We start from the raw sequence: 72,089 nt of genomic DNA, 5'->3' as shown, positions 1-72,089 counted from the left end.
ATGCTCCGTGGAAACCCCACTGTCTGTTTTGTGATTTATTGAAACGTAATGCTGATGTACACAATATGTACTGAATTAGTACATACTTAAAAAAAAAGTACCTCAATAGATCGAGAGTACAATTAACTCAATTCGGACTTGCTGTAGAGCATCTCCCCAGCAACCCCAAAATTTATTTAAAGAAAATTCACGTAAATACTTACTTTTTAGCAAATAAGACGCTGAAAAAAAATTGTACTGTGGTTTTTAACGTTGAATCAGTTAGCCATGGCCACAGACAATCCAACCTCTAGACATAGCATACTCGCGCTACCCCCTCTGCCACACATACGGTAGCGTTACTCCATCTTCGAGTCAATCCCGTGCCGTGATTGGTCCGTGTCTTTGAACGGACCAATCACGGCACGGGATTCGCTCACCTCGTCCCCCCGCACCCCCGCATTTTTGGCAGCATCGGTTTCATGAAAGAATTGGCCTAAGCTCAGTCTAGAGGTTGGATAGTCAGTGGCCATGGCTAGGTTAATTACTTAGGTAAAGCAAGCGTCTCCAGCCGACTTCTCAAACGTACGAAACTTTGTATTTTTATATACAATGGGATACACACATTTTATTTATGTTATGAACTTGGTTTCTGGTGAAAGTTCCAATGTTTTCTTGTCAACCAGCAATGGTGCATTGATCATAAACGTACCTAATTATTTTTAGGGCTCCGTACCTCAAAAGGAAAAAGCGGCCAAGTGCGAGTCGGACTCGCCCATGAAGGGTTCCGTATTTAGGCGATTTATGACGTATAAAAAAAAACTACTTACTAGATCTCGTTCAAACCAATTTTCGGTGGAAGTTTACATGGTAATGTACATCATATATTTTTTTTAGTTTTATCATTCTCTTATTTTAGAAGTTACAGGGGGGGACACACATTTTACCACTTTGGAAGTGTCTCTCGCGCAAACTATTCAGTTTAGAAAAAAATGATATTAGAAACCTCAATATCATTTTTGAAGACCTATCCATAGATACCCCACACGTATGGGTTTGATGAAAAAAAAATTTTTGAGTTTCAGTTCGAAGTATGGGGAACCCCAAAAATTTATTGTTTTTTTTTTTCTATTTTTGTGTGAAAATCTTAATGCGGTTCACAGAATACATCTACTTACCAAGTTTCAACAGTATAGTTCTTATAGTTTCGGAGAAAAGTGGCTGTGACATACGGACGGACAGAGAGACGGACAGACGGACAGACGGACAGACGGACAGACGGACAGACAGACAGACATGACGAATCTATAAGGGTTCCGTTTTTTGCCATTTGGCTACGGAACCCTAAAAACGGAACGGAACGGAAACTGCTGAACCAATTAAGTTGAAATTTGGTACACATATGTAAGTCTGTGACCCAAAGACGGACATGTAACGTAATTAAATGAATTTTAAACATAGGGGGCACTTTTGGGGGGTGAATGAGACAGCTAAAAAACAAAGTTTTGCAAACTTTGCTGCCCTGACTGACCCCTGAAAGTGTGCGATAATTGTTTGAAATAAAGCCTGGAAAATAACATTGGAACTCTCACCAGAAACCAAGTTCATAACATAAATAAAATGTGTGTATCCCATTGTATATAAAAATACAAAGTTTCGTACGTTTGAGAAGTCGGCTGGAGGCGCTTGCGTCCTGGCGACAATTAGGTAATTTAACTAGCCATGGCTAACTGATTCAACGTTAAAAACCACAGTACAATTTTTTTTTCAGCGTCTTATTTGCTAAAAAGTAAGTATTTACGTGAATTTTCTTTAAATAAATTTTGGGGTTGCTGGGGAGATGCTCTACAGCAAGTCCGAATTGAGTTAATTGTACTCTCGATCTATTGAGGTACAATTTTTTTTAAGTATGTACTAATTCAGTACATATTGTGTACATCAGCATTACGTTTCAATAAATCACAAAACAGACAGTGGGGTTTCCACGGAGCATGACGTGTAAAAAGTGTGTCAAGGATAATATTCAACAAGCATGAACATATTTGATCATACCTAGTGCAGTTATTTAAATCGTTGCTAAGAACCTAACTTTAATATCTATACTTATAGGTATAAACTACAATGTAATAAATAATATTTAAAACAGTTTTTTCTTTCACGTACCTACTGCATTTTTATTAAAAATTTATAGGTATACTACAAAATAATAGTAAAATTTTAATTGAAAAATAATTACTTCCATACACACTATATCCAGATAGTTTTATCGATAACGCTTAAACCTCAATTATGTACGAGCGCCACTCTAGTTCCTTGCGGAAAGAAGGGAACCGGTTAGCGATCGTACCAAGAAACAATAATGCCGTTGTGGATATCGTTAGCGGCATAATGCATTGCGCCGTTGCCTAGCACACTACAAATAGTTTTCCATGCTAAGCCGTCAATGTAGAATGCATATTCAAATTGCCACGCGTTTGTTTGGCAAAATGGTCCGACTCAGTAAAATCATATGTCACTGCATTTATTTGTTAAAATGTGTTGTTTTATTGACTAATACGTAAAAAAAACGTACTCACATGTGGTATGTAACTCCATGATCCCTAAGCACTCCTATTTCTACACGAAACAACGCTACAAACCGGTATTTTACGTAAATTGACGAGCACATTTTTCTACGACAGCTAAATTGCGACTGTCTTACCGGTCTTACGGCGGAAAGAAAAATGGTCAGCCTGACCATGTTGCGGCGACACGCGCCACGCCTCCGTCAGATATCTAGTACCTTCTATGATCTGAGGTGAATATATTATTGTTTTAGATCTGTTAGCGCCACTTGCATCATCCCACTAACCCGGGGTTAACCGGTTAAACCTGGAGTTACCATTTAAGCTGCCGGGTTTTCCAATTGAACCAGCTACGGCACTGTTTTATGCATTTGCAGTATTTGCACCTAACAATTTCTAAACGTGCTTCTGCAGCAACAGGCAAGTACGTCCATATAGGCTCCCGGTTGTGGTTGACCTTCGTGCAACCTCAAGTAGATGGACAGGGTAGATTTTAAGCTTGTGCCAATAACTGACACCAAACATGCACCCCTTGATATAATATGGCTTTTAAAAATGCTGATCTAAAGTAGCTTTGGTCTGTGGGATGTCTTCTATCTGCCGGTCTTTCTTAGTTAGGTACTGTTATTTACGGCACTCATTTACTGAAGTATACGATGCTGATCTGAAATAACAATTATGACCCACAATCTTCTGGTTTAAGCTTGGAGATCCTATTATAATTTGTTCCAAAAAGCAGAAAATCTGACCTATCTTATAAAATAGAATAGAATATAGAGCGTTTATTCGTGACCAAAAATAAGTAAAGAAAACAACAGGTAACATAACAACAAAGTCACGAAATGGTCCCGACTCACGATCTGGAGTTATAAAAAGAAAAATTAAAAGACACACCAATATTATAACAAAACAGAACAAAAACGTGGGTCGTGGTTAACGACTTAACTAAACTACAAAAAAAAGGATCATGGTGCATGCATTTGGTGCTGTCGATCGAGGCTTTATGACACTCATAATACGTACTGTGGATACGTATGTGATGTGGTGGTACTGGCAGTTGCACAATTGCACATGTGCAAAATTTACCTTAGCTTGAGGAACTGTGGGTGCATATAGGAACAGGAAAACATTAATCAGTATGTGTGTTGTCATGATATCGCCACCGCCTTAGGTATAAATGGTATATTTGGTGATAGAAAATTAAGAAAAGACGGGTTTTAACACGGTATCTTTGTTCAATGGTAAAGGAAAGAGAATAGTGTACTTCAGTAAATAACAGTATACTAAGAAAGACCGGCAGATAGAACACATCCCACAGACCAAAGCTACTTTATATCAGCATTTTTAAAAGCCATATTATATCAAGGGGTGCATGGGGTCAGTTGGCATAAACTCAAAATCTACCCTGTCCGTCTACTTGGGGTTGCACGAAGGTCAACAACAACCGGGAGCCTATATGGACGTACTTGCCTGTTGCTGCAGAAGCAGGTTTAGAAATTGTCAGGTGCAAATATGTACTGCAAATGCATAAAAACAGTGTTGCGGCTGGTTCAATTGGAAAAACAGGCAGCTTAAATGATCAGACCTCTGTATGTGCAGTGGATCGTCATCATCATCTTCCTCGCGTTGTCCCGGCATTTTGCCAAATGTACATTGCGTTGTTTTATTTAAAATACTACGCGCCACTTGCACTATCCCACTGACCCGGGGTTAAGCGGGTAAACCGTTAACACAGTATCGAATTGTACAGTCGACGTCAAAAGATATATTTACAATTGAAAGTTACAAAAAAATCTTTACATTAAAATAAGTTGCCATGTAATGTGACAAGTACTTGTTTACGTGATATATTACAGTTTTATATTTTCACACAATGTGCCCAAAATATGTTTACACTATTTAATCCGTGTAGTTTGCCCCTTTTTATGACGTATGTTCGTTTACATGACAAGTTACAGAATAATATTTACTCTTAATGTACCAAATTAAATTGCATGTAAAGATCTAATGTAATATTTACAATCAACCAATACATAAACAGTTTTATACCTCCTGCTAAATAAATATCTTTACAAACATTTGAAAGCTGCATTCTAATTTCAAATAATGACAATCGTCGAAAAGAGTACCATACTGTCAAATGGTCTGTTTGTCTCGTTCGTTTAGATAACGTCAATGCTATGTCGAGTATGTAATTCCGATGTTTACATTTAAACCATTTTCAGTATTTTTGATTTTCAGGGTTTCGTACCCAAAGGTTAAAACCGACCCAATTACTAAACCTCTACTGTCCGTTCGTCTGTCTGTCTGTCACCAGACTGCATCTATCTCACAAATAGTTAAAACTTTCAGACGATGTATTTCTGTGCCGTTAAGTTTAACCCTTAATTTGGCAGGGACTTAGATAACATAAAGTTGAATATTGTGCTATATATATTGGATCAGGGGTGATTTGAGAGCTACAAAAAAATAAAAATAAAAATTTTGGTATTGTAGTTTTGGAAAAAAAACGTGTCCGTCACAACGGACACTGCCAAAAATTGGGAAGAACCTCGATGAAATCATATGTCCGCTGAGGCGGACATTGCCAAATTCATGTGAAGTAAAACAAAACAATAGTTATAAACATGCATTTATTATAAAATATACTTATACAATTATTTCAGATGAAAATTTAACTGACAATTTCTGGGCTTCTTTCCGGTTACAAAACAAAGCCTTACGTTACACTTCATGCAGTATACTACCGTTTTTTTATTGCAGTACATGCACCGGCCTTCAGTTTTTGTGCTCATAAAGTGCCCAACGTTATCAAAACGCACTGAATCGACTGGTCGAGCAGTAAGTGGTCTTTTAACGCTGCACTCTTCACTTTTGTTCCTATTGACCGCCCTATTAGACTTTGTCAATGCAGCAAATAACTCATGACGAAACATTTTCAATGGTTTTGCTTGCACTTTTTTTAAGTCGCAGTGTTTCCTGTACAACAACCACCCGTTGTTGATACATATATCAATGAGTTGGGAAAATATACTTAAGTACCATCTTCGGCTTTTAAATGGAATCCTATACAGTGAGATCAACATGTCAGATAAGTCAACGCCACCCATGGTCTTATTATATACTTTTACCATGTTGGGGCAATCGACATCAACCTTGGCTTTGGCAATTTTACAGTACCGTTTTATTTTTTGCACTGGTTCGACATAGGAACTTATAAACGTCACACTTTTATTGTCGTTCCATCGTAAAACTGCCAATTTGTTGGAATTGCAGACTACTTGAGAGAAACTACCACGTGGTTTCTTTTTCAGCAGTTTTTCAGTAACCAGTTTTTCGTCAGCTCCTCTCAATCGGTTACGTCGAATGGTCCCAAGTGAAAAAATGCCATATTTTTGACGTAAGATGTAGACAAGCTCAGGTGATGAAAAGAAGTTGTCAAAACATACAGTAGATGGCCTTCTTTTTATCGATTGACAGAGAGCCAGTACAATTTGTGCACCGAACCCCAATGTCGCTTCATCGTCGGCAAATTTGTGAAACCGAAATGTGTCTTCGCCCCCGTACAGTATGAAATCGTAAATCATTCCACTTGGACCAGCTCGCACGTAGTTTTTAAAGCCCCACTTATTAGGCTTGTCCTTCATATACTGGCGACGTTTCCCAGCTTTAGTCCCTTTATACGGAATCATCTGTTCGTCTATGCTAAAACTTCTTTCTGTTTCCTCGGCCAAGCAGTTTTTCTTTATTTTTTCAACTACGGGTCGCACTTTATAGTACCTATCAGAATTTTCAAAATTTATGTCAGCAAAATGTAAATAACGACGTATTTGTTGGTATCTTTTCAGGCTCATGAGGTCTGCTATTGGAGCATATCTAAATTGCTTTGACCAGTAGTCGAGATAAGACGGCATCACAACTATACCCATCATTATTTTGATTGCCAAGAAGTCGCGAAACTCGTCAACAGACAAATCAATGGACTTTCCCGACTTCTGCACAGAATACATGTTGGTTTCGCTGACAATGTCCAAGAAAATATCTTCTGAAAAGAATTTCATGAAATAGTCTAACACTGTCTCATTTAAACCAATATCTACGTACTCGTCATTTTCATTTGTTGTTTCTATTTCAGCTCTATGTTGTAAAAATGCTCGCCGCCATGTGTAATTTAATGAAAACTTCTTGACTACTTTACGTCTTTTGCTAACGACCTGAGGACGCCTAGAACGGGTTTTTCGTGAAGTGTTTGGTGTTGGCAAGGATGGAATTGATGAGATAGATGGAACATTTGCATAGTTTTCTTCGTCTATGACTTCTTGCATAATGGGTGTTAGAGGAACATCCATTTCTTGTATTGAGTGCAATTCTGGGTGGTGGTTTGGTATTGCTTGCTCATATTCGGAACTAGTTGATATATTGAGACGTTCTAAAGAAGATGCCAAAGAAGGTGCTGGTGATGAAGCATTTGAACTTGCGGCACTACTTTCATGCAATTCGTTTTCATCAGCTGAACGTTCACTTGTCTCAGACTCGGCGTATTCTTTAGGTATTAATGCCAAAATTTTAGCTGCACGGCCCGACACCACACGCTGTTAGTAAGCAAACAAAAAATTGTAAGCAACAAGCAAACACACACGCCACAAACAAAAAAAATGTTAAAAAACTATCCCTTACAACATTGGCATAGTCCGCCATGGCGGACAAATGAAACTTTAGTTAGTATATTGTGAACTTGGCATAGTCCGCCATGGCGGACAAATGAAACTTTAGTTAGTATATTGTGAACTTGGCATAGTCCGGTGCGGCGGACAAGATGTTTAGACAGTGATTAAAAGTAGTTAAAGTAACAAAATGCAACTAAATTATACCCACACACAACAATCATATAATACAGTGTATGATTTGAGCACTAGAAACACAGGTTACGAGAAAAAAACAGAAGAAAAACGCATAAATACCTTGTTGAAAACAGTTGACGTCCGACGCGGAGCCATCTTGTGGAGCTACTGTCAAATTAGTGTTGCCAGTGGTCTAGTTATATTTTCTACCAAATATTAAATTAGTTAGGCTAATACTTGCCATATACGAATCGAAATAAAAATCTACCTATGAAGTGGTATAATTTTTATCATCAGTTGTCCGTTCCATCGGACAAAATCAAATTAAGGGTTAATAACAAATACTAAAATCAGAATAAAATAAATATTTAAGTGGAGCTCCCATACAACAAACGTGATTTTTTGCCAATTGTACAGAACCCTTAATGGACGAATCCGACTCGCCCTTGGCCGGTTATTTTGTAAATGCATAGATACTGAAGAATTATAAGTTAACCCTTTTCGGCGCCATGTCAAACGCAAAAGCTAATATGAATATTCTTAATATGAATTAATAAAAATAAGTAAGAAGGTAAAGAAAATTATAGCAAGGAGGTTTCATAAATAAAAAGTAGGCCAGAATGAAATAGGTGAATTATAAAGAAATTAGTAAATAAACAGGTGAATTGTGTAAATATGTTTTTGTAGCAGAATGCGTAAAAGTTTTTATGCATCATGAAACGTAAAAACAGAAATGTTGCTCTTGACGTGTATCACGTTTGACACATTGGGTGTAAATATTATTCTGTAACTTGTCATGTAAATGAACATACGTCAGAAAAAGGGGCAAACTACATGGATTAAATAGTGTAAACATATTTTGGGCACATTGTGTGAAAATATAAAACTGTAATATATCACGTAAACAAGTACTTGTCACATTACATGGCAACTTATTTTAATGTAAAGATTTTTTTGTAACTTTCAATTGTAAATATATCTTTGACGTCGACTGTACTGGGTAACCATGGTAACTCCAGATTTAACCGGTTAATCCCGGGTTAGTGGGATGATGCAAGTGGTGCTAACAGATCTAAAACAATAATATATTCACCATTCGTGTGTTTAAAACAGTACCTAAGCCCTACTTCACGGACGATCATGCATTGAGATATTTGAGATCACCCTAACCCACGCTGAATATTATTTTTTATCTCCCATGTTTCAACAGATTTATATAATAAACTATATATTTTTGTAAACTAGATAAGTGTAGCTTTACGACTATATTTTTTTGTTTTGGGATTTCTGTTATACTTTAAAAAAAAATTGCTAATTATAAAAAAAAAACAAATATACTTTTTTTGGTCTTTTCTACTTTATTCATTTTTTTTGTTAGAAAGTACATTGTATTTGTTCTAAAAATAGATTCCTCATCCTCAATTTATCTGAAAATGATATATCACATGCCCTAATACTTATAGCTTTAGAGAAATGTGGCTTCAATTGAAGCGCGGCAACGTCGAATTTCCCCCCCTCCCCCCCACTAAATGTGAGTTGGCTCTCGTTGTCTCCCGGTCTCTATCAACTCAAGACCACCTAAGGATCAACTGTGCCAAGTTTCAGCGCATAGTCACAAAGTGCAAGGTTCCCATACAACGGCGTGCAGTATCAAAGGGGCTATTTGGGTGGTAGAATCAGCTTAAAAAATAAATTTGAAAATATATTTAGCTCCGCCATTCAACTCTCGGAACATATTAACGACTATTAGAAAGGGACGGCCACCGTGACAAACTAAAGCCCACCATCTCAGCTCAGAGGGCTTCCTTGCGCCCGATATCTTATAAAAATAAAAATAGACATATCTCATATCGTCATATCATAAACCGTAGGTACGTATAAGTACCTACGGTAAGTACGTATATAAGTAATTTTGTTAAAGCTTGCCCGTCGGATAATTTAATGCGACAAGCATATTTATTTAACTAACAACCTTTTACCATTATATCAGTGTTGCCAGATCGTACCTTTTAGTACGGTTTTGCGTACTATTTTTGGACCCTTGCGTACCTTTTCTGTAGACAGTGTACATCGTACTAAATCCGTACCTTTTGAAGTACAATTGTTATTCAATTTTTTTTTAGTACTTATGTTGGTTCATTCTCGGCAAAATTTTCTAATCTGAAAATAATGGCCAACATAAAAAAGTACCATGTACTATAGACTTATAGACAACATACGTCCAAACAATGTATGTAATTACGTACTTATTTACAAGTAGTAGTGCAGTCAGTGCAGTCGGCAGTTGTGTCTTAACAAAACTCAGAGTCAAAATTCGGTCGGCGCTCAGCCATAAATTTTACATGTACATACAATTCATCAATTCAAGATTGTTTATGTTAAAATTAATTTTTTCTACTTGTCGACAATGCTTGAATTAAGACTTCGTATACCAAAGTGAAATCGCATACTTTTTTCACTATGGGACCCCAACTCAACTATAATATTCATTTCGATACAGTTTAGTCAACTATAATGAAATTGACCAATCACAACTTGCCTCGGTCAAGAGGACGAAACAAAACGATAGCTCAAATTAATTATTTTAGGTTGTATAGTAGAAATAACTGCTTCATAAGTTAGAAACGCGCATGTGACACCCTTGCATTGCTTGTTAGTCTCCATAGGCTACGGCGGCCAAAATCGAGAAAAAAGCTGTCTAAAAACTGAATTTAGCACGGAGCAAGTACCAGGGCCTCATGAGTTACGAGAAGGTGTCGTTGATCAACCGGCCGGGTGGCGCGGGGCGCGGGGGCCATGTCGCGTACGAGTATGAAGGTATCGCCGCTGCTCGCGCATCTTAGCTGTATACTTTTGTTTTTTTACCTACATATATATGATTCTTCTACTAGTTTTAAGTATTTTTTTTTGTTGACTCGTAGAAAAAGTATTGTATACAATAGTGATATAATCAAGCTTATATAGTGATATAGTGATATAAATAAGCTCAAATATAGCAAAGCTCTCCATTATATCACGATTGTATAAAATACTATACTGTCTGAGAGAAATACTTAAAACAAATGAGTTGTATTTTGTACAAAATACTTAGTTCTTTTCTTTATTGCAAATTGCAATCGCAAAATGATAGCAAAATGTAGGCAAACCCTGCTAATTACGCCTTCATTGGAGTAAAAGAGAAAGATCCCCGCAATTTGCGAATTTCGGTTTTCGCGGTAGACCCCCAGACTCTAAATAATGTTTCTGTAAGAAATTTTTCTCAAAAAAAAATTACCGTACTTTTTTTACCCAAATCGTACCTTTTTTGACGTACGAACGTACATAAGCTGGAAGCGCTCTGGCAACACTGCATTATATTTTATTTGTTATTAAGAATTTCATGTAACGGGTTCGGCATGTTCTGTGAGTGGAGTGGAATGAAAATGTAATGCATTTCCGACGTTTTCCTACATTATAAATGTGAAAGTTTGTATGCTTCGACATTTAGATGGACTTGGATGTATGCACAACACTACTAATAAGGCCGAGGAAAGTACAATTTCTATGCGAACGAAGTCGTAGATGAACGTTTCAGTAGGTCTCAAATTAAAAAAAAAAAGTAATTCTATTGCGGAAATGGGAAGTCTATAATGCAAACAATTGATTTTACTCATATTATAAAACTTTGTGTAACTATTTTAACTCGTATGCAACAACAGGGTTGGCAACTGTCAAAGGTTTGCGCCATCATATAGTTGGTCAAACCAATTTGGCAGTAAATAAGAACAAACAAAACTATACTTATCCTTTTCTTTTGGGTGCTAGTACTAGCGTAAAACAAAGATAGTATGATTCTCTACATATGTTTGAAATGAGACAGTCCTTTGACAAACTACAGCTTGCCCATCCAGCCCCAAAAATATTAAAAGGAATAAACAAGTATTTGACACAATTCTAGGGATTGATAGGGCAAGTGTAGTGTAGGTACATCTATATTTTAGATAGCTATATAGCGGGTAGATATAAGCGCTTGTCATTAAATGTGTCATTCTGAATATACCGTTGCTCCGTGACTGCGTGGTTTCTTTTCAATACTCCTATATTACATTTGGCAAACGAGGATTTGGGATTTATTGTTGTTGGAGAGGAACACAAGATGACGATTGGCAAGATTGGCGAGTTTTGTGTGGCATCGGGCAATTGGTCGCTATACGTCGAGAGGTTAGAGATGTACTTCAAGGTGAATACCATTACTACGGATTTGTGGTTGCCCACGTTAATTGCGGTGATGGGCGAGGAAACATACGATTTGTTGAGTAACCTGGTTAGCCCAAAAAAGCCGGCAGAAATGACCTACGAACTAGTCACAGAGGCGTTACGTAAGCACTTGCAACCAAAGCGATCCATCATGGCGGAAAGATACCGTTTTCGTCAACGGCGGCAGAATAAGGACGAGAGCATTATACAGTACATTGCGGAATTGAAGAAACTTGCTAAACATTGTGAATTTGCTTCGGTCCTTGAAGACAATTTACGTGATCAGTTGGTGTGTGGGTTAAAAAGTGACGTCATTAGACAACGGTTATTCGCAGAGGACGGTTTGAAATACGAGCGTGCCGTGCGCCTAGGTTGTGCTTTAGAGACAGCAGAGCGAGACGCGGCGGCTGTGGACCAGGCGGGACCAAGCGAGGCTCGGGGCCAGGCAGAGGGCACGGGCACGGTACACTCGCTGGCAGCACGAGCAGCGCACGCGCAGCAGGGGCACGGTCGACGCAGGGGCGCTGGCTCAGCATCGGCTCGGCGGCCGAGCGGTGCAGCGCTTTGTAACGTGTGCGGGGCGAGCGATCACGCCAGCACCGAGTGCAGATTCAGGAATTTTGTATGTCGCTTATGTGGGAATAAAGGCCACCTTAAGCGAGCCTGTCCAGAGCGAGCGGGGGCGACTGGCAGAGGAAGAGGCCGTTCAGGCGTGTATAGCCTGCAAACTACGGCGAACGGGAAGGCTACGGATGGCGGCCAGTCAGAGGATTCTGAGCTGGAGGGTGATCTTCATCAGTTGTGTTTGAACAGCTACAAACCGGTGAGCGTTAAATTATTAGTTGATAATGTGGAAATGAGTATGGAGGTGGACACAGGAGCAGCTGTTGCCTGTATTAGCAAAAAAACTTATTTACAATATTTTAAACATCGGCCACTTTGTAACTCAGAGGTTGTTTTTAACTTTTACAATGGCACCAAGATAAGGCCGTTAGGTATTATTAAGCCACTTGTAAAGTACGAAGGTCAAGAAAAAGCCTTAGAGTTGTTCGTGGTGGAAGGCGGAGCGATTTCATTATTAGGTCGCCATTGGCTTGTAGAATTAAATATCAAGATCCCCACTTTAAGTAAAAACAACGAGTTAAGTAATTTTAAGGCAGAGTGTACTTATATATCGCTTTTGATTGACAGGTATAAACAGCTATTCAGTGACGGACTCGGGCGGTTCACGGGCGGTAAGGCGACATTACGAGTGCGCGAGGGAGCCGAGCCGGTGTACTGTCGAGCGCGCCCTCTGCCGTACGCCATCAAAGACCAGGTGGACGCGCAGCTGGACGAAATGCTGCGGGAAGGTATTATTGAACCTGTAGATACGTCAGAGTGGGCCACTCCCCTGGTACCCGTTAGGAAACCCGACGGTAGTTTACGTCTGTGTGCTGACTTTAAAATCACGGTTAATCCCGTCTTATTAGTAGATAGATTCCCGTTGCCTAGGGTGGACGATTTGCTTGTGGGCCTTAACGGGGCGCAAGTTTTTTCTAAGATAGATCTCTCGCAGGCCTACAATCAAATAGAATTAGACGATTCTAAAGAATATACAGTTATAAATACTCATAGGGGTCTGTTTTTATATAATAGGCTAGTGTTCGGGCTAGCATCGAGCCCTGGCATTTTTCAACGTATTATGTCTAACCTGTTACACGATATTCCAAATGTGGAGTTCTTCCTTGATGACATAATAATAGCCACTAAGACAGAGAAGGAGCACCTCGAAACGCTAGAACAGGTATTTAGTAGACTGCATAGGCACGGCTTGAAGTTAAAAAAAGGGAAATGTATTTTTATGGTTGAGGAAGTCAAATACCTGGGATATATTATTTCCAAGGAGGGGTTAAAGGTCGATCCGAGTAAGGTGGAAGCGATAACAAATATTCCTAGGCCGAGCGATGTTAACGAGTTGCGTTCATTTTTAGGTTTAGTGAATTTTTATGCCAAATTCGTTCAAAATAATAGTATAATATTGTCTCCTCTATATAATTTGCTGAAGAAAAATGTGGCGTGGAAGTGGGATAGGGACTGCGAGAACTCATTTCACGCGATAAAAAAAATTCTTACTAGCGCCGATGTACTAGTACATTATGACCCGAGTAAACAGCTGATTTGCACCTGTGACGCGTCAAGCCGTGGCGTCGCAGGGGTGTTGACCCAACCGGGCGCGGGGGGGATCGAAAGACCGGTTGCGTACGTATCTAGGTCATTAACGGATGCGGAAAAAAACTATTCCCAGATTGATAAGGAAGCGCTTGCTATTGTGTTTTGTTTACAAAGACTGCATCAATACTTGTACGGGCGACGTTTCATTTTACGTACAGATCACAAACCGCTAGTTAGCATATTTGGGCCTAAACACGGGGTACCTACTATGGCGGCGAGTCGGTTACAGCGTTGGGCAGTCAAGTTATCAGCGTATACTTACGACATTGAGTACGTTAATACCAAGTCGAACGGCGCGGATGGTTTGTCACGTTTACCGGTAAAGAGTACCCGTAGCGGGGACGCGCGAGAGGTTCCCGAACAAACCTATTTGCATTTTGCGCAAGACGCTTTATCTCTAGACTGCAATACTGTTAAAAAGTATACACAACGTGATCCGGCATTGAGTCGTATATTAGGGTATTTAAGAGATCAGTGGCCGGAAACAAATGAATTCAAGACATTGCAACCGTACTTTAATCGAAAGGCGGAGTTATATGAGGAGTTAGGCTGTATTATGTGGGGCCATAGGGTCGTTATTCCTGAGTCGTGTCGCAGTAGGGTCTTACAAGCGTTGCATGAATGCCATATGGGCATAGTTAAAACTAAGGCGTTGGCGAGAAGTTATGTTTGGTGGCCAGGGCTTGACGAGGCCGTCGAGGGTCTATGCCGTGCGTGCCCCGTGTGTGCGGCGGAGGCCGACGCGCCACCCAGGCAAGCGCCGAGCCTTTGGTCGTGGCCAAGAAAAGCTTGGTCACGTGTACATATGGATTATTTAGGGCCGCTATTTGGGAAGTTATATTTGGTAATGGTAGACTCGGGGTCAAAATGGTTAGAGGTATTTGAAGTACCAAGTACGGCAGCGCAACATGCGATCGGAAAGTTGAGTGAAACTTTTGCTCGGTGGGGCATACCAAAACAGATAGTTTCTGATAACGGCCCTCCGTACACTAGCGTAGAACTGGCTACTTACTTAAGTAGCGAGGGTGTAGAACATGTTTTTGCCGCTCCGTACCACCCCTCATCTAATGGTGCCGCGGAAAATGGTGTACGCACTATTAAGCGGGTTATTCGTAAAGCGGTACGTCAAAATATTAATATTAATTTAGCCTTAAATAAGTTTTTGCTATACTATCGGAATACCGAGCACTGCTCAACGGGGGTGAGTCCCGCAGCGCTCATGTTGGGTAAACAGGTGCGCACTAAGCTAGACGCGTTAAGGCCCGACTGTGAGTCCAAAGTCCGCGCAGCGCAAAAGCGACAAGAGCGGAACTGTGGGGGCACAGCAGAGCGAATGTATGAGCCTGGAGAACCTGTGTGGGTGCGTCAGTATCAAGGGGGGACGAAGTGGGTCCCAGGTGAGGTCACGCAAAAGCTAGGCTCTAGGGATTATCAGATTTTAGACGAGCAGGGTAGGTCAGCACATAGGCATAGTGATCAGCTTAAACGTAGAACTAGGAACTCGTTAGTTTGCCCTGACAGCCCACCGCGGCAGGGGAGTCGCCCGTCTTTGGAAGGAAAGGTTCAGCCTGGGAGGGACTCCATCAGTCCGGAGGTCGCTAGGTCTTTGATCGCCGACAGTACACCGGAGGCGGGCAGCTTGAGCCCTAATGTAGCGAGTGCAGAGCCACAAGGGCTCGGAGAGGAAGAGGCCGACCTTATTGCTGGAAATGTCATACCGGAGTCGAACCCGCCAACCGCCTTACCGCTCCGACCCCGTCCGGTACGTCAATGCCGTAGGGATAATCCGCCACATTATAAGGTGTAATTACGTAATTAATATAAATGTATTAGTCCGTAATAACATGTATTAGCCATAAGCATTATTAGTTGTTGTTTATAGAATAAGTGTTATTCAACACAAGAAAAATGTATAATTTATACCTATGCCGATCTCAGTGTATAGTTTGTATAATTGGCTATAACTTTACTCATTAGTCCTAAAATGTTAGTTCTAAGGTTCTTGATAAGGGTGGAGGTGTAGTGTAGGTACATCTATATTTTAGATAGCTATATAGCGGGTAGATATAAGCGCTTGTCATTAAATGTGTCATTCTGAATATACCGTTGCTCCGTGACTGCGTGGTTTCTTTTCAATACTCCTATATTACCTATTCCTATATTATATTATATTATTATATTATTATTATATATGCTGGTACCGTTCTTCGACCGGCCAACCCAATTGAAAGTATTGAAATACCGCGTAATTTTATTTACCAAAACGGGGCCCCAGAGCCGCATTCCTATATAAAATTACTTCATGAATTTTCATTATTATTTCAGCACTTACAAAATCTACAGAACTGTAAAAGGATCTCTAAAGTTCAGACACGAAACGAAAAGTGTAGTTTACCTAATGGCTTTGTGTCCATTAAAGCAATGATGGCACCGAAACAAATGATTATTGGGAATTTGTGTTTGTGTAAGCAAGTTGGCATCCGAAGAAATGGCTAAAGCCAGCGGCGCTAAGAAAAGTTTATCTTCGTGGATATCAAAAAGTATGTGTTGTTTGTATTATACAATATTTTTTACATAAATATTACATGGCGCAAGTTAAAGTATGTTTATTATTTTAAGAAAACAAAGTTCACGTGGCGAAAATACCCGTGACGAACAAAGCAGTAACCTTACAAGACTCGTTAAGACCAATCTTGATAATCGGGCAAGCGTTCGGCTTATTTCCTGTTATCGGACTGTACAGCAAGTGCGAAGCAAACTTGAGGTAAACTTTGCTCAGTAGACACACCTAAACTAGTAGTTTGTGTTAACAGTGACACCCGCTCAACCCATTTCAAACTCATAAATATTTGATTATTTTGATTATCGAATAATCTGAATATGCAAGTTTATTCTTAAAATGATGCTTCGCAAAATAATATAGCTACTTACCTTTTTTGAGGCGATCGAAATTAAAAGCGAGTAACCCAAAATAATCGCACACGAAATTATGTCACGATTATTTCAATCTATTATCTCCGCCAATTCAAATTTTATTTCAAGAAATAATTAATTGATTAACATTTTGATTTATTTTGGAGTCATGTCATGTCCACATTATTGCGAGCAATGACGCATATTTGTCCGATCTCTGGTAATTAGTTTATAGAGCTCTATTAGCTTATAATTTTTTTAACCATGGTATCTGAAACTACATAAACTAATTACAGGCATAGATATACCTTACCCTATTGTAAGTAACTACAAAGTTTCAGAGCAATCTAGGTAGTCGTTATAAAATGAGGGCGTAAATACGTATGTATGGAGAACCAAGCTTGCTGTGGACTCTTAACGTACTGGCACAAGTGACCGACAGGGAACCAGTACCTACCCGACACTTCTATTTTTTATCCAAGAACATAAGGGTAGGAAGCGGATTTCTGAATGTGGTGGCGACACTGTGTAGTAGTTGGTCACTGGTGCCACTACGTTACGATAATATTATCAAAGTGTCAACTCTTTAAAGTTAGGTGTGCTCTAATAAGATAATACCATTTTAGGTTTTACTGGATTTCCTGGAAATGCCTTTATTCATTAATACTATTGAGCGGGCAAATATGGATGTGCATAATGTGTTTTAATAAAATGTTTCGCTTGGAAACCACATTGCAGACTACATGTAGGTAATCAACATTTTGTTATTTTCTGGTACCTGTTTAGCCGACTTAGTGGTTATGGATTTGCAGACAACGTTTCACTGAACAACTATTTGCGGGCGACTTCCCTATTCGCGGTATCATTTGTTAGAACTACTGGAAGTAGCATTCATAATTGGCAGAAAAGAGATTTGATCAGTAATTAGTAGGTACGTAGCTAGCACAGATATTTGTCAAATTGGTGCATAAATAGCTTAACATGAAGTCTAGGTTGGGTTAAGTAAATACGTATGTACGTGGACAATAAATATGAAGATATTTTGAAAAATTCAACCTCTAAGGTTAATAGGGGCTGAAAATTTGTATTGGGATCGAACATTTTTTGAGTGAGGGACTTGAAGCTTTTAAGGCATGTTAATAGAATGCGAATGCGTTTTTGAAAATGCATCCCCTGAGAGTAGGGTTGCCAGATCGAAAGCCGCTATTATCGGGAAAAAATATCAATTTTTCGGGATTTTGGGCCTTAAGTCGGGGAAAAAAAAAACCTATGAAATTAAATTAATTGTATTAAAAACAACGATATTTTACATTATTAGCACTACGTCAGCTGCTCTGCCCACTCTCGCCACGCGCGCCCCGCGCGCTCGCTGACGGGCTCGACGCGGGTCGCTTGCTCGCTCGACAACAGTTCGGAACTTGAAATTATTGTTTTATAACGTGAAGCTGTTTTTCGGGACAATTTTCACTTCGTCGGGAATCGGGAACACATGCTAAAAATCGGGAGAATCCCGCCGAATCTCGACCATCTGGCAACCCTACCTGAGAGGGTTAAAAAGTTTGTATCGCTTGATTAGCGAATGTCTCAATAAAATGCAACACTTCGCCTTGTGTATGTAAACTATGTAAGCGGCAATAGCCCTAAAGACCCTTATTAAACGGAGTGACACAAATGTCTGAATATATCTTTTTAGCGCCAGCTATCTTCTATGGAACTACGTGTATATCTATAGCTTTGTTTCTACAAGTATCTTTAAAATGGCCTAAATTAGTCAAGCACGCAATTGAAACAGAAGATCTAGATCCCAACTTTGATACAAGTTTGACATTTAAATGTTACATGACTTGCGCCGTTGTTCTTCTGCTAGCCATATGTAAGTAATCTATATATATAAATGCAAGTGTCCTGACTGACTGACTGACTGACTGACTGACTGATTCATCAACGCAGAGCCGAAACTACAAAAGCTAGAAAGTTGAAATTTGCACACTAGGTTGCATTTGTAAAGTGTACAAGAGATAAGAAGCGATTTTGAAAAATTCAACCCCAAGGGGGTTAAAAAGGGGATGAAAGGTTGTATGGGGTTCAAGTTTTAGTTTAAGCTAGGAATTTGAAACTTTGTGAAAATGTATTATATTAAAAAACAAGAAAACTAATTTCAGCGTTTTCGAAAATTCATCCCCCAAGGTGGTGAAAAAGGGGTTGAAAGTTTATATGGAGATCGAATATTTTTGTGAGTGTGGGACATGAAACTTTGTATATGGGTATGTTATTATAAGACAGTAAAAGTAATTTCAGCGTTTTTGAAAATTCATCCCCTAACAGGGTTAAAAAGGGGTTGAAAGTTTGAATCCATTACAAATGCTTTGAAACTTCTTAGAAAGGCATAATAGCCGATTACAAAAAACAGTAATTGCGACGTTTTAGGAAATTCAACCCCTAAGGGGGTAAAAAAGGGAATGAAATTTTGTCTTGGGGTGCAAATTTTATTTTAAGCTAGGACCTTGAAACTTTGCAAAAAGGTATTAAATTAAAATACAAGAAAAGTAATTTTTGGGTTTTTGAAAATTCATCCCCTAAGGTGGTGAAAAAGGGGTTTAAAATTTGTATGGATATCAAACATTTTTTCGAGCGCGGGACTTGATTCTTTGTATTTGGGGATATTACTAGAAGACGGGAAAAGTAATTTCAGCGTTTTGTAAAATTCATCCCCTAACAGGGTTAAAAAGGGGTTGAGGTTTCGTATAGGGTTAAAATTTTATTTTAAGCTAGGAACTTGAAACATGGTAACAAAATATATTATTAAAATACAAGAAAACTAATTTCAGCGTTTTTGAAAATTCATCCCCTAAGGTGGTGAAAAAGAGGTTGAAAGTTTATATGGATATCAAACATTTTTTCGAGCACGGGACTTGAATCTTTGTATTTGGGGATATTATTAGAAGACAGGACAAATAATTTCAGCGTTTTGTAAAATTCATCCCCTAACAGGGTTAAAAAGGGGTGGAAAGAACGTATAGGGTTAAAATTTTATTTTAAGCTAGGAACTTGAAACTTTGCAAAAATATATTAAATTAAAATACAAGAAAACTAATTTCAGCGTTTTTGAAAATTCATCTCCTAAGGTGGTGAAAAGGGGTTGAAAGTTTGTATGGATATCAAAAATTTTTTCGAGCACGGGACTTGAATCTTTGTATTTGGGGATATTATTAGAATACAAGAAAAGTAATTTCAGCGTTTTTAAAAATTCATCTCCTAAAATGGTTAAAAAGGGGTTGAAAGTTTGTATAGGGTTCAAATTTTATTTACCTAAAGCTAGGAACTTCAAACTTCGTAAACAGGTAGTTAGGTAGTAGGTTTTATTAAATAGAGGACATGAAAATCTTCTAAGGGGGTTGAGAGGGATTATATCGAGAACAGTTTTATTCAGTTAGGGGCTTGAAACTTCGTAGGTTGTGAAAGAGTCTCATGCGTTGTATAATATTAATAATTAACAAATGATTAACCGTCCTACTGCGAACTTTTGCTGCATAATGTTCTAAGCTAATGTAGAATATCTAACGGCTAACGGCTACAAATATAATGACCACCAAAAAATACTTTGGTACCCTAAATAAAAAAATCATGCTTACCAAAAAAAATTACTGAACACCAAAAAAATAAGGCCTAAAATTACAAAAGTACCACCGTTTTAATTACGACTGCACTTCAAATTGTATTCAAATACCAAATATATTGAACGATTACCTAAAATCATTAATGATCACCAAATCTTGAAGACCAAATTAATGCGATATTTTCACCTAATTAAACCACTATGATTAGGTACCAAAAAATGTATACATATTACCAAATAAAGTAAAATGATGCCAAAATTACTAGCCCCTGTCTGTCTGTCTGGCTGTCTTGGTCTTACAGAAAAGAAATGCTACTAGAAAAGTGGGTTAGGTTAGGTTTGAACTGCGACCCTTACAGAAAAGAAATGCTACTAGAAAAGTGGGTTAGGTTAGGTTTGAACTGCGACCCTTACAGAAAAGAAATGCTACTAGAAAAGTGGGTTAGGTTAGGTTTGAACTGCGACCCTTACAGAAAAGAAATGATACTAGAAAAGTGGGTTAGGTTAGGTTTGAACTGCGACCCATACAGAAACGAAATGCTACTAGAAAAGTTGGTTAGGTTAGGTTTGAACTGCGACCCTAGCAGAAAAGAAATGCTACTAGAAAAGTGGGTTAGGTTAGGTTGTTAGAACTACGACTGTTACAGAAATAAAATGCTGCTAGAAAAAGGTGACGAAGTGGATTAATTAATTTAATAGGATAACGATAATATATATTAAATATTTGCACATTTTTAATTAAAATGTGGTTACAATTTTGGTGGTCATTTACTATTTTTGGGTTTAAAATGATTATTTCGGAGTCATTTGCTTTAATAGGATACCAAGATTTAAAAATTTGGTTAAAATTTTACATTAAAATGGGGTTCTAATTTTGGTGGTCATTTAATATTTTTGGGTTTACAATGATTATTTTGGTGTCATTTTCTTTAATAAGATAGCAAGATGTAAAAATTTGGTTATCATTTCACATTAAAATGGGATTTGTAATTTGGTAATCATTTACTATTTTTGGGTTAATAATGATTAGTTTGGTGTCATTTCCTTTAATAGGATAGTAAAATGTAATAAAATTGGTAATCATTTCACATTAAAATGGAGTTATAATTTTGGTGATCATTTATTATTTTAGGGTGGTAAAATAAATTTTTTTGGTATTAAATTTTACTAAATCTGGTGATCAGTTAAATAGCAGCCATATAAATATAACCACCAATATACAAATCCACGCGTACGAAGTCGCGGGCAACAGCTATCTATCTATCTATATATATAAATGCACGTGTCCTGACTGATTGACTGACTGACTGACTCATCAACGCAGAGCCGAAACTACAAATGCTAGAAAGTTGAAATTTGGACACGAGGTTGCATTTATAAAATGTATAAGAGCTAAGAAGCGATTTTGAGAAATTCTACCCCTAAGGGGGTTAAAAAGGGGATGAAAGTTTGTATGGGGTTCAAGTTTTATTTTGAACTAGGAATTAGAAATTTTATCACAAGATATAATATTAAAAAACAAGAAAAATAATTTCAGCGTTTTTGAAAATTCATCCCCTAAGGTGGTGAAAAAGGGGTTGAAAGTTTGTATGGAGAAGAAAAATTTTTTTGATTGCGGGACTTGAAACTTTGTGTATGGAGATATTATTACAATACAAGAAAAGTAATTTCAGCGTTTTTGAAAATTCATCCCCTAAAAGGGATAAAAAGGGGTTGAAAGTTTGAATCCATTACAAATGCTTTGAAACTTCTTAGAAAGGCATAATAGCCGATTACAAAAAAAAGCTATGGGACGTTTTTTGGAAATTCAACCCCTAAGGGGGTTAAAAAGGGGATGAAAGTTTGTCTTGGGGTTCAAATTTTATTGTAAGCTAGGAACTTGAAACTTCGTAAAAAGGTATTATAATAAAAGAGAAGAAAACTAATTTCAGCGTTTTGGAAAATTCATCCCTCAAGGTGGTGAAAAAGGGGTTGAAAGTTTGTATGCACATCAAATATTTTCTAGAATCTTTGTACAAGGGCATACTATAAGAATACAAGAAAAGTAATTTCAGCGTTTTTAAAAATTCATCCCTTGAAAGGGTTAAATAGGGGTTGAAAGTTTGTATGGAGATCAAACATTTTTTTTGAGTGCGGGACTTGAATCTTTGTATAAAGGCATATTATTAGAATACAAGAAAAATAATTTCAGCGTTTTTGAAAATTCATCCCCCAAGGTGGTGAAAAAGGGGTTGAAAGTTTGTATGCACATCAAATATTTTATTGAGTGCGGGATTTGAATCTTCGTATAAGGGCATATTATAAGAATACAAGAAAAGTGATTTTAGCGTTTTTAAAAATTCATCCCTTAAAAGGGTTAAATAGGGGTTGAAGGTTTGTATGGAGATCAAACATTTTTGTGTGCGGGACTTGAATCTTTGTATAAAGACATATTATTAGAATACAAGAAAAGTAATTTCGGCATTTTTGAAAATTCTTCCCTCAAGTTGGTAAAAAAGGGGTTGAAAATTTGTATGGAGGTCAAACATTTTTTTGAGTGCGGGGCTTGAATCGTTGTATAAAGGCATATTATTATAATACATAATAAGTAATTTCAGCTTTTTTAAAAATTCATCCCCTAAAAGGTTTAAGAAGGGGTTGAAAGTTGGTAGAGAGTTCAAATTTTATTTAAAGCTAGGAACTTCCAACTTCGTAAATAGGTAGTTAGGTAGTAGGTTTTACTAAATAGTGGACTTGAAAATATGCTGGGGGTTGAGAGGGATTATATCGAGAACAATTTTATTCAGTTAGGGGCTTGAAACTTCGTAGCCAGGTTGTGTATAATAATTAACAAATGATTAACTGCAGTCCCTACTGCTATCGTTTTCTGCATAATGTTCTAAGCTAATATAGAATATATAACCACCAATATACAAATCCACGCGTACGAAGTCGCGGGCAACAGCTAGTTAAATAAATATAATGGTAAATTTGTCCGATTCTGTATTAACAATTTGATAAGGTTTTCATTTTGTTTTGACATGACCTTGAGTCATGTCATCGGGCATCTCACGCGCCCAAATAATCCGATCAGCTTTAGCCGATAACGCTGATTAGTGCTTGTGAAATGTAATTAGAAGTCGTCTTAAAGACGACTCCAGGTCGTATCACAATAAAATGGATATTAATTTGTGGAAACGGAATCGGCCTGCTTTCTATTATAATATAATCAACAAATATATCGTTTTAGTAGAACATATTCTTTCTCTGCTGTATGCATTGAGTGAAGCCATAGCGTGTTATTCACATACACATACTAGTACGTACGAAGGATTTGTGAGAGTATCTTATCCTTGGGTGTACAGCTTTATGCCATATTCCATTCCACTGGGCATGATAACGCAGGTAAGTTATCAAAATGGTAGACGGACGCAAATTATTTCCAGATTTCATGGTTACCTGCAAATTCATGATATTTTTTCAGTTCCTGCATTTTCAAGCAACGTTTATTTGGAACTTCTCTGATCTATTTGTAATATGTACGAGTTATTACCTTACTTCACGCCTGGATAACGTCAATCGAAAGTTACTAATAGCACAAGGCAAGGTAAATGTAATGAATACCTACTTAATGATATAATAATGATTTCTATTTCCTGTGAATTTACAAGTGATAAGCACTCGAACAAATATCAAACTTTGCTCTCTTGTTGGACAAATAACTATTTTTTGTCTTTGAATGTTTAAAAGTCGCTTTAAAGGTCCATTTACATGGTGCGAGTATCTCGCCTCGACTGTACGATTATCGTAGCACGAGAAAAAATATAGTATCATGTAAACTAAGTGTATGTACGAAATCGTACGAGACGGAGCGATAATCGCCTCGCCTTTGCTGATTGGATGTCTCCGTGTAAACAAAATTTGAATGCGATAATCGTATTTCGAGTTAATGTGCTATTCAGTCGCCATCATGAGTGCATTGCGAGAGGCTGTTATGATTGTGTCGGCACTTCTAGAACAAGAACTATCATTTATAAAATAAAAACCACGTGTTTGGGTCAAGAAATGGATTCCAAGGAGACCTGCTTTAGGGGCATCAAATGCGTTTATTTTATTTTATTTAATAGGTCTGCCATAGGTACATTCGATAGTGTCTTAAGTTTATTGCACAGATAATTATAGGCACACACCACATGTGTAAACTTAAAGTAAGAAACTAAATAAAATAGGAAACGTATTTCGTTATAATTCTACGGTTCCACCGAGGTGGATGGTGAGAATTTGCTGTGGTTGGCCACAAGCGGCTGAATGCCCGGCTGGGTGGAGCTGATTTATAAGTCAAGTAAAGTGTTTTGAAAATTAGGTTTTAGTCCAAGAATTCAGCTACCCTCCACCAGAAAGTCACCACGCAAGTTCCTTGCCAACTTATGTGTTGAGTGATAGGTATATATATGATCTTACATGTTATTTTATTATACTAATATTATATATAGTGTGTCAAAGGTCTGTTTGATTTCAAACATAGACAGAGACAATCATACTATCTTTGTCTAACACTAGTACGAGCACCCAAAAGAAAAGGATGAGTATAGTTTTTTTGTTCCTATTTACTGACAAGATTTGGTTGACCCAGTATAGTACAGGAATGAAGAGGAAGAATGCAGAAGAAAAAAAAAAACAAAATAATGAGCGATTTTAATGAGCGATTCCAGGATATTCTTGAGATGAACATACCAGATTGGCTTCTGGATCCCTTTACGCAGTTTAATACAGCAGCGTCACCTAATGTAGAAGAGGAACTCATTGAACTCACAACAAATGAAGAACTGAAAGTAAAGTTTAAAATCGGATACCAGGAGTTCTGGCTCCAGTAATCAATACCTCAACTGTACCCTGGATTATGGGAAATAGTACAGAAATTTCTAATTGCATTTCCATCTTCGTATTTGGCGGAGAAGAAAAGAAAGAAAAGAAATAGACTGCAGATTACTGAGCGTGGCGGCCTCAGGCTAACTAAAATTGAGACAGATATTAACAAACTGACGTAATCCCATCAGGCTCATCCATCACACTGAAATTTAGACTTTTTAATAAAACTAAGTTCATTATAATATTTCTTGTAAAGGCAATAACCAATACCTATTGTAATAATAAAACGTATTTAAGAATGTATACTTAGTTTTTTTTTAAGCGAATATAAAAACATCCTCAATATTTTGAATAGAACTACATAGCTATTTCATTCTACTTTAAGTGTATGTATAGATTTAAGGCTTTTTTTATGTGACGAATATATGAATTTTTAAATGTAGTGACGAAATACGTACTTTAATTCAAATTATTTCGTCATGGTGGGCGCTGAAATTTTTTTTGATACCAAGTGGGCGGTGGCCCAATAAAGTTTATGCTAAGTAATTAAACGAAAAATGTTCAAATGTATTACAAAATCAAAATTAACAAAGTAAATTAATGCATACAGTCGTCGTTTGTACTTTCTTCTGTATGCCACCATTGCCTCTCGTTCCTCGTTCCAAGTGAAAACGGATATTCTGGCATTGGAGATGAATTACACTCATCTTTCAAATTTCTTAACTTATACTTTGAGAGTATTGACTGAATTTCATCTTTGCATTTATAGCATTTCTTTCGTTCGGCTTCCGTAAACTAGATGCTACATATTGCCCAAATGTATCCAAATCATCCTCCCGTTGACTGCATCTTTTGTCAATAGCATCTAATTTACTAAGAGCTAAATCAATATCCAACGGCTTGGTTTTCGTTTTTATAGCGTGTTTTGGCTTCGGTGGTAATTCCACTAGTTCGATATCTACGTCAACAGTGTGCAATGGCGTTTCCTCTGTATCATCCAATTCACGATTTTCATGGGTATCCGAATTATTAACCTGAAAAAAAATTAACAATTGATTATTTTTAGGTACCAAGGACAAAAGTAGAATGGTTAACTATACAGAGAGGATTGGAAATGGAATTTGAATTTATTTGGCTTGATTTCTTACGGTTACTATTTTCCTTGCCTTGGTGTGGTGAAAAATGATGTGTTTCACTCGGTGGCAAAATTTATTTAGCCCTCGTGCCTTGAAACCCTCGCATTGCTCAAGATTCCACTTCTCGCAATTTTGCAATTTTTCGCTTGCTCGGGAATACCAGTAGCACCGGTGTAGTAGTTGCAGTACCGGTCCCGGTACCAAGAATTTTATTTCCCGGTTCTGAACATGGCCGGAACCGGGATTCCCGGTTCTTCCCGGTTCTCAAGGCATCTTATGATTCTTTTTAAGAAATTGCTTGTGTGAGCGTACAATATTTATGAATTACTTATTTTCATATAAACAATTTCATAAGGATTAATAAACGACTTATTTTATATAAAAAAGCATTTTTAGCGTTCCCACCTATTTTACGAAATTAACCGGCACACTTTGCCTCCGCCTGGGCTTGAAGGTGTACGAGCAACACGGCCGTAGTCGATGCACTCAGCACTATGACGGCACGGGATACAGGAGTTAAAAAATCAACCCGAGAACGGAATATTTTCATATAAAACCAAACCTTGAAGAAGAATATTCGAATATAATAAATAAATAATATCCTACTTGTGATTTAAAAGTTGTTTAAAGATTATAGCTTAAGTCACCCGGGTCAAAATGTATAGATATATGGCACAAACATACATAGATTGCTAATATCATTAGTCCTTTATGTAACCGGCATAAAAGTACTGAACGATGTTTCAGATAAAAACAAAATTGAAATAGAAAACTTGGTGAATTTTTACAAATTACCAGTTTACTAGGTTAGTTTGTCGGGTTATTTTTGGGCCCCCCGTTTCATAGCACCATTGTTAAAATGTTAGTTAATGTCCGGAGCTAAAGTACTAAGACAATTACTATTGAAATGGGAATAAATTCGCATACTGATGGGAACCGGGAAGTGCCGGTACCGGGTCTTCAGTACCGGTTCTTTCGACACTATAAAATTCCCGGGAATTTGAGAACCGGGAATTCCCGGGAGCATGCCCTACTCGGGAATCAATATTAGCAGTTAGCACGAGAGGTTAAACAACAACTTGTGAAACAAATAATTATTTATTTTTATTCTCAATTCCAAATGATTTAATTATTTTTATGTATATAGTTTTTATGTAAGGTCACTGCGGGCAAGACCGGCATACTTTATTTTTTTTTAACTTTGGAGTGATCTAGTTGCGTTAATTATTCACCTAGGTTACCGTTTGTAATCGCATACGATGAAGAATTTAATAATTAATAATTTAGCCATAGTGACAGATCATTTTAATCATAAATTAAGCAAAAACATTAGTATTTTTAAAAAGACGGCGAGTAGACGGACTTCCCTTGTAGTTTAAGGGAAGTCCGTCTAGTAATGATATCAGCCAATCTATGGGTGCGTATATGTTCGTAGTCGAATTCCTAAAAAGAATGAATCAAGACAATGAAAAGTGTACTTTCAACTTGTTAATATGTTGTTCAGATTCGAAATAAACGCCATTTTTCTAATATAAAGGCAAGTCCGGCATAAACTACGAAAATGGGGTGGTAAACCTTTTACGGCTAATAATTACACGTAATTATTTTTTGGATTTCCGAAATAAAAGACCAATAGAAATTTTAAAATGTACTTTATTAGTTTCTTTTAATTTACTGAGATGAAAATTTAGAAAACTAACATCATGCGCAATGTCAGGCGGATTTGTCGATACCTTATCAAATCGTTATAATATTAAAGTCGCAAAAACAGTTGGTAATCTCTGATTTAACGAAAGTCCGGCATATGACGGACTTGCCTTGTACAGAATAGACGGACTTTCAAACTTAGTAAAATTTTAATGTGATAAATGGTGGAACGTATAATTACAAAACTAAGCCAATTTCTGATATTTTAAACACAGAATAAAGATAACTGGTTCTTATGCTACTTATGTAGGTACTTTCTGATGCACAATCTTTTCAAAAACTATTTTTAACAATTTTTTTTCGAACGGCTGTCGAACTATGACTTCGAGTTCAAAACACGAAATGACTTATTTAGGCGGATTGCTCTGAAATTGGTTGTCACAGCGCTATCTGTTTTAGAGTGAGGGAACTAACGCGCAAAACTGATTAATCGACTAGACTCCAAAGCGGCATACGCCTCTTAATTCAAAAGTTATAACGTGTAGATGGACTTGCCTTGTAGACGGTCTTGCCCGCAGTGACCTTAGATAGATATATTGTTTCGACATTAAGGATTGCAATCAGTCCAAATTTAAACTATTTTGCCTGGCGATAATCTCCGTACGATCGAATGACATTGAGTTTTTATTTCTCGCCTGAATGTAAACATTTTTGTACGAGATACGCCTGACGATTATTGCATACGATAATGTCATACGATTTCTCGCTCCAAAACGTGCAAGAAACTCGCACCATGTAAATGGGCCTTTAATGTACGTAGTTAGTCCAAAATATTGAGTACGAATGTCGATTAGGAAATGCTCTTAAAACGCTTATTGGTGCATGGAGAATGCAACCAGTCACGTGATTAGGCATTTCGCTCGCACTTGATGGTGCACGTGAGATGCCTAGTGACAATCGAGGTCGTATGAAAACAAGGTGACAATCATAATAAATCACAGTACTGAACGTAAGTTTGAGCGTAGATCAGTGGCGTCAGGCGTCCTTACCTGTTCGTTATGGCGGCCTCGGTATCCGTCGAGTCCAGGATATCGGCTTGATGGCGTTTTTGGCCTCGATACACGGTTCAGCTGATCTAGTTGGTCGCATACTTGCAATAGAGAGCACAAACATCTGCATACCTTTCGCATCCGATGCCTTAGCAAAATGGGCCACATTATGTCCATCCAACGAACATCCGGATAGCCCGGCCGTTCAGAGGGGCTGGGATGACATCCTCTGTAGGCTACGCCACGCAAATTTACACGATGGTGCCTCGGGAACTGATCTGGCGCGTCTCAAGGCCGCCTCCAAGCCTGAGTCGGGTGCGTGGCTGCACGCCTTGCCATCCCCTCAATTAGGCACACTGCTGGACAATGATTCCCTTAGGATCGCAGTGGCCTTAAGGTTGGGGTGCAAGGTGTGCAACCCGCACCGCTGCGTCTGCGGAGTGATGATGGAAGAGAATGGCAACCATGGGCTCAGCTGCCAGAGATGCGCCGGTCGTTTCCCCAGGCACCATTCTTTAAATAAAATCGTGCGTCGAGCCATGCTGTCAGTGGGTGTTCCGTGCCTCCTTGAACCACCAGGGCTGTCTCGAACAGACGGCAAACGACCCGACGGGCTGACGTTGGTTCCCTGGCAGAGAGGGCGGTGTCTTATATGGGACGCAACTTGTGTGAGTACATTTGCTGCGTCCCATTTAAGACACACCGCTGACTTAGCAGGCAGGCTCAGCGGCAGAGACTGCCGCCAAAAACAAGCACCAAAAATACTTTGCCTTAGGAGCCAACTACGACTTCGTGCCCGTTGCCGTCGAGACAGCCGGGCCCTGGGGACGGGAGGCGCGTGAGCTCTTTAGAGAGCTTGGCAAGCGGCTAAGGGAAAAGGGGAATGACCCCCGTTCTGTCATGGCTTGTCCAACAGGTCTCCATCGCCATACAGCGGGGCAACGCTGCAAGTGTGATGGGGACCTTTGGACCCGGCATGGCTCAGAACGGGTTTTAGTTGTTAAGTTTTATATGTACCTTTTTCTACTCCAGCACTTAAATGTGTCAATTAAATGACTGACAGTGATATCTAAAGCAATGTCATTTGAATGATTTGTCTATAGGCTCATAAGATGACTGCTAGCAGTCATCTTATGAGTATAATACAACTGCTTTATTTTTTTTAAAGATACAAGTTCCGATCATCTTGATTAAAAGAGGTATGTTTTCATTTACAATAATAACTCTTTTTTTTTTAAATAATAACTCAAATTTTTTTAAATAATAACTCTTTTTTTTTAATAATAACTTTTTTTTTTTTTTTTTGCTGCAGCTGTCATAGAAAAAGTAATGTATGCAACAGCTCATAATTGGTTCTTAAAATTCTCGGGTCTTTCTTCGACCCTTGAATTTTAAGAACCCTTATTATATCACTGTTGCATAAACTACTATTATATTATTGAAATAAAAATATATTATCATAATAAATTGTAACATCATAATCGGCCTAAAACGAGAATCATCTTTGTCATTAAAATTACGTTATTGTATCTTCAGTACTTGCCGGCATCATTCTGGCGGAGCGCGCGCGAGGAGTATAGCCGTGTGACGCAGCTTGTAAGGAGAGTTGACGATGTCATTAGTGGAATAGTCTTCATATCTTTCGCAAACAACCTATTCTTCGTGTGTTTACAACTGTTCAATACTTTAGAGTGAGTATCTTGTAACCTAAGGTAATCTTGATACTCGTAGTTTGACCTCAAGGGAAAAAGGCATTAATAGGTCGAGGTTTTTTTTTTTCTATTTATATCCCGTATAGAGCCCGGATGCATATGTTTTCGTCTAGACAGAGCATCTAAGATGGCATTTTTTTGTAAACTTAAAAAAAAAGTTAACGTGGGATTGTGATTTTTTGTTTTTTTTTGGCAAGAAGAAATGTTAACACCTTGAATTCTGATTCCGAAATACATTTTTCACTTAAAATCATAATTAAAATGACTTGAAGTTCGTCTGATGATGAAATGTCAACGGGGACACCGCCTGAACTACGGGAAGAAGCGAGATTAGTGAAAGATAAACTATTACGTCCGAAGTCTGCCGAGAAATATTTAAAGACGTGTGAGAATATGGCTTGGAGAAACAACAAAAAGACAGATTCATTCTCAGAAAGCTAGTTATCTAAAGATAAACAACCAAATACGCTATTGGCGATGTACCTACTCGTATTCGATGTTGAAAAGTACAATACAACTCAAACACGACATAAACATCAAAAATTATACCAAATTGACATCATGCCTAAAGAGGCAGTCCGCTGGTTTTAATTTAAGCAAGAAATCAGACTTTATCCGAAGAGAACATAAATACATTTTTAAATGAGGCTCCGGATGACATGTTTCTGATAAATAAGGTACTTAATGTGTTCTGATAAATACTCGTAAGTAAATCAAATTTAAATATGAAACCCGTAAAGTGAAAGTTTTACCGGGCACTGCTTCCGTAGAAACTCAGCCACCTTATTAGCCAATTCTGGCGCGAATATGACTGCCCTAAAAAGACACGGTGGCTGGAAGTCAACTGCGGTAGCTGAAAGTTATATTGAGGATTCTATCCAAAATAAAATAAACATATCGGACAAAATCACCTAAATTATCAAGCTGCAACAGTCAGACTGCCAGGCTTCTTCGTCTAATTATACACCGACAGTTCCTGAAGAAACTCATCACTCAACACTCAAATTCAAATAATCAATATTTCAACATTATCAATACACCCACTACTGAAAATATTCAAACTAATATTACAGTGCCCGGTAAAACAGTCACATTTAATATTTCAAATTGTCCATCCATCCGGGCATCCACGAATTGCCCTTTCCCGGCCTCTTCTTGTACATACAATGAAAGTCTCGTGCAATTTTATTATACTATCAAAATAAACAAGATGAAATAGTACATTACTACAGAGGCCGGGACAAAAGGGGTTGCCGGCCGAAGACATAGGTATAGACGGCCGAGCGAAGCGAGGCCGGATAGGTCTGAGGCGGGCAACCCCATATTTCCCGCCGAGGTATGTATAGTGCTTTTCTCAAACATGCAATGAAATAAATAAAATAAAAAATCCACGAAACCCAAGTTTTATTTATAGAAAAACTAAAAGTAAACTACACCCAAAATATAACTAACACGTAGGTACTATAACTAACACCTATATCTTTATCACGCGTATGTTTTACACGAGTCGTGTATTTTTACTACCCGTATATTTTCATGTATCTTTGATTTTTTCGCCTTGTATCCGTCTGACTGTCGTTTTCGTCGCATAAGTTTACATAGTCTTTCATGTTGATATCATGTTACACATACATCGTTGCTTTATGCATAGAGTAAATAAGTATAATTTCCAGTTTCCACAGTATTGACGATTTTGTAGTTACTTTCATTTCTTTAAAATATGCCACAAAACTGTTTCTAATAAACTGTAAGCATTTTTCTTAGTTTCTCAAAGAATAAAATTGCTATAAGCAACCATATACAGTCTTTGACTTGGCGGCAGAGGCAGCAAGTTATTTAAAATTCTGCTTACGCTGCCAATTCAAACTCCTACGATTACAATTAATATTCATTTCATTATTTCGTCGGAACTCATATTAAAGTAAAAAAATCAACAACGCACCATAAATCCAATAAAACAGAAATACAGAATGAATTTTTTTCAACTTTGCCTCCAACACAATTAAAAAAAATAACTACGCGTGTTTGACCTTTTTACCGCTAACGTTTAGATGAAATATTTTAAATGTTTTTATTTCTGTAGTTAAATTTGTCATTTAAAATTATAGAATTTGGTTAATAATGTATTATTTATTATGTTCATGTTGATTTTATACAATAAAACTGCAAATTATAGCAAACATTGTTTTTTCTTTTTTTTTATATAGGCGTAGTGGCAGAGTGTCATTACGAACCATAAAGCAAATACTGCAAAGGTATTTTTTTAAATGGATGAATGCCACGATGCTGTGTCACAAATATCTGTGAAATGGAAATTAAAAAAGAGGACTTTGCCGGCCTAGGTCTGCAAGATTTGTATGAAATTCCATTAACGACCTCTTGTCCTAGCCGCACCTGAAACGTCGTACCTACTTCGCAGCCTATTATAAGGAACATAACATCAATATTTCATTGCATGTTTGAGAAAATTACTATTATGGGACCCATTACGGCCATTACTGAGTCGTTTGAATTATATATGTAAATACAAATAAAATATTTGTTTATCACTAGACGAACGAACTCCACTCCATCGGGGTTAATTATACTGTTCAAGACATTTCTATCATAGTTTGTTTACATATTATCTTATACCTTTAAACGAGCAATTATTGTATTGTATATAATAATAATAGCTTGTGGCGAGCTGTTGGGGAGTAACGACCCCACGGACCCGAGTGCTCCAGAGAGTCGGTCAGGGTCTCCGTCTCCGGCGTGTCTTCGTCGGTTGGAGTGGAACCCCAAGGGGACCCGCAGGACTCTCGGCTCTGGCTTGCCTTAATTGGCCGTCCAGAGAGGAGTCGTTAGAGCTATATGCTCCAGGGGTGGAAGTGAAATTTGCGTAAGCGCGAGTTGGCACAGTGGCTGTTTACAGTCACTGGGTAGAAAGCGGTGTACACCTCTCGACACCCCTGAGCCGCTCACACCGATGTTGCTCCTGGTCGTCTTCGCGACGGCAGTTTCAGGGGCCCATCTAGTGCGCGGCAAGTCACCACCTGCCTCGATAACTTGTGTAAACCTTGTTATGGCAGGTGTCCGTACGTCTTTGCAATAGCCCAGTCTCATAGTCCACCCAAACTTCAATCCATAGACCGGTATTCTGTTCACTTTTTTTCTACAATAGTCCCAATGCCTGCTGAGACCGGTTCATGGGTGTCTATTGTTGCACCTGTAAACGGGTCCCAGCAGGCGTTCTACATGACATCAAAGCTCTCCAAAGGGCCTCTACGTGTTGGATCTATATCCCCACGCAAGCCTATCAAAAGACCGGGATTTATAGGCCCGTGATCCCAAAAAAGGAGATACAAATAATAATAATAATAAAGTAGTAGCCTAACTGATATTCACAAACTTGCAGACATCACACAATCGTTTTCTTCAGACATTTGCATGGAATTTGGTATCGACAAGTGCAAAATTCAGTCAATTCGAAATGGTCAATTAGAACACAATAGTTACACCCTAAATTGCGGCGATCGAATCGACCCAATTGATGATGAAGACGGCTATAAATACCTAGGCTACCAACAGACATGGCAAATTCATCACAAAATAACTAAAACAACACTCAAACACAAGTTTACAGCCAGGCTTCATAAAATCCTTAATACACACCTTAACGCAAGAAACACAATAAAAGCAATTAATACGTATGCAATTCCCATACTAACATATTCTTTCGGTATTATACAATGGTCCCAAACAGATCTCTGTAATCTCCAAAGGAACATTAACACGTTAATGACGAAATACCGCAAGCACCACCCACGAAGCTGCACCCAGAGGATGACTCTACCGAGAGCTGATGGTGGAAGGGGCTTGATAGATATCAAGAACCTTCACAACAAGCAGGTAAGATCACTTAGAAAGTTCTTTCACGACCAGTCCTCCCGCTCTTCAATGCACCAGGCCATCGTTACGAATGACAAAAAATTCACCCCGCTGAATCTAAACGACCGTACAACACAAAAAAATGAGGTAATTACGGAGCCACAGCAGAAACAACAAGCGTGGGTGCAGAAGGCACTTCACGGTAGACACCGACTGGATCTCACCAACCCCAACGTCGACAGGCTGTCGTCCAATATGTGGCTCAAGAGAGGTGAGTTGTTCCCGGAAACCGAAGGATTTATGATAGCCATCCAAGACCAAATTATGGACACCAAAAACTACCGAAAACATATTATCCGCGATCGCAACCTAACCACAGACTTATGCCGACGCTGTCACGCAGCCTCAGAGACAATACAACATATTACAGGAGCATGCCGATCCATATCCCAGACTGACTACAAGCATCGCCACGACCAAGTTGCAGCCATCATACACCAATACCTCGCATTTAAACTCCACCTTATTAACAACAGGACTGCCTACTACAAATACTCTCCGCAGACTGTACTAGAGTCACCCGATTACAAACTTTACTGGGACAGAACTATAATTACAGACAGAACTATCCACTACAACAGGCCTGATATTACCCTTCATGACAAAACCGCAAAAATTGTATATCTGATCGACGTTGCTATTCCTAACACCCACAACCTCACCTCTACACACACCGAAAAGATCAGTAAATATACAGACCTGTCTATAGAGATTAAAACCCAATGGCGAGTGAACACAGTTAAAACTATTCCGATCATCATTTCATCCACAGGTGTTATCCCCCGCACTCTGCATTCCAGCCTCAAGACTCTTGATATTCACCCACTCACGTACATAATCCTACAAAAAGCTGCCATTATGAACACATGTAGAATAGTTCGGAAATTTCTAGCTCTAGAACAATAGAGTCGAAAATACATTTCAATATTCGTTTGGCCAAAAGCCCGCGAATATGGAAACAAAACTTCCTCCAATTGGAGAGAAAAATAAAGAAATACCAATAAGGCGCCTTCTGCATCTGGCCCTTGATCCAACCACCTAGCGAGAGTCTCTCAAGATGTTGGTCGAGACTCTTCGCTATTAGACCGTTCGCTGAAACAACTATCGGAACAATGATCGTCGAATCAACATCCCACATGGCGGTTATCTCGTGAGCCAAGTCTAGGCGGTGATCTTGGACACGGCGCGGATAGTCCGCCGGTTCCTGTCTCTGCAGCCCTGACCACCGGTAGCTTGGGCCCTGCCCCGCTGCTGGCGGCACCCTAGGTTAGGTTTTTTATAATGTGTTTATATGTATTTTGTATTGTTTTTGTGTTTTTGTATTTTATTTTTATATCCATATTATAAAATAACCTAACCTAAGATCAGAAATAAATACGAGGAGTCAAAAACGTGCAGCGGAGTCGACCAACAACGCACGCCCACCACCCCCGCCCGCCTCGTCCAGTTCCTCGTCCACACCGTCGTCAGGCGACGAGTTCGCAACGGCGCCTGACACAGACGGGTCCAGTGACGAGAGCGGGCCGCCGCCGCCGCCGCCACGACCACCTGCGCGACGAGGGCGGCCACCGCTGCCGGCACGCTTGGGGCCTGCGGGACATCCTGCCCCGCCCACGGCTCCCGCTGCCGGTGGTATAGTGCGACGCATGCGATGGACTCGACAAATGAACGAGAACGTCATGCGCGCCTATTATGGGGCTACAGAGGGGGGAACACAACTATCCGCCTATCGTTCAAGAATACTGCCTCTGTTTCAGGTTCTTGAACCCACCATCACCGTGTCGGAGCAGCGATTATCGGATCAGGTGCGCGTCATTCAGCGGCTAAAGCGGTTGGATGACTCGACACTTGATCGGCTTCGCCTGGAGGCTCTCTCTGCTTGCGCGGCCTCCACCTTGGCGCAAGACCCGCCCGCGACGTCGCCGGATCCGGTGCCGACACCCGACCAGGCACCGGGGGCACCGCGGGTGGATCTCAGCGCCGACGAGGAGGAGATTGCGCAGTGTGTGAGTAGTACAGCCAATGAGCAATTGAGGAGGACTCTGGATGAGGCGATTACGCAGTATCGCTCCACTCCCAACACTAGGCCACGATTACCACGTTTGCCTATGAATAGACGCAATCTAGCGCTAATGGGAGCCCTAAATGCTTTACTAGAGCCATATCTACGGACTAGTAAAGATTTAGATGATACGCACGCGATCATGTATTGCGGAGCCATCGCGGCGTGCCGTGTTGCACGAGTCAAGCTTCCGGACTCTGAACGTGCACCTAGGACCGCCGGAGGTGCCCCCGCATGGCAAATACGGATCGAGCGACGTATCAGCTCTTTTAGGACTCTGATTGCAAAGCTGATCTGCTTTAGGGGGGGCAATAACCGCCCCCGAGTAATGCGCTTTGTGAATCAGGCGTTCGTGGGGACGGGTATTGAGCCCCGCGACTATATTGCCAATATCACGGAGCGCATCGACTTTCTTAAGCAGAAAGTCTATGCATGGGCAAACCGTATTCGCCGCTACAGAGAGCGTGTGGATCGATTCCAGCAGAATCGTCTTTTCCAGAGTGACCAAAGGAAGGTGTACCGAAAGTGGGAGGAAACTAACCTTCGTGAGTCCGACACGCAGCCGCCGGATCCTACTGTCATGACTGACTTTTGGCGTAGCATCTGGTCGGTGCCTGTCGGACACACCGAGGGGAGTTGGATGAATGTTGTCGAGCGTGAATGCGAGTCCATCGAACCTATGGGGGTAGTCACTATCACCCCCGATGATGACGTAAGTTGTGCCATCCGCACGGCCCAGAACTGGAAAAGTCCTGGGCCGGATGGATTGCACAACTTCTGGCTAAAATGGTTCCGATGCTCGCACTCGTGCTTGGCAGCACAATTTCAACAAGCCCTTGAGCTTGGTTCTCTCCCACCTTCCTTAACAACTGGTGTCACCTTCCTGCTCTATAAGTCCGGTAGTACCACGGAAGCGAAGAATTACAGACCCATCACGTGCTTACCTACACTCTATAAGCTCCTTACATCCATTTTGAGGACAAAAATCAACGCGCACATTGTCGCTAACAATATTTTGGCCCCCGCTCAAAATGGATGTAGGGTTGGGTCCCGTGGTACTAAAGAGCTCCTCCTCATAGACATGACCATTTGCCAACAAATCCGGCGGAACAAGGAGGCCCTCTCGGCCGCTTGGATTGACTATAAGAAGGCCTATGATTCGGTGCCTCATTCATGGCTGGGGAGGGTCTTAGAGTTGTATAAAGTTGATGCAGCTTTGAGAGCCTTTCTAAGCGCATGTATGAGGCAGTGGACCACAGTCCTTCGTCAACCAGGAGGCGGGGATGACCGCCCTGGCCCGCAGGATTTCATAAGGATTGAGCGAGGAATATTTCAGGGTGATAGTCTGAGTCCCCTATGGTTCTGCCTAGCTCTGAATCCCCTCAGCACCCTGCTGAAGGATTTGGGTCTAGGTTGCCGGCTTCGGAGAGAGGGTGAAGTCATTTCTCACCTTCTGTACATGGATGACCTCAAATTATTTGCACAAAATAACCAAGACTTGAAGGAGCTACTGAACACCACCGAAGTCTTCAGTAGTGCCATCAACATGGAGTTTGGTGTCGATAAATGTGCGGTTATGCATGTACAGCGGGGGAGGGTTGTAAATTCAACAAATTTACAACCTTCTGAGACAATGTCTTTCAGATGTATCTCTGAATCAGAAACCTACAAATACCTTGGTATGTCACAGTCGTTGGGTATTGAGGACGAGGGTATTAGACGGCTACAGAGAGCGTGTGGATCGATTCCAGCAGAATCGTCTTTTCCAGAGTGACCAAAGGAAGGTGTACCGAAAGTGGGAGGAAACCAACCTTCGTGAGTCCGACACGCAACCGCCGGATCCTACTGTCATGACTGACTTCTGGCGTAGCATCTGGTCGGTGCCTGTCGGACACACCGAGGGGAGTTGGATGAATGTTGTCGAGCGTGAGTGCGAGTCCATCGAACCTATGGGGGTAGTCACTATCACCCCCGATGACGTAAGTTGTGCCATCCGCACGACCCAGAACTGGAAAAGTCCTGGGCCGGATGGATTGCACAACTTCTGGCTAAAATGGTTCCGATGCTCGCACTCCTGCTTGGCAGCACAATTTCAACAAGCCCTCGAGCTTGGTTCTCTCCCACCTTCCTTAACAACTGGTGTCACCTTCCTGCTCTTCAAGTCCGGTAGTACCACGGAAGCAAAAAACTACAGACCCATCACATGCTTGCCTACACTCTACAAGCTCCTTACATCCATTTTGAGAGCAAAAATCAACGCGCACATTGTCGCAAATAATATTTTGGCTTCCGCTCAAAATGGATGTAGGGTTGGGTCCCGTGGTACTAAAGAGCTCCTCCTCATAGACATGACCATATGCCAACAAATCCGGCGGAACAAGGGGGCCCTCTCAGCCGCTTGGATTGACTACAAGAAGGCCTATGATTCGGTGCCTCATTCATGGCTGGGGAGGGTCTTAGAGCTGTATAAAGTTGATGCAACTTTGAGAGCCTTCCTAAGCGCGTGTATGGGGCGGTGGACCACAGTCCTTCGTCAACCAGGAGGCGGGAATGACCGCTCTGGTCCGCAGGATTTTATAAGGATTGAGCGAGGAATCTTTCAGGGTGAGTCTGAGTCCCCTGTGGTTCTGCCTAGCTCTGAATCCCCTCAGCACTCTGCTGAAAGATTTGGGACTAGGTTGCCGGCTTCGGAGAGAGGGTGAAGTCATTTCTCACCTTCTGTACATGGATGACCTCAAATTATTTGCACCAAATAACCAAGACTTGTTGGACCTACTGAAAACTACCGAAGTCTTCAGTAGTGCCATCAACATGGAGTTTGGTGTCGATAAATGTGCGGTTATACATGTAGAGCGGGGGAGGGTTGTAAATTCAACAAATTTACAACTCTCTGAGACAATGGCTTTCAGATCTATCTCTGAATCAGAAACCTATAAATACCTTGGTATGTCACAGTCGTTGGGTATTGAGGACGAGGGTATTAGACGGTCGGTGAAGGAGCGCTTTTTCAGTCGGCTCACAAAAGTCCTTAACAGTCTTTTGTCAGGAGGCAACAAAGTGCGCGCCTTCAACGCCTGGGTAATGCCCCTACTCACATACTCCTTTGGCATACTAAGGTGGACTCAGACCGAGCTGGACGCCCTGGATCGGTGGGTCCGATCACTGCTCACCGCACATCGCATGCTACACCCACGCTCGTCAGTTATGAGATTGTACATCCCACGGAAATGTGGAGGCCGAGGCTTCCTAAACGCCAAGGATCTCCACAACCGCGAGGTGTATAATCTCAGGAATTATTTCCTTAACAACGAGTGTGGGATGCATCGTGATGTGGTGGCAGTAGACAGGAACCTCACGCCGCTCTCCTTGGCAAACGAGAACTGGCGCAAACCTGTGGTACTAAGTACTGCGGATCGCAAGGCGGCATGGGAGAGTAAGGTGCTACACGGGCGGTTCTACAAGGCCCTCACGGGACCTGATGTGGACCTGCTCGCGTCGGTGAACTGGTTACGATTCGGGGACCTCTTCGGAGAAACCGAGGGTTTTGCCTGTGCAATTGCGGACGAAGTAATGATGACGAACAACTATCGGAAATATATCCTCAAGGACGGTACGGTCGACATTTGTCGGGCATGCCGCCGTCCCGGAGAGTCACTCAGGCATATCATTTCCGGTTGTTCTCATCTTGCTAACGGCGAGTACTTGCACAGACATAATCTCGTAGCCAGGATTATTCACCAGCAGCTTGCTCTTCTATACGGCCTTGTGGACCGCGAAGTACCGTACTACAAGTATTCACCTGCGCAAGTTCTCGAGAATGGTCGTGCCACGCTCTATTGGGATCGATCTATCATCACTGACAGGACTATTGTAGCCAATAAGCCTGACATTGTGATAATAGATCGATCGCAGCGCCGGGCCGTGCTCGTTGACATCACCATCCCCCATGATGAGAATCTCGTGAAAGCCGAGAAGGACAAGTCTAGTAAGTACCTAGACTTGGCTCACGAGATAACCGCCATGTGGGATGTTGATTCGACGATCATTGTCCCGATAGTTGTTTCAGCGAACGGTCTAATAGCGAAGAGTCTCGACCAACATCTTGAGAGACTCTCGCTAGGTGGTTGGATCAAGGGTCAGATGCAGAAGGCGGTGATCTTGGACACGGCGCGGATAGTCCGCCGGTTCCTCTCTCTGCAGCCCTGACCACCGGCAGCTTGGGCCTTGCCCCGCTGCTGGCGGCACCCTAGGTTAGGTTTTTTATAATATGTTTATAAGTATTTTGTATTGTTTTTGTAAGTGTTTTTGTATTTTATTTTTATATCCATATTATAAATAACCTAATCTAAGAAATTAAATGAATAAAGGAAATAATAATAATAATAAATATTATAGGGACATTCTTACACAAATTGACTAAGCCCCACGGTAAGCTCAAGAAGGCTTGTATTGTGGGTACTCAGACAACGATATATATAATATATAATATATATAAATACTTATATACATAGAAAACAACCATGACTCAGGAACAAATATCTGTATCATCATACAAATAAATGCCCTTACCAGGATTCGAACCCGGGACCATCGGCTTCACAGGCAGGATCACTACCCACTAGGCCAGACCGGTTGTCGTATATATTATAATATTTATATGTTTCGGCGACCTTGGGAACAGGGTATCCCACCAAAAACATTTTCATGTAAAATGTTGCCAAGACGAAACCATAATGCTCGCATTGACAAAAAGTTATCAGATATCTTGTACGAGGGGCGTTCAATAAAAAGTGAGAATGAGTATGTTATATACAACTTTTAATAAATGTTATTTTATTTTTCGACATAGTCACCTTTTAGCATAATACACTTAGTATATCTTTTTTCTAAACTTAATATTCCATTTCTAAAAAAGGTTTTATCTTGAGTACTTAAAAAATCTTGTACTGCAGCGACTACCGCGTCGTCGTCTTCAAATTTCTTGCCTCTTAGGTATTTCTTCAATCTCGGAAATAGGTAGAAATCACTAGGGGCGAGGTCTGGTGAATACGGAGGATGCTTAAGGATATCGAACCCAGCATCACGTATCACGTATTGCAGCCATTGCAACGGCGGACTTGTGTGCCGGTGCATTGTCCTGATGGAACAACACAATTTTCGAGAGTTTACCTCGCCGTTTTTCACGGATCTCATTGCGCAATGTTGCTATTTGTTTGGCATATAAAGAGCCCGTAATAGTGGCTCCATGCTCGAGATACTCAATCACTACGACCCCTTTACCATCCCAAAAAACAGAGCCCATGACCTTATCGGCAGATGGGCCCACCTTGAATTTCTTCGGAGTTGGAGATGATGGCCTTTTCCATGTCATAGACTGCAGTTTCGTTTCAGGGTCGTAATGATGGAGCCATGTTTCGTCCATTGTTATAAATCGCGCCAAAAAAGTTCCCGGTCTTGCTGTATCAGGTCCAAAGCTTCTTGACAAATCTCGACTCTAGTTTGTTTTTGCGTGTCAGTAAGCATTCTGGGTACCCAACGCGCTGATACCTTTTTCATACACAAGCGTTCATGTAAAATATTATGCACGCTCCCCGTTGAAATCTTTACATTTTCAGCAATAAAACGAACCGTGACACGACGATCCGCCAAAACTAAGTTTTCGACTTTTTTCACAATTTCTTCAGTTACTGCTGTAGTAGGGCGTCCGGAGCGGGGGTCATCCATGGTCGATGTTCTTCCACGTCTAAATTCGGCGCACCAACGTGTAACTGTCGAATACGGAGGAGCATTAGACCTTAAAGTGTCCCGTAAATCTAAATTGACTTGGTCCGTAAAAAAATTTTTCAAACACAAGTATTTAATAACGGCGCGCAGTTCAATTTTCTCCATTTTCGCTAACGTACTCAACAGCATCGCAAAGAAATCGCCGTATTTTTTTTTTTAAACAAAAAATAGTTAGTTTTTTTTTCATGGCAATCAGCTAGGTAGATTAGCTTTACCGGCCAGTATTTACTTTCCCAATATTTAAAGAGTTTGCATCTCATTCTCATTATATATTGAACGCCCGCGCCCCTCGTAGAGCCAAGCTTCTAACTCTACAGGCCCTACCTTCACAGACTCGACACATTAGTCAAAATATGTGGCTTGGCCGTTTCGTCACATGGGCGTAAGGTGAAATATGTATTCACATTTCATTATTTTTTATTATAAAATAGTTCTTGTAATAATGAAACGGCCAAGCCACATATTTTGACTAAGGTGTAGAGTCTGTGAAGGTAGGGCCTGTAGAGTTAGAAGCTTGGGTCTACAAGATATCTGATAACTTTTTGTCAATGCGAGCATTATGGTTTCGTCTTGGCAACATTTTACATGAAAATGTTTTTGGTGGGATTTCACATCTTTTTGTAAGTTGCTTATGACAATCTTCTGATTTAAATGGTTGCGGGTGATTTACTATTAAAAATCCTGAAATACGTACTTGCTTTTTTACTGATTCCCCATACAAACTTCAACCCCCTTTTTCCACCCCTTTTCACCCTTACGGGGTGATTCTGGGGTTGAAACTATTTTATATCCTTCCCCATAACAACAACTATGTATCTACATACCAAATTTCAACTAAATCGGTTCCGCGGTTATCGATTTCCCATACAAAATTCCACCCCCCTTTTCACCCCCTTAGGGGCCAATAATTTCAAGTTTTTGAATTTTTTTGTTGTTTGTGGACTAATACTATCTCACATACCAAATTTCAGCTTCCTAGGACTTCAGGAAGTACCCTAGAGGTTTTGATGATCAACAGTGAGTGAATGAGTCAGTGACGAAATCGGGGTTTTTTAGACATTAATAAAATCCAAAGTATAAGAGCTATGCAATTGAAATTTTTTATGCTTACTAAGTCCACTATTGACATCATATCCCGAGAGTTTTGTTTATCTGGTATAATCCAAACCCAAGTTAAGAGGGTTCAAAAAAACGACGAAGCGCTTCGAGAAAAGGTAGGTAGTGCCCTTGCGCTTCGCTTTGCTCGTCTTGGCGGGGGGCACTACCGTGCCCCCAGATACAGGATTTTGACTCTTGGAGACCCTATACATCTCTAAGGATAATTTGATTAATTATATCATGTTTTTTGTTTTTTATTTTAGTTTTTTTTTTGTAATTAGACATTTAGAGACTTTGTACATCTCTATGTAATTGTAATACCTACTTTCGTTTGAATTGATATTTGCGGTTAGATGTTTTTCATAATTGTTGATGTGTTTTTTTTGCTTGTATGTAAATTCCATGTTGACGTGTAAAAGTGCCCTTACCCTTGTGGCCTATTTGCTGAACAGATGTTGATGTTTCACGGCTCTGAAGATTTCGATGAACTCTCTTGATTTTCACTTAACTTGGAAATTGTTGTTTAAATTACCAACGATTAACTTTGCGAATATCGAAATGTTTTTTTAGTTGTTAGTAAAGTCACATGTTAAAAAGTATAATGCCTATTTCAGAAACGGAATAAAGGGTACTGGAGCCTGCCGTGCTAGTCGTCTCAAAGGGTATGTGATAATTTATCCTACTAAGTGTATTAATATGCAAAAATTTTAAGCGCTGAAACTTACGTCTATTACTTATAATTTTGTGGTTTAATCAAAAATAAAATCACAACCTGTATAATAAGTAGGTATACAAAATTAGCCATTTTATATACAAAACCGAGAAAAAAACATTGAAAATTTTGCACATGCGGTGGTTGTTATTATATTATCCGTTCATTAATAAATACTTTTCACTATCATACTATAATTTCCATTTATAGTACTTATTTAGATATATGGGATCCATTGCATTAAAGCAATACAAAGGTCAGAAATGATAGTCAAAGTCCGACAGTCGTACTTCACTCGCGAAACGCTATGTGAACGTGACGTCAAGGTCACTGAGAGCGCATCTTGAAGTATGAACAAAACAAGAAAATTGCATTTTTGTCGGTACAATCTTTTTTTGGATAAAATGTGAGGAATCGAATGGTATCCTTACTTATTTCGTTTTTGAAAGTTAAAAAAAAAACTTAATTTTGAAAGTTTCAGGTGCTGTATTTTTGTATTACTTCCGTATATTTTTTTAGATTTTGTTATAAAATTCAACATGTGTCATCATCCCTATTTACTGAAGCTGGCTGTCCGTTAGTGCCTTCTGTTTTGGGGGAAACTAGGCCGGATCGAAATATAAATGATACTCGCCAAGTATGTTTTGTAATCAGGACGACCCTGTTTGCCGGTTACGAGGGTCCCGCGTACTTCATCTTCTCTCTCGTGTACCTCATCAGTCGGTCTGTGGCGGTTTCACTGATCGCATCGCAAGTGAACAGCGCATCTTCGCTGCCTGCTCCAGTTTTATATGATGTCCCGTCACCGGTCTACTGTATCGAGGTAATAATACAATAGGCTAGATGACAATTTTTTATTTATGGTATCATTCATTCAGGTTTGTTTTTAGGATCAAATGTCTATATGGGACCCATTGCATTAAATCAATACAAAAATCAGAAATGATAGTCAAAGTTAGCGATGTGACGAGTCCACTTTTTTTTTCAATTCGGATCATTCGAATTGATTCGGCCGCTGATTCGAATTGAAACTCGAGTTGACTCGACTCGACGGTTCGCGTGGTTCGCGACAAAGTCACGGGCACAGGCGCGGAGCGAGTTGAGACGGCAAGTTACGCGGCAGTTGTTGTAAAAAGAACCTTCAGGGCACGGAATTAAGGTTTATTTTTGAATGGCCATAGTAGCAGTGAACTCGAGTTGGGATACTTGGGATGGCGAATCAAGCGGCAGTTGTTGTAAAAAGAACCTTCGGGTCAAGGAATTAAGGTTTATTTTTGAATGGCCTTAGTAGCAGTGTGATAGCGTTGACTTGGCTCGACGAGTTGTATTCGCCGAGTTAGCGGATCGGATACCAACCTACTGCCAATTCTATCCTTTATCTGCTCGAGTTGATTCGAATTGCCAATAGTCTTGATTCGAATTAACTCATCTGTAGGTTGATTACGAATACGAATTATTCGAATCAGATAACTCGACTCGCCCATCGCTAGTCAAAGTCCGACAGTCGTACTTCACTCGCGAAACGCCCCTAGCAAAACGATAAGTGAACGTGACGTCAAGGTCACTGAGAGTCCATCTTGAAGTATGAACAAAATATTTATTTGCTATATAATCTATTTTACTAGATTTTGTTATAAAATTCAACACGTGTCATCATCCCTATTAGAATAGCATTATGCTTTTCTCTCTACGATGTTTTTATACTTTTAAATAATTGATTATTTTTTAAGGTTCAAAGATTCATTGATCAAGTTAATGGAGATAATGTGGCATTAACCGGCCTGCAGTTCTTCACCGTCACTCGCGAGTTGCTGTTAACGGTGAGAAAATGAAGAAAATTACAGAATACGAATACTATTACATTCGTTTATGAAGTTTTAAATATTATTTGTTTTAGGTTGCCGGAACAATAGTCACATATGAGCTAGTAATGTTACAGCTTACACCTTCACCTCAAGTACCTATGGCTAATGGGACTATGGCATAGATATATATGCAAACACTAATTAATATTTTTTATTAAACATATTAACTACCCACCTACCAAAGTTAAAGCAAAAAAGTGATTTTTAAAGTAGAATCATGAGCAATGCGAGGGTTTTTAGTTTAAGGCTAACTTTCTTACCCCCTTATTCATAAAACTTAGCAACCTCTTACAAAACTCTGTTATATTTTGTCTCTTTTAAACAAACAGAATTGTTAACATGACGAACAAATCATTATCAGTTTGTTACATTTGAATAAGGACATTAGACCTTATCGATGACGTCTCTAACTAAAGTTTTTATTTCATTTGAGTATGTTAGAGTATAAATACTGACATCATATTTTATTTATGTTTGCGATACTGAAAACTTTAATTGTAGTTTTCCACATATGAACTTGGCTATGAAACACCTCGAACTTTGTCTGGTCGCAACACGCGAATTAGTAGGTACGAATATGAATCATAATTTTAGATTCTGAATTCGTTTTTTCTTTATTTGATTAGTTTTTTTTTACTTTTAAATATGGTTTCTTGACGTAAAATTAAACTAGAGATCTCAGAATAATATAATTATGTATAAGTTATATTAATGTCATGTAACAACCACACTAAGTAACAATATCGCTGGGTGAGAATACGTTTGTGCCATACCTACGCCACTTACATTGGTTTACCGGAGAGTGAAAAGACACAAAAAAAATAATTTTAAATTTATTCAATATTGAACTTATTTATCATCACATATTATTACTATTTATAGTACTAAACAAATATTGTGAATATAGTGGTAATCATGAAATAAAAGCACTTTTATTATTGCCATATCCGTTTTTGATGAGTAAATGTTAAACGTACAATGTATGATATGACACAAAAGTTTTGGATATGTCACATTTTTCTGATAATTTTCTGATAACAGAGTGTAATTATCCTATAGTAAAGTGCGGATATGGAACAACATTTTTGAAAAATATGTTTGTTCAAAAACCGAGTAGTGTCAATTATGGCATATTTTTTGTTATTTTAGAAATCATTAAAAAACGATTTTGCTAAAAAATGGATATGGCACAAACGTATTCTCAGCCGACGATATATTTCAGTAGGTTATTTTTCTTTGAATTTAGGCCAAACATGAATTGTTTTGAGCAATTTAGCTAGACCGCGGAAATTTGTAACCCAAATTCTTTGCGAGTGAGTGGAATGTCGCCAAAGCAACAACAAATTGAGATTCAAAGCTTTTATTACAATTCATTATGACGTAATGAAAAATTTACAATCTATTGAATTCGGAAAATTAAATGTTAAATGAATAACTGAGTTTCTCTGTAAAGTGTCATTCTATGGAACTTGCTAACTATGTAAACGAACCACCATATAAAAATTGTCTTTGAATGTCAATTTACTAGTGACTTTTGTTTACATAGTTAGCATGTTCCATTGAATTACACTTTAGGGAGTTTTTGATGCTGAGAATAGGATACCTATTCAGATGAGCTTATTTTATTTATTATTTTACAGGAGCTTTATACTATTGTACATATCGGCCCTATCAAGTCCGATTGTTATACTTTCAACAATTAAGAAATTTACATTCATATAAGTGTATAGTTAAAATAATTTATAGGTATCTATTTTTCAGATGAGCTTGTTTGTGAAAATAATATGTACCATGAAAAATCTAAGTATAAATATATAGAATAGGAAATTGGTTAAGCCTTCAAAATAAAACAAATTGTCTTTTGTATGATTCCTAAAATTAGTTTAACCAAATTCACATAACGTCAGTGTGGTTTTTTAAGAAAAATATACCAACAGCACAAAAATTCGATCCAACGTGACTCAGTATTCTCAGTAATAAGTATGTATTACACAAACACATTGTAGTAAAGCGACCAGCGAAAGAACACTCTTTTAGAACCCGATTTTCGCTCATGTCGTATCGGATACGGGTGAATATGGTATCGATGCATTCAGTCTGATGCTCTGAACACAAATATATGAGATGATAAGCGCGAAAGTGGTGGGGGTAGTTGCTGTGACGTCATAAAGTACAAACTTTTTTATTATTTTCTTTTAAACATACCATGTGGGGACCAAATGACAGGGCTTTGTGAGGAGATTACAAATATATAACATACTGTACCCTTTTTATACTCGGTCTAACTAATTATTAGAAAACGTTCAAAAATTTCACAAACCACAGTTGACTTCGAAATGCTCTAAATTGAAAATGGCTGAATAGATTAGTCCAAAATACATACCAAGTGACTGTGAATATCCTCTATATAATGTTCAAAAATAATTAATCAGATATATCAAAAAGTATAATTGTCTATTACATTAAACTGCAACTATTATTAAAACAAACAAAAAACCCGACAGTTTACATATATATTTTTGAAATGGTCTTTTCACTAGCTTTCATTTGGTACCCATATTGCTATAAAAAGAAAAAAAAAATCCGCCCCCCCTCTTTTTTCATTAGCGAGCGCCATTTTCACAATTTATATAGCCTGTGTCACTACCACAATTCTGACGAATTCAACCACACCTCATATGTCAAAAAGCGGCCAAGTGCGAGTCGGACTCGCCCATGAAGGGTTCCATATTTAGGGGATTTATGACACATTAAAAAAAAAGTTAGCTTTACGAATATTTTTTTGACGATTTATAAAAATATCACGGAAAATTTGGAATTTCTTTGCCCAGCATATTTCTTGATAAAAAATGTATTTAATCACCTTCATTTGTTTCTTTCTGATTGTGTTCATTAAAACACTGTTCACCAGGGTGGCACACTCCACTTATACAATTTTGTTTCTTACTAGTACAGCGACAACGTGAAGTCCTACATCCTACATCTAGTTTTGCATTTACACGAAATTAATTCTAGAGCCTTTTATGATATAGGTCATAGGTGCCTTCAGCATTGTCACTGGTAATAGTGGATATTTTTTCTTAATCCAACCACTTTCTGTCGCTGGAGGGATTATCGGCATTGAAATGTCAGCGTTGTGCCAAATCAATGTTTGTAAATGGATGCAGCGCATCTCGAGTTGGTGGTAATTTGTCAAGTCCTTTTATATTTGGAAACATTGCTGACCGTAAATCGTCAACATTTGTCATATTCTTGAAAGAATTTTCAGAAGTATACAATAATACAAAAAATTGTTCACTTTTACGTTTTTCTTCCTCGTTTAATGTTTCCGAGCTCCCAAAGATCTCGGAAACGGCTCTTACGATTTCGATGAAATTTGCACTACGGAGGGTTTCGGGGGCGAAAAATCGATCTAACTAGTTCTTATCTGTGGGAATCTGTTTTCCGAGCAAAGCTCGGTCTCTCAGATATTGTATATTATACGAGTATAATAATATGTCCATTTATTTGGCACGCCCTACAGCCCAAACGGCTGGACGGTTTTTGACATATGAGGTGTGGTTGAATTCGTCAAAATTGTGGTAGTGACACAGGCTATATAAATTTTGGAAATGGCGCCCGCTAATTGTTTTTTTTTCTTTTACTATAGCAATATGGATACCAAATGAAAGCTAGTGAAAAGACCATTTCAAAGATATATATAAACTGTCGGGTTTTTTGTTTGTTTTTTTAATAATAGATGCAGTTTAATGTACAGAAAATTATACTTTTTTTAAATTTGATGTACTTTTCTTATTTTTTTGATATATCTGGTTAATTATTTTTAAACATTATGTAGTATTCACAGTCATTTGGTATGTATTTTGGACTAATCTATTCAGCAATTTTCAATTTAGAGCAGTTCGAAGTCAACTGTGGATTGTGAAATTTTTGATCATTTTCTAATAATTAGTTAGACCAAGTATTGAAAATGGTACAGTATGTTATATATTTGTGATCTACTCACAAAGCACTTTCATTTGGTACCCCTCATAGTAAGTTTAAAAGAAAATTTAAAAAAGTTTGTTATGGCGACTTTATGACGTCACAGCAACTACCCCCACCACTTTCGCGCTTGTCATCTCATATATTTGTGTTCAGGGCATTACGCTGAATGCATCGATACCATATTCACCTATATCCGAGACGACATGAACGAGAACTAACCTAAAGCCTGTGCCACCGCGGTACTATTGTACAAAATCCAAATCAACGTTCATATGAAAAATATGTTAGTCCAATAAAAACGTTCAACAACACAAAATTATTGTAAAAAAATAAAATCCTTAATTTTTGTAATGCTTTCCGATATTCAAATCGATTTTTAGGTGACACGAAAGTTTAAGTATTTATTTTTTTGTCTGGACGAGTTAAGCGATGAATCTGTTTTAGCAATATAATGCAAACGAATATTGTAGTAGGAATTCTTCGATGATAGATTAAATTAAACTCAAAAACGTCACTGAAGCATTTTTTTCCCAAAACTTCGTTACTTATTTCAAACCGACTGACCTGACCGACCTGATGGAAATTTCTGCAAGTTTGGTCTGTTGTTAAATATTTATATTGCTTGCATTTTACCTTCCTATCCATAGGATGATGTCGTAGGACCACAGCCACTTAGGTACATCATGTACAAGAGGATTGAGTCCTTAATAATGGACACTAGTTAGTACCTATGATTATCTTATCAGTCTTTGGAGCTGTAGGTACATTCTTTTTTTTTTGTTTTCCCCTGAGCTTATTTGAGCATTCCTATGATTTTACCATTAATGAAATTAGTAAGAGAAGCAAAAAATTAATGAAACTCTTTTTTTGCTTGAAATGTAAACAGTCTCCTTTATGGCCTGATATATAGGCTCTAGGTCGGTATTTTATCGTGCATTGAAAAACAGATGTATTTACTTTCACTGCACTTACACTAAATACAATTTACTCAGTAAAACCCACCTAGCGGCAGCATGTCTCGCCTTCCGCGGTGCGCTTGATAGGCAATAAGTTGCCAATGAAACTTTCTAGATTCCCTTAATGAACACCGCAGATCTGATTTCACGCCGACAGTTTGATCGACGAGTTTAACAAGTTTGATAAAGGGTATTTATCTTTATAGATTTATTTATGTGTTATACCTATTGAAGTGTAGGTATATAGATTATGTACTGTTGTTACAGGCGATCTGGAATCAACTTAAAAAATAAAAGTAATTACAATTTAAAATAAAACAACCGTCTACTGATTTTGGGAAACCTATTTATTCCTCAATCACAAAATGCCACTCGTGTGCAAATTGGATTGCAAACTCGTTAAAATTATAAACAATGGCACCGAAGAAAATTGTGCCTTGGGGCCATTTTGATGATAAGGATGAATTTAAAGCTATCTAGTCAATTTTCGTATGCTTAACTTTTTCTCTGTGTTATATAAACTTTAGTTCTAGTTTGTTTGTTTCCCGTTTCGCTATTCTTTTTTTACCTTAGTAAGCATTGATATAGTATAAAGAACTGGATACCCAATCAGCCGCCAAAAATGGCCCCACAAAAGTGATGTCAAAACAGATCATGCATTACTTTTTCGTTTAGTCTTGTTTGAAACGCTCAAATGTGAAGTTGTCAACAATTACGAAATGTGCCGTTAAAATATGTAAAAATAACAATGATAAAACAAGGAAAAAGGATGGAATGTATTTCTTTCAGTTAGTTCTTTGGATAGCATTACATAATTTATGTAATCTGGTGGTAATTTTATGGTTTTGAATAAATTAATTTGTTAGTACCAAAGAAGGGATGTCAAGGAACAAAAATCTAATGAGTCGATGTGAGGTCAATATTTTTTTATATTTTTATATGGAATTCATAAGAAATAATATTATGTTTAAATTCAAGATTTCCAAGAAAACCTATGCGACGTGCAAAGTGGACTGCTATTTAATTATAGCAAGAGATAGGGGTGATGCAGTTTTAAACAAGGCAAAACGGCACTTGTGTGTTCGGCCCATTTCCCTGTTTCCGACATATACACCACCAATAAGGGCTTATATCGACTAACTGTAAATGCTAAACCTGTCTGAACACAGTGACAACCACAGGATTTCTTTTATAAAGTATAGGTGGACTTTATAAAAAAAATCCAATCAGTATCTAAATGTCCCCGTGCACCCGTGTTATGAGTAAATGTAGATCTTAAATACACAGTTATTTAATAAGTAGAATTTATTTCAAGGAAATTAGTATTTAAAGACGTATACTTACGAATTAAAAATTTAATTTGTTTGAATTTGAACCACGAATTAATTTTATTTGAGCTCCCGATTAAATTAAATTTGTTTTCTTATTTCAATTGGTCTTCCTGTACAGTAATACATATTAAAGTGTACCAAAGTGACTCCATTCGTTCATTATTCTCGTTTGACGTTGTTTGACGTAAATACGTTACGTTTAGTGCCATCGGACTAAATTTTTTAACAGTGTTGGTGCTTATGTTTGCAAATTTGACACTTAATGCTTACGACATTAAGCTCTTTTCTGTACGAAACATTTATCTTGACTCAATATTTATGTAAGCGTTTTTATCATAAATGCAAATGGTGCGAAACGTCATTGGGATCCACATTTCTTGACGTTTTTGTTCTGCTTTGTGTGTCTATTTCTTTTATATTAAGTCAGTGTTAGTAAGCAAAATATCGGCCTCGAGCTTTTCCGTTTTTTAAAAATGGGTACATTTGCAGTGTATTCTTGTTAGGTACGTTTGTATTAATTAGGGGAGACGGGGGGAATTGGAGCCTACTAAGGAAAAAGGTAAATAAAAGGCAAGTTTATGGATACTTTAGGAACTTTTTATTAGAAACTAAATCCTTACTTATTTTAGTATCATTTAATCACAGCGTCAACGTTACATTATTAGGCATTTGGCCTAAATTAAATATCTTCAAAAAAACAGAATCGCTCCCATTACCCGACTTTGCGGGAAATGAGAGCCTATAAATTCCCATCTTGAAATAAAATAAAATTATATCCTGAATCTAGCTTGTAATGAAATTATATGGACAGATACTCAAAATTGATAACATTATACCTAAAACAAAACAGGTTTGATAGTAACAAACATACTTATAACTTCAGACTTATACCCGGCCGTTGAAATTTCGTATTATTTATAACCGCGGAGCGAAAAATCGACAAGCGTCCTTGGTCACAATCATAATGCGTGGCACTGGCGAGTCGAGCGCGGCAGGGGAACATGGCCGCAGTGTGCCGAAAGCGCCTGGCAACCTAGCGAATACGAGCTAGTTTTGTCTCTAGTCGCACCGCTCCCATTACCCGTTGACGCCCATTACCCCCCGCTCCCCTAATTACCTATCTGTATTTTGGGAAGTTTGGGATGTATTTTGTGCAGTTACTATATAATTATTTGTTGAATTTACATATAATGTTCGTTCTGAGCAATCTTTGTAATTTCGATATTTTTGTTCAACCTCTTGCAATACGGGAGATATGCATTTTTGGTCTCGTCATTTTTATTTTGTCGAATTCGTCGATAAAACCATTTTTTAATCTGGGGTCTAAGAGCGTGCTCTCCAGCATCACGCTATCAGCCTCTGCGTATGAAAATACACCCTCTGGTATTCACCGCAATCACGGAGAGAGACGAGACCGCGACAAACCCGCCTTCCACTTCTACAGCTGCACCTGTTTCAGCTCCTATAAGCAACTCAGTGAACACGTTACGTCAGCCGCGTCAGCGAGCCAGCCAGAGTCAACTGAGCCAACGCCAGGTCCTTCATTTGCCGTATTTCAGCATACTCAGCATACTCAGCACAGCCAAGTACCAGCTACCAACAGTCGCCTTCCGGCTCCAAAAATAACCGACTACCTACCGAAACCCCTTACAAGCAAGCTGAAACAGTAAATGTAAACACTTAGTAAAATTATTTGCGAAAAAATTAAAAATACCTACCGTATTCTCTTGTCGAGTCCCCGGAATTTAAAGATTTTGTCAGATAACTGAACCCTAACTATCAATTGCCGTCATGAAAGTACCTGTCGAATGTACTGGTTGAGAAATATTATAATATAACCAAAGGAAAAATCAAGGCTAAGTTGGCTGAATCCGACCATGTCGCATTGACTACAGATGATTGGTCTTCAGATCGCAATGATAAATTAATTACATAAGTGTAACCGCACATTTTATGAACCAGGAAGCCGATTTAAAGGCATTCGCATTAGAATGTGCCCAGTATTCCGACCGACACACAGCTGAAATTTGGCGAACAATTTAAAAAAAAATTGCGACGACTGGGAGATTTCGCATTTTGTTTCTGTTTCGACTGATAAAGCCAACAACGTTAAAGCTGCCGTAAGGCTAAACAAATGGAAACAGGTCTCATGCTTTGCCCACATGCTGAACCTTGTTGTTCAAAGTGCTATCGATGAAATATGTAAAGACCACTCATCAACCACAGTGGAATTATTTAAACGCAGCCCTTTGGCGTGTGAAAGGCTAAGAACTATGCAACAAAACTTGGGAGAACCTAAACTGAAAGTAAAACAAGATGTCATCACCCGGTGGAACTCAACGTTTGATATGTTCGAGCACGTATTAGGTCTGTCTGAGGTCATCGAACCGTAAAGCCGCTTGTCTTCAATGGCAACCAAAATATATTATTGATAAGAAATAGACGATTTATACCGTCTTTACCCCAAAATATTATTAGTTTATCCTAACATTCCTAACTGTGGAACATCATCATCATGCATCACGGTCATCATCATGCATCATCATGTAACTTAACCACAAGGTACCTTTCCTTTATATACAGATTATTGGTCTTTTTAAGATTATTATGAAGAGGAACTAATTAAATTTGTGGCAGTTTAATGTAAATTAATATTTTTGATTCATAAAAGATTAACTTCAATGTAATTGATGTTTTGTGGTGATGTGTTATTAAATTTAATTCCATAAGGTAGGTACCTTTATTTAAATGTATGGAGCAAATACCGTTATTGTTATGTAAGTTTAAAGTGGCATAAGAGGTTAAATATAGTATTTAGTTGCGGTTTTAGGATTTATTTCATTTATATGACAGAATTTCTTTCATATGTGCTCAGAAAAAAATATTGTGGGTCACATTAAAAGTAAAAAATATTCCACTTTGTGATCTTACATAAAAATGACAAATATTACATTTTCACATCTAAATCGATATTTCATTTGCTTAAACATTCTCTCAGTATCGTTTTCTAATAGATCAATTTAAAATTTGAGAGCTCATTGCCATCCTTTCGGCCGCCATCGCAACTGTGTTTCACAACCAGTTGTCTATGAGGGTTTTTTAGTCTTTCATGGCAACCAGTTGTGATATAAGAAGATTTATTCCTGTTACGCAACCAGTTGTCAATGAAGAAAAAAATCGCCGCCATCGCAACTCTGTTTCACAACTAGTTGTCTATGTGGATGTTTTAGTCTTTCATGGCAACCAGTTGTGACAGAAGAATATTTATTCCTGTTACGCAACCAGTTAGAGGCCGCCAGTACTGTAATGGGTTTTGTATCACGTGTCGTCAGTCCATAGCTGTCGCAATGCGTACTGACATATCGTATTTACTGTACGTTTAGTCTAGTACTTATATTAAGGGATCTCAATATTTATTACGGAAATCTAGATCTCTGGATTCCAGATCTCAGTTTGTGATAAATATTGTAATCCCTCAATATACTACACTAGTTAGACGATCAAAAGATATCACGATATTTGATAAATAGCAGTAAATCACAGTATATATTGTACATTTACACATGCTAGTATTAGGTAGCATGCTTTCATGCTAGTAACTAGCATGTGTAACAGTACCTTTATTATAAAATTTATAAATAATAATAAAATTATAACCTCCACCTTAATGTCATTATTTTCTTCGTTTTTGAGTTCTGATTAATTTCTTACAAGCGTCGCATAAATAAATATGTATTTCACCTTTTTTCACAAGAAAGTATTACGTACCACCGCAGTTTCGGGTTCTTTTGCCGATCAAAAACAACAACAACACTGTAGTGTGTGCTATACCTTACCCACACATATACAGTGTTAGAGTATATAAGGCTACACATGTATCATTTGAGGCGCATTATACCAATATCATAGCAAGCAGTTGTTTGTCTTAATCCCCACCTCACATGGCGATCCTGCCAGTGCGGCCTTGCGCTGCACTGGCGGCGCGCCGCGCCAGCCAGTGAAGTTCGAGATAAATGAGCCAGAGAAGATCGTAATTAATATGTGACCTTGTTTAATTGATTTTTAAAATCAACACATAAAATTGAGAAAGTGCTCGAACAGTTATAAATAGACTATGTGAACAACATTGCAAAAACATTTAGTGAAGTGACTCAAATAAATAATTAATATTTTAAATGAATGGAACGTGTTTCACGAGTTTATTCCGCACGTACAAGATAACTGGACTTAAAATTGAAAACGGGCGGTGATAGAAAAAAAAACGGACAGTGATTATAAACGATTGGGATAGTATGCAGCCGGGAGTTGTCGGTGTCCCTGGACTAAGACGGCGCGCTCGGGGCAGGAGGTACAAGGAATTAAGGCAGGAGGTACGATACGAGTACGGCGGCAACAGCGCAAACAGAGAAGTGCTTAACGTGATAGGTTATGATTATAAGAAAATTTGAATAAAGGTTGTTGGTACGTAAATAATATTTTTAGAATTTTAATTTCTTTGTTGATTACCTTTTGAACTATTTTTTTTGTTTTAGTAGTGATAGTTGAAAAATGGACCAATACTTGTTTGAGTGTTCATTTTAATTAGAAAATTTATAGCCAATATAATAAGTAACTAATATGAAGCATATTATCGTTATTTCCGCTTAAAGATATAGTGGTTAAAAGTACGGTTAGTTGAAAATAAGCATTTATTTTTATACTTCGCACTTTTATAAAAATAGTTTGTTTTGTGACCTAAGTTTATATACATTTGAACACAGTGTTTCTCCAGCCATATGTACATGTTTTTTTTTCTTAATTTATTTAATTGTGTCATTTATAACGTTCCAAAAATAATTAAGAATATTTATATATTATTCGTTGTAAATTATACGAGTATTAGGTACTTACAATACAAATATAGCACGGCGTTGCAAAAGCGTTCCCATAAACGGTTGGTATGCAGAGAGTATGTTATTACATCTCAAATTACAGTCACAGGTGTCATAAAATGAAGCAATGTGCACAGTTTTAGATTATTTAGATTTTAATAATATTGGTTCTTATTATTTGCTAGTAGAGACCGCACCGACTTTTAACCATGATATAGATTTGGTATTTTAGTACATCGATGTTTATGTTTGTATTTAAGATTTTATTGTTAAAGAACTAGTGTACCAGACTTATCATTTTGTTATTATTTTATAATAATGTGTATCTGACATGACAATTTAATACGGATGTGACATTTTGATACAGAGTTACGAGGTGGATTGGTATCTTATGAAAAGTTATCTAGTTATGCTGGAAAAATAATGATTTGGTTTGTTTCAATGATGGAGTATATGGATGGATGTATCGTTAAACGTTTGTTATTGTATGTGTACTTAGAAAGGTATAGGTAGTGTAGAGTGTAGAGGTAAAATAAATACGTAAATAGTTTGGTTTTAGAGTTATAAATGGTATGATGGAATATGTTAGATTTTTGGATGGCGATTAAGCATTTGTTGTTGGGAAAACTGATATATATGTAAGCTTTTCAAAGGACGATTAGCCTGATCAACTAAGAGTTGTTGAAATTCTTATATATGTTAAAGTTTTCAATGAATGAGTATTTTGTCTGCGATTTTGAATGGTTTTTTTTTTGTTGTAAAGATTGGGAAATTATGAATGATAATAATTGAAAAAAAAAAATGCCAATCGCTTCTTCGGTGGCCCGAGAGGCGGCCATGGACGATTAGGTTAGCAAGGGTACGCCAGGATACAAGGCAGGCACGGAATCCTTGGATGTCTGACCATGATTCGGTCGAGTATCAATTGTGGAGACACCTTGGACACATGGAAGGTTATGATGTAAGGAAGTGTTAAAAGAACTGCCTGAATGTGAATATAAATATATGTATGTGTGCGCGCGCAAAAATAAAATATCCTTGTATCCTGAGCCAAATAAATAAATAAATATTAAGGTCGGCCGACCACGTGTTTAAAAGCGTTGTGTACCCTTGCCAAAAGTGATGCATATAAAATGCCCACTTCAAGTGTTTATGTAAAAAAAAATACTGTCTTAAATAAATATATATAAAAAAAAATTATAGACTTGCAAGTCATACGGATATACGGATATATCATATAATAAACTCGAGAATTGACTCATTTTTAAATGATGACGAGGAACAACTAAAGATGTAGGTACCTAGGATCGAAACATTAATGGAGACGATAACGCATTTAACAAGTAAATATCATTTATCTATATAATCATATAGATAAATATTAAATATATATGGATTGGAATTTTGGATATTCTATAAACATTAAAATTATTGTTAACTGTCCATTTAGTATTTACCTATTAAGTAACTTTAAGTTTTGTGTGTTTTATTTTAGTGTTAAAACTAAACTCGAGTCTATTGTTTCGCTTGTATTAAACGTAGTAAGTTTCCTTAGAAATAGTTATAATTGTTAAAAGATGCATAGTTATATACATACCTAAATTGTGTCCCGTACATACAGAAGTTTATTTTATAGTTCGAGGTCAATATCAACATTCTAAATTCAATATTAAAAAAATGTATTAAATTCAAAAATGTACCAAGAAATCTGTTGAAATTATTAATAACTAGCTAAGTAATGCATTTTCTAACGTTACGAAATTAATGTTTTTTTCTTAATGAGGTTATTTTATTTACAATGTGTGTTACTTTATTACCTTTTTGTTTGATTTCTTTTCTTATGAAAAATTATTTTTAACTAAAAAAAAAAATAGATTATTGTTTTTCTGTTTTAGGTACAGTAATCTATTTTTTTTTTCTCCAGGAGGGAAGGTGTAGTGTGTGCTATACCTTACCCACACATATACAGTGTTAGAGTATATAAGGCTACACATGTATCATTTGAGGCGCATTATACCAATATCATAGCAAGCAGTTGTTTGTCTTAATCCCCACCTCACAACACAATATCACATTTTCACTATAAATTTTTCACATCATTAATCACAAAACGTTAGAACAAAACCACATTCGGAGTTTTTGTCGCATGGTAAGACTAATAGCAAGCTATGGAGTCGACATTTGCCATAAATGTAAACTCTTATTCATACTCATACTCATGATTAATTTTATTTAATATGAGAACAGATTACTAAATAGTTACTACGTATATAAGTTTAATTTAATTTGTTGCAATAAATGTATGTTTCAATTGAGCGAGTTGTACTTCACAACTCAAGCACACTATAACAGATTTTTCATAGTCATATTGTAAATCGTTGTATGGCTCTATCCATGCCAAATCTTCAGCTATTTCTGGGTTAGGCATAATAATTAATTATGGAATATTCCTCAACGTATTTACCACATACAGATATAAATAACTAAAATAACTACTACGTTTGCAATCACCAGTGCCACACATGACAAATACTAATCAATTTTATCAGCGGTCAGTACCTATATGACATTAGGTCTTTCGCAGCGATGTAGTTTGTATAGTTGTATGTTAAAATAGTTGAAGTTATGAATTCATAATGTAATAGAAAAATATTTTTTTATATAATTCGACTAAGATAATATACACGACCGACCACTCTAAAGGCATTTTAATATAAATTAAATAAATGAGTATGAGTATGAATAAGAGTTTACATTTATGGCAAATGTCGACTCCATAGCTTGTTATTAGTCTTACCATGCGACAAAAACTCCGATGCCTGCACATTACACAAAAGAAAACTGCTAAATACGGAATTACACTAATTTAAACGTAAATAAACAAAGCCGGTATAAAAACACCCGCAACACGTGATCGGGCGCCGGTAGGACTGGCCGCCATGTTGAAAAAATGGCCGCCGCTGGTGACTAGGGTCGGGGCACACAGAGTGCGTTAGGCACAGATAGGTCCAGCATTCGAAAAAGTATGCAGACATTATTTTCAGTCACCGTCATATTCTTATCTACGTTATTTAAGGTACTTTTCCTTCATGTGACATAGTCTGGGGACATCCTGTATATGACCATGCACTAATAAAAGATATACCAATAACCATGTATAAATAATGTCAGGTTTCCCCAAAACACAATCTTCGTAGTTGAAACATTAGTAGGAACACATAACAAGAATGTACCACACGGGCACGCAAAGCGTCTAGTGTGCCTCATGCCTTACGACGTCCGAGCGAGACGTTCGCTAAATTGCTTTTGGTAACTAGAGTTACCAGCCGCCCGGCACATACTTACAATTGTTTCTTTCGCTAATCCTGTATAACATATCACAGGTTTATATGATTTTATGATTATAAATGAAACTTAATATTTAGACTATTTAAACAACAATATTTTATTTGAAAAATATGACTTATTCTTCAAAATCTTATCTTATTTCAATCGCAAGTAACCGAAAAAAATCACCGTTTAACTACTTTGAAGTGAGATAGTAATTCATAATTCTACATTAGAACTGAAATATACATTCTATCTGTTAGTTACATAAATACATAATCGTTTGGTATACAATTTAGATAGTAAACGAGTAATTAAAAATACTTACGGCATTTTTAAAACACCGACCACTTTTCCGCAACTTCACTTTCGCACAACTTTGAAACTGACAGCTGTTTAAAATATTTTTATTTTATCATGTTAGCTAATTTTTTTTTTCTGTATTGCCATGTTATTTGTCTATGCTCGGAACATAGTTTAAGGTTTAAACCGCTTCCAAGCCGCCACTCACAGATAAAAAATCAAAAATCGTACAATGGTCGTCTGGCTACCAGAAGCAATTTGTAGGTGTTCAAAATTGGTAGCTCTAGTTACCAGAAGCAACTGAGTGGATAGGTAAAAAATAATGATACCATTCGATTCTTTACATTTTATTTAAAAAAATATTGTATAGCGACCATATACATAAACGCAATATTTCACCGACTAAATCGCAATTTCCTTGTTTTCCATTCATTGAAACAGCTTCTAACGTTACATGGTGACGTCACGATGTATGTATTGCCATTTTCTATGAAGCGTTTCGTCCGTAAAGTGCCAGATTTTGACCATCATTTGTGACTTTTGTATTGCTTTAAGACAATGGGTCCCATACTGACATTTGCTCCTCAAAACAAACCTGATCGACTGATACCATTCATAAAAATTGTCAAATATCCTATTATTTTAAAAATATTGCCTCAAATTATCGAAATTCATAAGATGTCAAATTACTGTTTTATTTATGATTGACTTTTCTCCTTTCTTGTTTCATATTGTTACACAGTAAAAAAACAAGTAAAGTTGGAGTAAAAATTAGAATTGGAGGTTACTTTGGGAATTCATTGTATCGAGCGAAGTGTTATCAATCGTGTATCGAAAGCTGTGTTATTAAAGATAATAATAATCAACAATTATATGTATTTTTTCCCACGTCTACAAGTATCAACGTTTCTTAGATAAATTATGATAATTCTTAAGGTATTTTTGCATATTTTCGAAATCAACCGGGTTTTGGGAATAGCCGCTTATACATAAAAATTGGGTTTATTTACTAGTAAGAATTATTTACTACTATGTTTTTACAAACGTATTTATTTTATGATAACATCTTAATTCCATAAAGTTTATTGCTTTCACCATCATAAATAAAATCGAACATTTATTTTACGACGCTAATAAAAATATGTACCCATAACATAGAGATTTTATTTTGATGGCTGATGGGAAGTCGAATATAAAAAAAATATGATACGCTATTCATGTACATAGTAAATAACTTAGGCAATAGTTATTAAGCCTATAAAAATTAACGTTTTTGAATGTCCCTCGCACACGCTGATGGAGCTTCTTACTCCGTACTTACTGTATTAGAAATAATACACGGAAAGAACATTTTAAACGTTTATTGTTATAAAAACACAAATTAGTTTGTAGCCGTACAGTGATGCGGCCATGATTATTTGTTGAAGAAGAAAAAAGTGTTGCCAGCAACTTGTGGCCATAGACACAACAAAAATAGAATGATACCTTATGTTCTTGAACATAGTTGGGGCGGCCAGAATATGCCCAAAAAATTAAAACTTAAAAATTGCATAACATATGCCTTAAAAATTACTTAATTAATCATCATTAATGGGTAAAGGGCATAGTTTTCTATAAGAGCGCAGGAATATTTTTCCAGAGCCAGCCATCTTTATCTCTGCCACTCTTACTCTACCATCAGGTCCTGGTATGACCTTTACAATTCTAGCCATCGGCCATTCAAAGGGAGCAGTATTATCAGTTCTTACAATAACGAGATCACCCTCTTTCAAGTTGGGCTGAACATTCTGCCATTTGGGCCGATTCTGAAGTTGGGTGAGGTAGTCCTTTGACCATAACTTCCAAAAGTCTTGTTTTAATTTTTCTATAATTTTCCAAAATTTTAATCTATTTACATTTGCATTGGTATGATCAACTTCTGGAAGGCTGGTCAATGGTGCACCTATAAGGAAATGCCCAGGTGTTAAATATCTGTAATGACTGGTCTCCGCACTTAAGGGCAACAAAGGCCTAGAATTTAACACCGCTTCGACCTGAGTGATCACCGTACAAAATTCTTCAAAGGTAAGTATTACATTTCCAACTACCCTTTTTAGGTGATATTTAAGGCTTTTGACACTTGCCTCCCACAGGCCTCCAAACTCAGGAGAGTAACTGGGGATGAATTTAAATTTTATATAGTTGTTGCAGCAAAAACTGTCAACTTTTTGGCGATGAGCCTCTGTGGAAGTCAAGTCATAAAGCTCTTTTAATTTATTGGAAGCTCCTTTAAATGTCTTGGCATTGTCTGAAAATATTTCTTTAGGAACTCCTCGCCTAGCTATAAACCTTTTGAGACATGCCAAGAATGCTTCTGTAGTTAAGTCACTTACTAATTCTGCATGCACTGCTTTAGTAGCAAAACAGACAAAGATAGCTGTATAAGATTTGGTTATTAATGGTTTTCTGATCCTCCCCACTTTCAGGTTGAATGGTCCGCAGAAGTCTACTCCAGTAACTTCAAAGGGGCGTGCAGCTGTTACTCTTTGAGCAGGTAAGGAACCCATTAATTGCTTAGCAGCTGCAGCTTTCAGTTGAAAACATTTGACACATTTTAATAGGACATTTTTAACTTGTCTGATGCCATTTACTATAGAGTATTTTTGGCTTAATGAACTTAGCACTAGTTTGGCACCAGCATGTAATAATCTTAGATGTTCCCTATGTATAAGTAAGCGGGTGATGTGACAGGCTTTTGGCATTATAATAGGATGCATTTTGTCATATGAAATATTATTCGCATTTTGTAACCTACCACCAGTCCTAAGAATTAAATTCTGATCTAGAAAGGGGTGTAATCCACTTAAACCAGTCTTGATTGGAATGTCTTTCAATAAACAATCAATTTCTTTTGAAAAAAAGTGTCTTTGAGTTTGTCTTAATATGACAATCATAGAACTATTTAAATCTTGCGGTGTCAGAGAACCAGTAATTTTGTCAGAGGGTTTTTTACAATTATTGCAAAAGCGGAGCATATAGGCTACAACGCGTTGAAGTTTATTTATGTCTGAATATTTATTTAATAAATCTATGCAGTCTTTATTATTTTCATTATCTTGGTTTGTTTGTACTAAGACAGTCTTTATTGGTAGCTCATATTTAGTCGGACACATTTTTATATCAAATTGTGGATCTAATAAACATGGTGGCCCATGAAACCACAAGGCCTGAGATTTTAGTTTCTCCGGAGACAACCCTCGAGATAAAAAGTCTGCGGGGTTCTCTGAAGTTTTGACATAGCTCCACACAGCAGATCCTGTTAAGGTATGTATTTGTTTTACCCTGTTATATATGTATGTATTACCTTTAGGTGGATTATTGATCCATGCAAGAACAATTTGAGAGTCACTAAACAATATTGTGTTGTGCTCAAATCGAGAACTTAATGTTTTGCTGACCTTATTTACCAATTTAACTAATAGCAAGGCAGCATTTGCCTCAAGCTGTGGAATAGTAAGTACCTTTCCTAGGGGTGCGACTCGAGATTTGGAGCACAGTAGATCTACACTGACTTTATTATTTTTATCTGTTACTCTCAGATATAAGCAACAACCATAGGCTTTAAATGAGGCATCTAAGTATCCTATCAGTTCTACTTTTGCAATTTCTTTTACATTTAAACATCTTTTTATTTCTATCTTATCCATGTCATTTAACTGTTTCAGATATTTTTTCCAGGTGTCAAGCTGCTGCTCAGGTAAGACAGAGTCCCAAGAAACCTTCAAAGCCCACAGTTCCTGCATGAAGATTTTGGCAGACACAATGATTGGATTAATTAAACCCAGCGGATCAAAAATTCTTCCAATAAAGCTTAGAATAGCCCTTTTTGTATTTAAATTATTTTCATCTTCTTGTGGGCTTTCAAATGTAAATTAATAAAGTCTTTATTGTATTATACAAAAGGTTAATGGTATATAAAAAATCATACAAAAATAACTTAAATAAATCTAAATATTAAAATATTTTAATCAAAAAGACCTCCGCGAGTTGTACCGGGTGCAAAGGTGCCCATGACACTTGCCGCGTTGCCACGTTGGATAGCGATGGCCAGCCTTTGCACCAGGTACGAACCCGCGCGAGCATCAGAGGTCCTCTCCCTAATTCTACGTCCCACCTCCCTTATAAAAGTTATGGCGTCAGACCCCCAACACCCCGTTACCTCGAAGGCGAGTGGTACAAAATAATAATTCGCCTCAAGGTCGGAATATTTTATCCTCTTTCTTATCGCTGCCAGCTCTGCCGCAGCGCCTGCTGTCTGCACCGTCCGGTTAAGGTGTGAGGCGGCGAAAGTGCTGACGCACGTCGCGTCCCACAGTAGGCACTTTCCCTTCTGCCACGGCACCAAAGTTAAGCCGTCCGGCCGTTTGCCATCGGTGCGACAGAGGCCAGGTGGTTCCAGAACGCACGGTATATTCGCGGATATAAGGGCCCTCCGGACGATGTCGTTAAGCGCGTGGTGTCTGGGAAATCTCCCTGAACAGCGACAGCAGCTCAAAGCGTGATGGCCATTAGCTTCCACCGTGGCGCCGCAGATGCATTGGTGAGGTATACAAACATCGCAGCCCAGGCGGAGAGCTACAGCCACACGCATTGAATCACTGTCAAGGAGTGTTCCCAGATGAGGGGAAGGCAATGCCTGTAACCACGCTCCCGCTTCTACCTTTGACACCGACCGGAGTCTTGCCAAATCCACACCCGTAGCAGCACTCAAGAGACGGGCAAGTGTGTTTCTGGCTCCCGTGTCATCCCAGGCTCTCTGCACTTGCGGAGCCTCAGGCACAGTCGCAGTTGGGTAACGAACTGACCATATTGCCAGCGCATCGCTAACAAAGGGAATTGTAGCCCTGTCTCCATGGGAATGTAACATTTTAGAGACAAGGTCAACGACCCCATGCGCTGACGCTAGGAAGGCTGGCAGGCCTACGTCCCCCGCGCGCCGTAATCCCAGGCCACCATGACGTACAGGCAGAGAAGCTTGGGTCCACTGGTCATCAGAAAGGGACACATTTAAAATGGTTTCTGTTGTATCCTTTAAGGTGTCGTCAAAAGAAGACACCTCATCAGGACACAACCACGTCGGGGTGGTTCTTAAAAGGTACGTTATTTTTGGAACCGCAAAACACATTCTAAGCAGAACAAGGGCGACGTGGGTACCTATATTATTGAGGCGCTCTCGGGCGCGCAGAAGGAGCCGTCTCCTGGTCTCTATTGCATCCGGGATGGCGTCTGGGAATATTGGACAGCCCAGAAGGTAAAACGTGGTACGTGAAAGTTCTTTGAGACCAGGAAGCAGAGTCTGAAAAGAATACAAGGAAGAAGAAGAAGTTGGGCTGCAGCAGAAAAATTCACATTTTGTCGCGTTCACCTCCAGACCCATTTCCTTAAGACGGGGAAGAAGAAAATCCAAGTCTTGCTTTACGGTATCAGGTGTAAATGAATCATTATTTATATCATATTTAACCCCCAAGGTTTTTATAACGTTATCTTTATTAAGATCCAAATGATCAAAGTATTTTTGTTCCGCAGGTATATCTGAAAGCATCTCATCAACATTTGAGCACCATTTGTGCAATTTAAATCCGCCTAATTCTAATAGAGAAATAAGCTCTTTTTTTCAATTTTCTTAGAGAGTCTACATCATCAGCACCGCCGATAACATCGTCAACGTAAGTATTTTGCCTTATAGCTTTTGCGGCCAAGGGATATTCCTTTTCGTACCTAGACGCAAGCTCTATCAAGCAGCGAGTGCTCAGGAATGTAGATGATTTTAACCCGTAAGTAACTGTCTGCAACTGCAAGCACTGAATAGGCTCCGACGGACTGTCACGCCAGAGTATGTTTTGTAAGCTTTTTTGCTCATCATTTATAAGAATATTTCTAAACATTTTTGCAATGTCGCATATTAACGTATATAGATACGTGCGTGAAAGAACTAATATATCGAAAAGTTCATTTTGGACTACTGGGCCATTCAGCATGACTTGGTTTAGAGATTTATTATTTTTTGTATTTCATGCTTCCATTATATACTACCCTTAACTTTGTAGTTTTACTAGCTTCATTTAACACACCATGATGTGAAAGAAAGTAGACAGCACCATTATATATGTCATAGTCATTTATATCTACAATCTTGGCATGCCCCAATTCCAGGTACTCTTTAATAAATTTTTTATACTGTTCGAAGTAATGTGGATTGCTTTTAAACTTTCTTTCCAAACATAGGAATCTTTGCAAGGCAGCAGAGAAGGAATCACCGAGTTGAAGTTCACTCATAGGAGCACTCAACGGTAAGTCCACTTGGAATTGATTATTTTCTAATTTTACTGTTTTCTTAAATGTCTCCTCTGCTTTTATAAATTCACTAGATTGCTTATTTTTGTCAATATTTATTGCAGGTTCTCCAGGAATTTTCTCGGAGAGCCAAAATTGTTCCATAATATTTTCTAATTGATCATTTCTATTTCCACAGGCAACAAAATTTGAAACCAAAGTGGCATTTGAGACGCGGCATGAAGCTTTCAAGCAATCCACTTTACCTCCCACAACATACCCAAATACAGTGTTTTGCAATGTTGGTCCATTTTCCAACTGTATCATACCATCTAGGAGCCCACTAAAATATATATCTGCACTTAAAAGTATGTCTATCTCTGATGGCTCATTAAAATTTACATCTGCCATTTGAATATTTTGTGGGATTTTTATCTTTGAAACATCTACAGGATGTTGTGGCAAGTGTTCAGTTATTTCGTCAAGTAAATAGCACTTGACTTCGCAATTCACATTGTGAATGCACGAATAAACTTTTACATCGAAATATTGTTGCATTTTATTTGTTTGCTTATTGATGCCAGTAATGTCTGAATTTTCAGTTTTAGCTTTTAAGTTCAATTTGTCAGCTAACTTTTTTGTAATAAAAGAAGCCTGGGAGCAGCTATCGAGGAGTCCCTTTACAATGTGCTCATGACCATTTGTGTCATAAAGCTTGACCTTTATAGAAGGTAACAAGATATTTCCACATTTTTTAATATTTGAATGGCAACTGACCATGGGTTCAGAAGCTGTGCTTGAAGATTTGTCTTCATGTAACAGGGTATTGTGCCCTTCTTTACAAACTTTGCACTTATAATTAAATTTACAATCATTTTTATGTTTTTTCAGGCGCACATTACATAAACTGTTTGATTTTACAAATTCTAGCCTATCATTCACAGGTGCCAATTGAAATTTTGTACATCCATATAGAGGATGCTGCTGTTTTTTACAATATGCACAAGGACTGTTATAGCTGCTTGTGACTACATTTACAACTTTGTTGTTGCTATTTGGTTTGTATTGAAACCTAGCTTCTTGAATAGGATTTTTCTCCGGTGGACTGTCTTCCAGCGCCATAGCACGCTTTTCCAAAAAGGCTATAAATTCAGCCATAGTTGGCATTTGATCAGGGTCCACACGATCTAAATGATATGCGCGGTTGGTATATGGATCCAACTTTCTAGTTAAAATAGATATTAACAGCATATCCCAGTCCTTGACGGGCTGCTGCAAGTTTTTCAGTGCATATAATTGCTGCTGTACTTGGGAAATAAAAGCCCTAATATTTGCAGCAGTCCCTTTTTGCATAGAAGGCATATCTAAAAGCACAGCAATATGGTTGCTGATGAGGCGTGGTTTTCAGTAATTCCATTGCCTCATGGTACGATTCATTTACAATGGGTAAGTTTACTATAATGCCTAAGGCATCTTCAGTTACATACTTTCTTAGATAGAATAGTTTTTGAACATCAGAAAGTGTTGGGTTCTTATCAAATACCGCACAAAAGAGGTCCATGAAAGGTTTGAATTTGGTGAAATCCTTTCCACTAAAGTAAGGTATATCTATATTAGGAATCTTAGAGCTTTGAGAAGTCTGTGGATTTTGTGCCTGCTCATTCAGTGGAGTTTTCAAAGCTTTCATGGCCCTGTCTAAAAGTCCTATAATTTTAAAGTATCTGTTCTCCACGATTGAAACGTCCTCACTATCACTTTCATCAATAACTAATATGTCTATATTCACTGATTCGTAAGTTTTAAATGTACTTACAATACTTTCTTTTCTTGCCTGTAACTCGCCTTCTGTGGCGGTGGTGCAGTCACTAGCAAATGTTTCCGCTCTTGTGATGGCTCCCTTAAGCGCACTCCGCTTAGCCTTCAGTCGTTTTAGTTGTTCCTCCATTGCAGCTTTTTCCTCTGGAGTCATTTTTAAGCTAAATAATCTAAATTCTTTCTATAAATAGCCTCTTCGACGATGTCATTCGTACGTCATTCTGACATTTGTATCATCCGTCTAGTTTGACGTTTTCACACTGCTGCCAACTTGAAGCACGAAGCGCTGTCATTGAACGTCGCTGTCATCACCGATTTGATCGCAGATTTTGAACAGAGGCGGGAACGAGCCGCGGATATGGCCGCTGACTTCTTGGAAATCGCCTCGAACTTTTGTATGGACAAAGTATGGATATAGCCGTACTTATAACAATTTGTTGTGCAAATCACTGTTTTTCGCAGAGCGAATGCTTCACGGGCCGAAACGAAACATAGGCGGAGCCGGAAATTATAGATTTCCTGGCAAATAGGATCACGCCCGGCACTTTCACTTGCACACGCGAATCGTTCAATTTTGTTGATAAACTTCACTTATGTATTGATTTCACGAAGGACCACTTTCCATGTATTAGAAATAATACACGGAAAGAACATTTTAAACGTTTATTGTTATAAAAACACAAATTAGTTTGTAGCCGTACAGTGATGCGGCCATGATTATTTGTTGAAGAAGAAAAAAGTGTTGCCAGCAACTTGTGGCCATAGACACAACAAAAATAGAATGATACCTTTTGTTCTTGAACACTTACTTTTATACTGAACTGAATAAAAAAAAAATCATGAATGTATTCGAGGATAGCGAACACTTGGTGAGGAACAGAAAGCGCTAAGGGGGAAAGATTTCTTATTACGAAATCTTGTACATATTTTCATTGAATACCTTCTTCTTCTTCTCTCTATTCATCTAGCATTATATCATCTAGTATTGTCATCTATCATTTTCTGCGGCTAGCTCTCCGTTTTTTAGAGACATAAAAATAATATCAAGCGTGATTTCAAAAAATGGCACGCGGCTACTCCAGTTAATTACCCGACCATTACAAATTTCGGGTTTAGCAGTTTACTATTGAGGCGCACTCGTGCTAAGCCTACAGGGATTATATGTATTTGTCTTTGGATTGTATGAATACTAATCAAAATCGTTTTTTAGTACTAGGTGTCCAGTATACAAGGCAGTTTCTAGGTTCCATAGCAGCGGGTTATTGCTTATCGCTATTTAGTGTACATCAGTTGTACACTACTGATCATATTCACTTCAAATTATTTTTAAAATATGAACCGTAAACAATTAAAACATTAAAAAAAAATTAGGTTGAACACTTCTCAAGAGTTTTGAATATTTTTTCTCAAAGGCTATATCAATTCGCCTTCTATTTTTTTACGCGTATTTCTCTTTTTACACAATGCAATAAAAAATAAGGTGTGAGGCAATTATAAGTTGTTCCGATGATAGGTACCACCTTGTATATCGACTGTAATAATAAGGCACTGGTTTTTGGAGAAACTAAATGTAAGCTCACAAATAGTAAAAAAAGAATAAAAATTAAAAAATAAACAAAAAAAAAACCCAAACAAAATAACTTATTATAATATCTTTTTAAGAAAAAAAAAACAAAACCAAAATAACTTAATTTTATTTCTTTTCTAAAGAAAGGGAACCGCCTTCAAAAAATCAACCCACTGAAAAGCACAAAATCTATATTATATATAAGAAAAGTCTTGGGGTGCAAATTTTATTTTAATCTAGGACCTTGAAACTTCGCGAAAAGGTATTAAATTTAAAAACAAGAAAACAAATTTCAGCATTTTTAAAAATTCATCCCCCGAGGTGGTGAAATAAGTGCGGGACTTGAATCTTTGTATAATAGCATATTATTAGAATACGAGAAAAGTAATTTCAGCGTTTTCAAAAATTCATCCCCTAAAAGGGTTGAAAGGGGTTGAAAGGTTGTATAGGGTTTAAATTTTATTTTAAGCTATGAATTTGCAACTTCGTAAAAAGTTATTTCATTAAAAGAGAAGAAAACTAATTTCAGCGTTTTTCAAAATTCATCCTTTAAGGTGGTGAGAAAGGGGTTCAAAGTTTATATGGAGATCAAATATCTTTTTAAGTGCGGGACTTGAATCTTTGTATAATGGCATAATATTAGAATACGAGAAAAGTAATTTCAGCGTTTTCAAAAATCCTAAAAGAACCCTTTTAACCAAAAGGGGTTGAAAGATTGAAAATTTGTATGGAGATCAAGTATCTTTTTAAGTGCGGGACTTGAATCTTTGTATAAAGCCATATTATTAGAACACAAGAAAAGTAATTCCAGCGATTTTAGAAATTCATCCCTTAAAAGGGTTAAAAAAGTTTTGAAAGTTTGTATAGGGTATACATTTTATTTTAAGCTAGGAATTTGTAACTTCGGAATAAGTTATTTCATTAAAAGAAAAGAAAACGAATTTCAGCGTTTTTCAAAATTCATCCCTTAAGGTGGTGAAAGAGGGGTTGAAAATTTGTATGGAGGTCAAACATTTATTTGAGTGCGGGACTTGAATCGTTGTATAAAGGCATATTATTAGAATACAAGAAAAGTAATTTCAGCGTTTTAAAAAATTCATCCCCTAAAAGGGTCCAAAAGGGGTCAGAAGTTTGTACAGGGTGCAAATTTTATTTAAAGCTAGGAACTTGAAACTTCGTAAAAAGGTATTTTATTAGAAAACAAAAAAAAAAACAAATTTCAACGTTTTTAAAAATTAATCCCCCGAGGTGGTGAAAAAGGGGTTCAAAGTCTGTATGGAGATCAAATATCTTTTTAAGTGCGGGACTTGAATCTTTGTATAAAGCCATACCGTTAGAACACAAGAAAAGTAATTTCAGCGTTTTTAAAAGTTCATCCCTTAAAAGGGTTAAAAAGGGGTTGAAAGTTTGTATA

General features: G+C 38.0%; 2 protein-coding genes across 2 annotated transcripts; one reads left to right on the top strand and one right to left on the bottom strand.

Annotated features, from left to right (window-relative positions):
- Nucleotides 1–4,891: 4,891 nt before the first annotated feature.
- On the bottom strand, nucleotides 4,892–7,241 carry LOC134660639 (piggyBac transposable element-derived protein 1-like). Its single transcript, XM_063516414.1, has 3 exons — nucleotides 7,221–7,241; nucleotides 5,675–7,135; nucleotides 4,892–4,906 (listed from the first exon to the last, which is right to left on the bottom strand). The coding sequence occupies exons 1-3, from the start codon at nucleotides 7,239–7,241 to the stop codon at nucleotides 4,892–4,894; spliced, it is 1,497 nt and encodes a 498-aa protein (XP_063372484.1).
- Nucleotides 7,242–16,192: 8,951 nt separating this feature from the next.
- On the top strand, nucleotides 16,193–46,328 carry LOC134660638 (gustatory receptor for sugar taste 64f-like). The gene is made up of 11 exons (XM_063516413.1): nucleotides 16,193–16,374; nucleotides 16,454–16,598; nucleotides 17,374–17,492; nucleotides 18,441–18,620; nucleotides 23,593–23,747; nucleotides 23,827–23,949; nucleotides 30,580–30,734; nucleotides 44,244–44,291; nucleotides 44,996–45,164; nucleotides 46,072–46,161; nucleotides 46,239–46,328. The coding sequence occupies exons 1-11, from the start codon at nucleotides 16,323–16,325 to the stop codon at nucleotides 46,326–46,328; spliced, it is 1,326 nt and encodes a 441-aa protein (XP_063372483.1). The 5' UTR covers nucleotides 16,193–16,322.
- Nucleotides 46,329–72,089: the final 25,761 nt, after the last annotated feature.

Source organism: Cydia amplana, chromosome Z (assembly GCF_948474715.1).
Source record: "Cydia amplana chromosome Z, ilCydAmpl1.1, whole genome shotgun sequence".
Classification (NCBI taxonomy): Eukaryota; Metazoa; Arthropoda; class Insecta; order Lepidoptera; family Tortricidae; genus Cydia; species Cydia amplana.
The sequence above is the reverse complement of the archived record's forward strand: the minus strand, read 5'-3'. Positions and strand labels throughout refer to the sequence as shown.

Coding starts and splice junctions, on each gene's coding strand:
- LOC134660639 (XM_063516414.1), bottom strand. CDS start 7,241: ATGGCGGACTATGCCAATGTT. Junction 7,136..7,220: donor TGGCGGACTATGCCAATGTT/GTAAGGGATAGT, acceptor GCTTACTAACAG/CGTGTGGTGTCGGGCCGTGC.
- LOC134660638 (XM_063516413.1), top strand. CDS start 16,323: ATGGCTAAAGCCAGCGGCGCTAAGAAAAGTTTATCTTCGTGGATATCA. Junction 17,493..18,440: donor AACCACATTGCAGACTACAT/GTAGGTAATCAA, acceptor ATATCTTTTTAG/CGCCAGCTATCTTCTATGGA. Junction 45,165..46,071: donor CACCGGTCTACTGTATCGAG/GTAATAATACAA, acceptor TTATTTTTTAAG/GTTCAAAGATTCATTGATCA.